Source organism: Dreissena polymorpha, chromosome 14 (assembly GCF_020536995.1).
Source record: "Dreissena polymorpha isolate Duluth1 chromosome 14, UMN_Dpol_1.0, whole genome shotgun sequence".
In the NCBI taxonomy this organism is placed as follows: Eukaryota; Metazoa; Mollusca; class Bivalvia; order Myida; family Dreissenidae; genus Dreissena; species Dreissena polymorpha.
In genome coordinates this window covers 26682987-26755075 of record NC_068368.1, presented here as the reverse complement: position 1 = coordinate 26755075, position 72089 = coordinate 26682987, and the positions used below count along the sequence as shown (strand labels likewise).

Here is a 72089-nt window from a genome sequence, read left to right as displayed (position 1 = left end):
TTAATTACACAATACCTATATTGCCCGTATAAGGACAATGTCTTAAAAACGAACAACGATCCCTAACAAGTATTACCCTTAGCAGAACATACTTCATATAGTTAATGTTTTGTGCTGTTTAAGTCGCTGCGTATATTGAACCATCAGGTCATAGCTATAATACGATCAAAAATCAAACTCAAACAATGTTATTAAAAACTATACAATCACATAGCCCGTCACTGTCTAGTGAATATTCAATGAGATCAAATGTGCAATCATCAACATTCAACCGTTTTTATGCTGTGAATGAAGCATACCGATTTATGAGGTTTATGTTTTATCATATCACGACACGAGTTATGTGCAAGACTACTTGCACAACTTTATTTTCGACCGATTAAAAAAAAACTTTTCGTTAAATAATATGGAGCTCTAAGCAGATGAACGTTTTGTTAAATCATTAAAATATATACTTTATCAAGATAGCACTTGTTGCGTTATTCAGTTTTGATTGATAAAGAATTTCCTTGTATTATTTTGTGGTATTTGCTATCAACCAAATAATTACTTTTTTTTATTGAACAGTGATTGTTCTATGGATTGATGCAAATTACAAATAAATATTTTACTATCTATTTACATCTGCTAATAATCAGAAGTAAAATACCATTAAAAGTTATTTTTCAAAACCTTGTTTAAGTTGTAAGCTTGACTTTTGGAGAGAAGGTATCCCTTGGTGCTTGGTGATTGGGGAAATAGAAAAGTAAAGCACATTGCAAAACATAAATACGTTGAATATTTTAATAAGAATGCAAAAAAAAAAAAGAAAAAAAAAAGAAAATCATAAATTTTAAATATGACACTCACAATGTGCGTATGCTCATCTAAATAGCATACGGTGTGTACATTACCACTCTGTTATTTCTTGTATTTGGCATATTCATCTCTCTAAAATACTGCCTAAAAACTGAGCCCCAGAACCTAACATTGAGTGGTTTCCAACCCATCTCCCCAATCAAACCTGGATTTGGAGTGTATTTTCCTACCCCAAGATAGCACCGCATGGCCCGATTGTGGACTGCATTTATACACGAAAAAGACCTGTCCACCCCACAACTAGGGAGCACTGTAGCTAATGATTGGCCAAACCAAACTATCTTACAGCTTTGTGAAAGTTGAGTAATGGAAACCACCAAATGTTCTGCTCTTAGAAATAATCAGACCAAGAGCACTGGATGCTGACATAGCAACATTTGTAGCTATCTCATGAAAGTCAAGAAATTCATTTAACACAATACCCAAGTACTTATAGCTCTGTACATTTTCTAAAACATATGTTCCAAGTATAAAAACATGATCTGACATAGGTGTTCCAATAGTACGAAAATTAATAATATTTGACAGTTAACTGTCATTTTATTTTGAGTACACCAGACTGATAACTGATTCAACATGAACTGCAGATCCTTGGCATTTTCAGCTAATAATACAACATCATCAGCATATAATAAAATACATAATTTTGTATCTCCTATCTTGATTTCCTTTATCTTAACTATTTATTGTAGAAGCCAAATCATTAATATTCAAATTAAACAGCATCGGGTAGAGGGGGCAGTCCTGTTTCAAGCCGCACTTTATATTGAACCAATGTGTGTCAAAGCCATTCAGACGGACGCAACATTTAACATCTTTATACAATGAAAATATGGCTTGAAATAGTCTGCCACGTAATCCCAAATGCTGACACTTTTTCCATAGTATACTTATGTCTAACAAATCATACAAAAGTGGGGGCCTTTTGAGTTTACGATTTTCTATAATTGTAGTTAATAACTGTACTTGATCAATAGTGCTTTTTCCTTTAACAAAGCCATTTTGCTCATCACATATGATGTTTTCTTGTGTACTGCAGTTTGTTAATCTAGTATTCAAAAGACTACTATAAATCTTATACAAACAAGGTGCTAATGTAATACCCTTATAAGAGAGTGGATCTCTAACATCAGACGTAGACGACTTTGGAATAGGTGTTATTATGCCTTTAGACCATTCTGATGGTACAGTTCCACTAACGTAACATCTATTAAAGAGGCTATGCAGCAACGCCAATGCTAGGTCATTCTTCAACAACTCATTCGGTATATCGTCATGGCCTGGTGCCTTTCCAGATTTCGGCTGTACTATGCACTTTCGGACTTCCTCTATGGTAAATAAGTTGTTAAAAACCAACCCATCGAAGGCATCACCACTAGCACCATCAATAGGTGATATATGACCACACCCCTAACACTATACACCCCTCTCCACCCTCACCCCTCGCCCCTTTAAGTTTAAACCTATTTATTTTAGCTCAATTGCATCGAAAGCCGTAGGCTTATACAAACGCTCTCGAGTCCGTTTCCTGGGACTATAACCAGTACTTGGTGTCTTTGAGGGATATCAAAGAAACGCTCCTAGTGGGGTTCGAACCCATGACCTCCCGATCGCTAGACGTACACCATATCCACTACGCCACGGCGATCTTGGTTATCCGTCCGGATTTCGACAGTAATTCTCGGCTTTGGTCAAATTGGATTCTGGTAGATTTAATTGGTAAGCCGTCAATATGCGGGAATTGCCTTTCCCATCGCTGACACGTTATGTTGGACTTTGAACGTGCCCAGGTTCCATTGTACTGACTAAAGTCCTCAGTGTAGCACCGTTTGTTCGTTTTATTCTGATGAACGAGCGAATAATATTTTAGTTCATTAACTAAAGCTATTTGCAACGGCAAATATCTCAAAAATCAAAATTGTATACATTATAATTGGCATGGGGCCAAATTAATATTATCCGATATTCACCGACAAAAACGCATATTGGTCAATGGATAGCCGGTGTTCTCTTGTTATTTCCTATGTAAAAACAATCTTACGTACGTAGTACACGCATATTTCATTTAAACGATGAAATGGGCGAAATTCTTTAAACTATTGATATTTGAAATTGATATCATTATCTTTCAACTGCATGTGTATTTGTGGTATTTTAGACAAAAATAACGCAAAGATGTTACACCCGATTTATAGCAAGGGGATAACTTTGTAATATTAAATATAATATCGTTCGCCTACCACAGTCTAAACCAATGAAGTTGTATTACATGTCATATAATTAACATATTTATGTCCTTGAAGCATGCATGCTATGATGCAGGAAAACCTAATAGAATTTTCTTGAACTGTGATGTCTATTGTGTATTGTGCGAATTAATTGTTAAATAGTTTTAGAACACACATTACACTTTGTTTTATCACTGTTAAGAATGACAATTACAATGCTGTTTTAGTGGGTACATGTCATTATTATCAAACATACTGTTTTTATATCATTTTACTTGTGATTACAACATAAAGAAGTGAAACTCCAGCTGCTGGAGCAGTATTGAGTTTTCATTAAAAACAATTAGTAGGTCCTTTATTTAAGGCAAGTGACCGATTGCCCAAACAGTACAAAACAGCACAATACAAACCAACATAAACACAAAATATGAATAAAGCTGGGGTCACCGCCTTGGAACGGTCAATGCAAAGCATTGGGGGTTTAAACCTGGTTATAGAGCGCTCAACCTCACACTTGGCCCAGCAATATTCATAATACATTTAAGTGTAAATAAAATTTAACGTCATAGCATTGTAACTCAAATTAAACAATAATAAAAGGGAATTAAAACGCATTCAATTTAATTACTATTTAATTACTCAATTGCATTGAAGATACAAGAGTAACAGAAATACAACTTTTTGACGAACGATCAAATAAAACTATTAACAATTGTCAACTACATTCCTTCTTTATAGAACAGATTTGAGAATATAGAATCATAGAGTTAATATCTCAGATAATCATCGCGCAAATACAGGAAGAAGCAGCAATAATGGGTGTAAAAATTCCATATTACATAGCTTGGTTGTTTATGTGACTGCTAAACAAATTAAAAATAATTAAATCAAACAAGAAACGCCTATCAGAGAGAAAATATAAATAAAATGGAACGTTATAAACCCAATGACCTATGCATGTAGATTACAACTGGGAAAGTCGGTCGTATGACGTCACAAAAATCCATATTGACATAATGACGTGAACAAATTCCAAGGGCAGTACTAAATAAAAATATTAATGGGGCTGTGCTACTAATAAAACAAGTTTAGGTGATTTAATATGAAGAAGCAAATGAATACAAATGGTAATTCCATTAAAGCGACATCATTGGAATTAAACAGTATATAGGTGTTTTGACAACTGAAGACAGAAATGATTTGATGTACGATTTGCGTCCAAATGTAGTTTACATGCAGATTTGTTCATACGACACAATGACACAATTTTATTCAACAGTGAAAAATGCCTATAATGTAGTATTCATGCAGATTTGTTCATACGACACAATAACACAATTTTATTCAACAGTGAAAAATGCCTATAATATCACTAATGATTCCAAATTTGAAGGGAAGAAAGATATAGTGAATCGAAAACCATCAAACACGTGTTTTTAAGTACATAAGCATCGTATCCTTTGATAAAAACAAGTTAATTAAATTGAAAAGTTTAATATGAACATTTGGTTTAACATATTTTAATTTGCGGACACGCTTCAAAACATCTCCGTAAAATGATGGATGGGAGATTCCATTATTTAAATGCCATTTTAAAGAAACATTATATTTTGAAATTAAATCACCATACTTAGAGTAAAATCTAGCAAATTTATTTCTTAGGTTATGATACAAAAAAGCCTTGTTTTAGCAATTTTTTAGTTAAAATTAGATTACGATCATTAAAATCTTTAATACACGAACATGCTCTGGCATAACGTACCAACTGCGAAATGTAAATACCATAGGAAGGTCCTTTAGGGATGTTGCCATCTAGAAACGGAAAATTCACAATTTCAAAGTTGAAATCGTCCCGTTTGTCGTATAAACTAGTTTTGATCAAATTATTATTAATAGTTAAATGTAAGTCTAAATACGTAGCGTCTGTATTGGATATACACGTTCTATTTAAGACTAGTTCTTGTGGGTAGATTTTGTGAATATATTGTTCAAATAATGGATTATCTAAATTAAGTATGTCATCAATGTACCTACTAGTAAGGTTACAGCAATTGATCAAATCTACTTGCTTAGTTTTAGATAACTCTAACATAAATTCGCTTTCATAACAATATAAAAAGGTCAGCTATAAGTGGCGCACAATTAGTACCCATAGGAACGCCAATAATTTGTTTAAATATTTTACCATTAAATTCAACAAACAAGTTATCCAAAACAAAAGTAAGTGCTGCACAAAAGTCAAGACCAGTCCAAACGATGTAATTATCTAAGATCTGATTAGTAAAAAAAGCTGTTTTAGTGTTTAAAGCTAGATACAAACATGTCTCTCTAGCAAAAGTTTTTTCAATCAAAGAAACAAGTTTGGATTTTATTAAAGCGTGAGGAAGCGTTGTATATAGTGTCGAAAAATCATAAGTACTTACCTGTGACACCTTATATTTTTTATTTTCAATTTTATCAATAACTTCTAAGGTGTTTTTTATTGACCAAAATAGGTTAATATTACTTTTTTCATAAACTTTATTACAAAATTTAGCTATATGATATCTAATAGCACTCAATGCAGATGTAAGATACACTGATACTTGTTTGGTGGTACAAGACACTGAGTTAGCGATAAAACGACTTTTATATGGCGTCTAATGTAATTTAGGTATCCAGTAAAGTGATGGCAATTTCTTGTCAGTAATATTGACTATTACATTTAACTTTATGCATTGGGCAATATGGTCGGTAATAATTTCATTAGGTTGCTTATTGTACTCACAATATGATGTAGTTTGTGAAAGTTCTAGTGAAATAGTTTGAACATAAAACACTCGTCATATTATGATAACATTATTAGCAGCCTTATCAGCAGGAACTAAGACGAATTTAGATTTTAAGTCTTCAAGCAATTTATAGAGATTTTGTTTATTAAATTTAGGTGAATGTGGTAGGGCCAAAGGATGTGTATCATAAAAACATATTTTATTCATGGCCATACTAAATATTTTTGTTTTCCAATCATTGAGTGCAGTAATTTCAGCATTTTCCTTCCTGCACCATTTAGTGCAATAATCATGTAAGGATGTTACGATATTCTTAATGCAGTCATCAAAATCAATAGGAATAGGCAGTCTGTACTTAGGGCCTCTGCGTAGCAAATTTCTAAGGTTTTTATTTTGAATGAAATTAAGGTCCCCAGTAATAACATGTCCAACTGGACCATATATATATTTAGAACTAGTACAGTCACATAATGTAGGACAATTTCTTATTACATTTATATCTGTGGAAATAGAATTATAATTAAAAACGATACTTCTTACAGGTTTACTATATTTGTAGCAAATAAGTGGTGATTCAGTATTGTGGAAATAAGGGGGAATCAACCGACGTACATTTTTATCATTGAATATTTTAGGAAGGTCATTTAAATCAAGACCTTTGTTACAAAACTCAATTTTGATACGATTTCTAGTTTTGTTAAGTACATTTTCAATAAAAGGTTTAAGATAGTCAGTGAAAGATTCAATAATACAAGCACATTCATATAGAGGGTCAGATTGAAGTAAAATAAGTTTACATTCCTTATCAATATGCGCCAACGAAGAAACAGAAAGAGAGCAAAGTGCACTTAGTAATTTATGTTTACCCCCATTTTGTAATACTGTGTAGCAATCATTTAAAGAAAGCAGACGTTTAAATTTACGCCTTAAGTTACCATTTTTCCTAATGCCATGTGAACGTTTATTTCTTAGACGTTTACTAAACAGAGAAAATGAATTAATCGATTTATTTTTAGAAATTGTTCCAACATTAAGAATATTATCATTTAATCCAAGTGGGTAAGCTGATTGCAAACGTTTAATCCATTTAAATTCTGACATGCACCTTGCTTTTAATTGGCACTGACTTGAAGTACTATTATTAAAAATAAGTTGCTCCACAGGTTGAATTGAAATATTTGTTACGCTATGACCTGTTTTATTAAAGGGGCCTTTTCACAGATTTTGGCATTTTTTTAACTTATTCATTAAATGCTTTATATTGATAAATGTAAACATTGGATCGTAAAAGCTCCAGTAAAAAATCAAGAAAAAAAATAAAAAAAGGAAAAGAACATTGCCCGAAGCAGGTTTCGAACCAGTGACCCCTGGAGTCCTGCCAGAGTCCTGAAGTAAAAACGCTTTAGCCTACTGAGCTATTCCGCCGAGTACACATACTTGGCGTATTTTATACGTTATATAAGCAATCTTCGTAGTTTCACAAAATTTAACGACAAAAACAGAACTCTCCAAATTATTCAATCGTTTCGCGTTGCAACGCTTTATAATTTTTAGGTTTTAAAATCGTCAAAAGATGCATATAATGGCTATATTAGAGCATGGTTAATGTTCAGTATTACTGTTTCCTCACAAATATCATAACTAAAACGAAAACTTACGAATCTGAAACAACTTTTTTCAATTTTGTCAATTTACCAAAGCGTGAAAAGATCCCTTTAAAGTGCTGGTAAATGAAGTTATACAATTTATTGTTATTTTTAATCTTAAAAAAATGTTCCCTAAAACGTGTTTTAAGTGATCTACCCGTCTGCCCAACGTATTGCGCACCACAACAGGGTACATTTCAAGTAATAACATAAACCACATGCATAGAATTTCATGAGACATCGGATTTAATATTAACTGAAAATTTGCGGTTATTAACCGATGAAAGAATAAAAGAGGACATATTTAAAAACTTGCAACATAAACACTTCCTGGAGTTGCACTTATTTATTGTAGGATACCGATTACACGGAGCTAAATTACGCTGCGAACTAGAACCCAGCCGCATTGTACCTCCAATGAAAGATGTTCGAAGTAAACTTAATTTGACTGTAGGTTTAGAAAAAAGTAATTGTCTATAATTTAACGGCAAATGAATACTACCTGTAATCGGAATTCTCAATGGTGAGAGAACAACTTTCGGGTTTTTTTTGTAATCAATCTGTCCATAGGTTATTTATTTGGCGAAACCACCAATCTTATAATCACATTAATACACATTGCCAAGTCAACATACATAAAAGAGTAAGAGGCAGCTTGTCAGATAATGGTCTGTAAAAATTCAGTATAACCTGCGGAACTCTCAATTGATAAACATACATGTTTACTTTATAAGTACAGAGAATGTATAAGAATCTAAGTATAAGAAAGGTCTTAAACAAGGTTTCTTAAAAAATAATAAAAACACAATACCACCACCAGCCTCTGAAGGCTGAAAATATAACAACATCGAAGATATGTACGGGGATACACGCTACTGCATCCACGCAGCACACATCAAACTGTTGTGCAATGCAACATAAAGAAGTGAAACTCCAGCTGCTGGAGCAGTATTGAGTTTTCATTAAAAACAATTAGTAGGTCCTTTATTTTCGTCAAGTGACCGATTGCCCAAACAGTACAAAACAGCACAATACAAACCAACATAAACACAAAATAGCATTTATTATTAATTCTTATAATACAATGTAAGTTAACCAGTTACAAAATTATTTCATTTAGTTTTATTCCTAATCGAATAATTATCAACACGCATATGGATAAAGCACGTTTTATTAATAATTGATAGAAAAACAAATTAATTAAAGTAACCATGTATCAATATATTTACCTGAATATTTAAACAAGTATGCCACACAGTTAAGGTTTTCTAGGCATTTCGTTGCATACATCAAACGTTTTTGGTATAGACTTCTGCTATCACAGAGAACGGGTCCTTTTCAAACAAAAGCTGCGGCAGTCTATGTCCTACAAACTTTGATGTCCTCGTTGCATAGACAGCATGTGCAATCGACAAGAAGGCTACAGTTATTAACAATTTATTTTCGCTGGAGATTTCGTCCAAACAAATAATAATGTCAAAGCTCCTGCTTTATGTCAACTATTGGAATACAAACGCTTAATCGAGACAAAAACGGTTGACTGTAAACTAGCTTTGTTTTAGAAAAATATTTAGAACTCGTGATTTAATATCCACTCTTATAAAATTCCAGCGATGCGTTTGTCGACCACAAACTATGACCTACAAGTATTATGTCCATTGTAACGCGGGATCTCGACCACAAACTATGACCTACTACTATTATGTCAATTGTAACGCGGGATCTCGACCACAAACTATGACCTACAAGTGTTATGTCCATTCTAACGCGGGATCTTGGGTAATCAGAATTACTATCACTATGACCTACAAGTATTATGTCCATTGTAACGCGGGATCTGTCCATTGTAACGCGGGATCTTGAGTAATCAAAGACCTACAAGTATTATGTCCATTCTAACGCGGGATCTTGGGTAGGTTTGTCGACCACAAACTATGACCTACAAGTATCATGTCCATTTTAACGCAGGATCTTGGGTAGGTTTGTCGACCAATAACAAAGACAACTTATCCATGAAAGTTCTATGTTTGCCAGGGGACGGTCACACCTTAAAAAACAGTAATCTAAGAGTACATCAATGACGCCTTTCAAGTGTCAATTATTACTATACACTGTGTTTATTCCGTTGACTGGACAGTAACCCAGGGGTTTTAAACGTTCGCAAGATGAATACTCAGCCTCTATCATTTTCTTTGAGCATTCAAACGTGTTAAATGTTATTTGAGTGTATCGTCCATTAATTTTAAATGAATTATTATTGTCTTCCTTTCCATGTTCCTACATGTATAACAATCATCAGCTTAATGCCACTGTTTGTTAATGAATACGATTCACAACATGTGAAAATGGGGCATATGGCCTATTCGGCAAGCATAGCTCCAGACCAGCCTTTGAGCTGTCTAGTCAGGAGTTACGCTGGCCGCATATGTCAAAAGACATCTTTGTGCACGAAGCGTCTCTCTCTCTCTCCCTCTCTCTCTCTCTATATATATATAACTTGTTCATGAAGAATGGCTTGTTAAAGCAGCATTAATCAAATACACTTAGGTCGCCGAGGCGTAGTGAATGTGGTGTGCGCCCAGCGACCGGTAGGGCACGTATCGGTTCCTTTTTTTTCTAGTTCTATTCAGGAAATAGAATCGAGAGTGTCTCAATAAGCCTGATATTTCTTCAAACAACAACACCAACAAAACAACATAATAACACAAATCAGTCTATAAACAGGTTAACACTGAAGTCGTTCAGATGCATATGCAATTATCTCAGGTTCATGAAACCACCTTTGAGCTGTCTGGTCAGGAGTTACGCTGGCCGCATATGTCAAAAGACATCTTTGTGCACGAAGCGTCTCTCTCTCTCTCTCCCTCTCTCTCTCTCTATATATATATATATAACTTGTTCATGAAGAATGGCTCGTTAAAGCAGCATTAATCAAATACACTTAGGTCGCCGAGGCGTAGTGAATGTGGTGTGCGCCCAGCGACCGGTAGGGCACGTATCGGTTCCTTTTGTTTCTCGTTCTATTCAGGAAATAGAATCGAGATTGTCTCAATAAGCCTGATATTTCTTCGAACAACAACAACAACAACAACAAAACAACATAATAACACAAATCAGTCTATAAACAGGTTAACACTGAAGTCGTTCAGATGCATATGCAATTATCTCAGGTTCATGAAACCATTTATTGTTATTGCATCCCATATTAATTCGAACATTAAATATACAAGACTCAAAGTTTTATTAGGTTGCACACCAGGTGATGAACTTTACACTTATGACAATATTGAACATTTCGTAATATCCGTGTTTTGTTTGTACTTATTTAAACATATATATAAAAGGGCATTGTACTAAGATATGGGATGTTTTAAAGGTTGCAATTAAATGGCTAGTATTGATATATTTTATAAACGAAATTAAACAAAAATCTATTATAATAACAAGAACATAATTTAAGAAAGCGATCCGTTCGACAAGAACCGAGTTCCTTTGGATTAAAATGGTAGCGTCTTAACCTCTCAGCCACCACAACAGCTGTATACTGTTATCCTATTTAAACGTTTTCCAAACGATTCACGGGTCGTGGACAAACATATTCCACATTATCCAACTGTTTGCGTTCCACAAAAACAATTGACATCAATTAGTAGATGTTAGATGAATTGTATTTAATCTTTAGCCAGCTTTAAAACGAACAATCTCGGCTAATAAATTCGCGAAAAAAATGTTAAGGATGGGCGGTTATACCTTCGTCACACCGGACTGGCGTTCTTACTGCGTCCTAACGGCGATCCAGGTCGCAGTGAGAACGCCATAGACGCCGGAGGGACGCAGTGAGAACACAAGAGGACGCAGTGAGGACGCCGAAAGTTGCATAGGACGCGAGCCCAATGCGACCACTTTGAACATGTTCAAAGTGGTCGCCGAAGTCCGGCGTTTTTACGGCGTGCTGTTAAGGACGTCGTAGAGACGCGGAACAGACGCAATAGTCGTAGTAGGGACGTGGTAGGGTGGCTGTAAGGTCGCAATGGATGTCGTGTGGTCGCCGCTCAAATCCACAAAAAATGATCATTGACTGCAAGGTTTGTCGCCGTGTGGTCGTCGCTGAGGGGACGCCATTTTCGCAATAAGAACGCAGTACGAACGCCAAGGACGCCGTATGGTCGGCTTTGGTCGCCGTAAGAATGCGGTAAGGTTGCAAGGGACGTATTTAGTGAGGACGCGCAGAACGCCATAAACCAGGACGCTGATGTGACGGGAAGGCGAAGAACAGCATTCTCACCGAAAAAGTAATTTGGGTCCTTACTACGACAATCAGAAATTTCCACAGTTTTAGGTCGTCGTAAGGACGCAAGTCCAGTGTGACGGGGCTATAATATAGTTTGGTGAACCGGTGTGCGGGCGTTATGTCGTCGTAAATAATTTATTATAATTGAGTGTATTTTTGTCATATTTTTAAAATTTCAAATATCTCAATCTAAATAAAGTTTACAATTACGTTTCTTTGTGGTTCATTAACTTAACACGTGCATATATTTTCGCCATTCTGTGCAATATTGCAATATCGCAACCAAAGCTAAATGTGCAATTATGCCAAATTCTAAATACGACGTAACTATAATGCAACTTAGAGTCCTAAATAACTTTTATTAACGGTAAAATTATACATCTTAATTCCCCATTTACTTAAAATAAAGAGTTTATTATGTGTGGGGTAATGGATGCGCGGACAATCGCAACAAAAACAACATGATATATAAGCCAGATATGTTGTCATTACGTTCATGAGTCAAATAAAAATGTGTAAACGCTCATCGTTCTTTCTTTAAATTTGAAAATAAATGTACCTTAAACGAAAAAAGGGAGAAGAAAAAGGTGTAGTTGGCAAAGACAAATCTTTTCAATTTAAGTCGTTTCAGAAATTTCCGAATATTTTGCAGGGGATATATTGCAATAAACAAATTGTTGTGAACTTTAGAAAAACGTAACTTAGTAAAATGTAGCATACTTATATGTGAATCATTCTGTGTGATGTTTTTTGTTTGCATTCATCCTTCATTGTCAAAAATTGCTTGTACTCGTTCATTTATTGATGTAAGCAACATGAATATGAAGTACATGATTATGTTTACACTTATCACAAAAGTAATGTAAAACCTGAACTTTTCTCGAGAAATATACATGCAATCATATTATAATCGAAAAATATTGCCCTTGATAACTTGTATTCTAAGTCTTCTCAGCCCATAAGTTTTATAGCTGTTCATGTAGAATTAAATGTACCCAAAATAGCATCACTGTGACTATCAGCTGAACTTATTGCCATGATCCCGGTGTTATATTACATTTTCTTTGACTACACTTAGAATCATTTACTCTTCATAAACCATTACAATTGCACGAAACAAATATACAACGCATAAGAAATAATAATGCAAATATTTATTGCTTAACTATGCATTCATTCGGTTAGTATCAGTGCTGTGGGATGCATTTGTATGAGATAAGCCCTTTTTTATAAGAAGGATCTTACAGCTGCATTTTCAAACACAAAGTAGTACAATACAAAGCTTACTCGTTATATCCAGAGCTCTAGATAAGAGGCGTATCTGCGTATTTACGCATTGAAAAATAAAAAAAACGCATTAAAAATCGGCCCAGTACGTAACAAAACGCTTTAAAATCTTGGTACGTATTTTAAATCGATTAAAGTGCGTAACCGGTTTAACAATAACCCAGTTAAGTTTTTAGTGTAAGGTAACCTTTGAATTAAAAGTGAGTCAATCAAAATAATGCTTGTGGATCGAAAAGGGACGTTTTAAGCAACTTGCGGGAATATTTTTTAAAGAAAGTCTGTTCATATCGTCTTTTTAAATATATTCTGTTTGCAGTTAAAAATATAAATAACATAATAATACTATTTCTAGATTAAACACGCCTTTTACTTTTTCCGTTTTCTATGGAAATGGAAAATACCCCTAAATATTCCTAACCCTTTATGGCTGAAACAAAGGAGTAAAATACGCATTGACAATACTATCAGGGGTTGAAAAACCCTTTAGACGAAATCCTTATCTGGAGCTCTGGTTATATCGTTTTGTGTTTTCGGCGTATATGCCTAAGATGGCTTTTGACCTAGATTTCATGCGACATCATTCAATTTTACTGTCGGCTGAATAGCGCATATAATAATTTCATTCAAATTGATAACAATGCTTTAATGTGAATAACTTACTTTTGAAGATTAAAATTTACATAAGCAGTTAATACAAAGTTAAGTACAGGTTATCGACATATATTCAAGTACTTTACATAGTTATGAAGATTGTTTAATGATGTGTGTCATGATCAGAACTCATTATGCACCTAAAGAAAAACATATTTACATTAAAAAGCCGTTACCGGTCGCACAATAGTTGAACAGGCCACATTACATTTGTTGAACATAATTCTTAAAATAATTTGTTCCTATAATTACTAAAAAAATGTAAAATGTAAATAGAATAAATAAATAAATAACTTCTACATTCAGTGCGATGATAATTCTAATTATAACTCTCATGTTTTAAATTTATTAATTTAGATTTAATGAAATAAAAGACAAATTCAGCACCGGTTTGCACAGTAATGTAGTCTCAAATGATAAGCAATGCAGTCGTAGATTAAATAATAATTACATGCGATTAATAAAAACAACAAGAATATGAAATAGATTATACACGACGGATGAAATGCAAACCACACACAAATTTCAAAACACAGTAAATGTAAAAGAAACAACACCATTATTATAATTGTGCAGTGTCTACAGTAAAACAAATACAAAAAAGAGACACAAACACTTCCTCTTTGTAATGTAAATGCGATCAAGTGTCAAGGTAAACAAACCCTTTCGTCTAGTAAACTTGATGTTATCATATGTCATTGTAATCAAACACCCCCCCCCCTAAAATGAAAATGCAATCAAGAGTCAAGGTAAATTTACAATATCGTCTTGTAAAGTTGATGTGGCCATATGTCATTGTTCACAAACATTTCTCCCTTTTAATGTAAACGCTATTCAGTGTCAATGTAAGCTCACTAACACTTCCCCCGTGTGATTTCGATGTTATCAAGTGCAATGTCGCCTAGGTAGTTCCCAAAGGAGGCAACAAACTCGAACTGAAAGAGAAATGCTTGAGACAGACTTGTACGCTATACTGAGTATGCGGGTTATCAACGTTATAAAAATTGCACAACTGATTCATTTAATCTCAAACATATTGTAGTTCTTTAACCAGTCCGTAATTATGACATAACAATCCATGTTTATTTAAGCAACCTAGTAGTATCGAAATGTCAATACGAGAACCACAAACTAAACATTTTTCCTGAAACCAGATGGCCCTGATGGCAAATTGAAAAGAAGCCCTGTACAAAGTTAGTTCAAAGTATACAGCGGTGGTCAAAAATGCAAACGGCCCGGTTGTCACATATAACTTTTATATCCGCATCAAGTGACTCCTTCTCTGTTACCACAATTTTCATTCTTCCCAATGCAAGCTACCTCCGCTATTATAAAGACCACAATTTACGTTATAAAGCAAACATACTTGAATGAATTGTTCCTCTTTACCACTTAAATCTACTCACATTAACTTTAGGAGCCCAGATGGTTTCTATATCAATAGTTAGGGCTTGGAGTAACCACTTTGGCCCTTTATTGCCGGTTATTGTCAATACGTTCTTTCTTTCACCGTAGAATAATTTTGTTAGACTGTACACATGTATCCATATGCTTAGTGCTGCAAAAGGAATAGACTGCATTGTTTTAACTATATTTAGGCCGAAGATTGTTCGACTTCACTTTTTCGTTTGTTTTTATTCGCATATAATCTTTGCATTTCTATATAGCTATAGTGCTTTATGTCAAACCTTAGTCAAAAGTGCTTTCACTATTGATTTCTCAATGAATTATCTATATAATGACTGTAATTTGCGTCTCTCTTTTAAGCCATATAAAGGGATATAGCCGCATTCAATGTTAGAGAAAATGATTATCGTAAATAACATAACTATATTGAAATATAGTCGTATAAATCTTATGTTTTTGCAAAAGTTCCTTTTAGTACAGAATATTAAGAATCTTGAAAGCTAATGGACCCAGTTTATTTTAAATACATGCATGCTTTCGTTAGATCATTTGTGATACTTACACTTGACATCCTTTCCGTACATATGATACCAAAACTTCAAACAGTAATATCTTTGTACTTCTGTCAGTGGGTACAATGCCGACGAGAGTTTGATCTTCCCGTCGATATGTTTGGAAGCATCAGCTAGAAAGTAATATCCTAAAATGTACAAGATATCAACACATCAAATTTTACATTTGAACCCATAAAGTGATACATAAAACAATTTAAGAAATAATTCAGTAGAAAACAAACACATTTCTAAATCAATCACGTATCAAAAGTATTTATTTCACGCCGGTCTTGTCGAAGCGAATAAAGCGGTTTTCCATCCGCGATTTGCATGTCCGAATCGATGTCCTGCAATGAACACCTAAGAAAATATGACAGCGGTTATAACAATGTAAAACATATTAACATATTTAAACTGTAGTAAACTCATGCGGACACTATATTGACCGTTAATATTGTTGTCGGCATCTTTCAACGGTCCGGTCATTCCCGCTTCGTCAGCGGCACCTCGATGGCGTTTCCATCCGTTTTTGGCTTCATCAGCATACCAATCGCAGGTGTCCTCTTGGAAGTTGCAATGACTTGTATCGCCCGATGCTTCAGGAATTGTGAATGATTCTACAAAATGAGTAAAGTTAAACGGTTTTTAGAATTGTAAATTAACTTAAATGAAAGTGTATATTTACTAAAATGAAATTATGATACATATACATTTGGAATATTTCAGTTAGGAACCATCTTATTTTTTCTTAAAGTAGAACAAACTCTTGTATGGTAAAAACAATAATTAATGCAAAAAAGTATGTCCAACGCTTCGACACTTTTTTAATTGGTTAGACTATTTCTAACCAAAATATAGAATCGGTCTACATCTACGCTAAAACTATGGTAACGTTGCCGTATATTCAATAACGGAAAATCAAATAAGGGAAATAATATTTAAGTGATTTCTGTAGAAGAAACCGCACATAAATACCTTCTTTCTCAGGCGCTGAAAATGAAATATTACCACATGTTAAATGAGTAAATAGCTCTTAAAACAAACCTATCTCATATTCCATATTCCAATCTTTAGGCATTATTGTAAGCAAACACGTGTTTTTCTCACATATTCTACAGCGGTTAAAGTTAATTATGCCTTAATCAATATGCATACAATTGTTTGTGCAAGTAATTTCCTAAACTCTGTAGTTTTATTATATATAACACACATAATGGTCGCCAATGATTCGCTAGTTGAAAAACGAAACTGACGCTGAAAATATTCAAATATTTGAAATTAAATTATTATTTTGGTATAAAACAAAACTATATATATATGAATAAGCTATAATAATGCCAAAAAATCCAAATTAGCTCTTAACAAAACAAAACGTATCATACACTCGTCATCAGCTCTTACCATATGTTAATGTAAAAGTTCTGGAATTATGTGATTCAACAAACCTTTTAAGACATTTAACTTATACAATTCTATAAATTTACGTTGATAACGTAATTTATTAGTCACCCAAAAAACAAGCGCTCTAAAACGATGCACGAACATGTTAATCATTTATTAGTTACAATATAAATATGCTTACTGATTGTAATTCACTGAAAAACCAGATTGATAATGTGATGAAAATAAGGAATACAACTTACTTCCGTACTTCTGCATGATCTCATTTATTAGCAACCCGTTGTTACAGACTTCTTTCGGATCATTCGTGTTAAAAGAACTGTTCAGGACTTGATAATTTTTGACAAGGTAACCTCTTTGAACACCACACTTGAGCAGAATTTCGAAAGCTATTGACAAAACAAAACACATACTTGATAATTGTGGATGCCATATGCCGATTACTTTAAATCAATCAAACACGTATGCGAAAATTCGTTTTAAATTATGTTGTTTTTTATACAGATAAGCTTAAATAATATTCAACTGTAAGTTTAACTCGCTGAAATTTAATTACATTTTTTATGACAAATTCATTATCTGTATGCTTGATTGTCCATTAAAATTAAAATTAACTGGAGCCATGCTGCAATAAAGAAATAACTGTAATAATTCTTACTTTCCACTTGCATTTTCGTCTGAGATTTTCCAATGAATGCAATACCATAAGCTTTGTCGTTGTCAGCTTTTATTGGGAGTCTCCCCTCATCCATCCAACCAGAAACATTGGGATCGCGCGAGTAACCGCGCATATCATACACAAGACCAAGTCCATCAATGATAAAATGCAAAGCGAAATCGTTTTCTGAAAAGGAAGAGCGTTATTATTGATATACATAGTGTAGTCCTTTTTTAAATAATTTAAATTATACGTTATTTAGACATTTCGGTACAAAAACTTAAACTTCCCCATGCACTATTATAATACAGACACAGCAAACGATAAAGCTTAATAAGATGTTTAAAGTAAGATACGACTTTCAAAGCTTCACAGAAGTCGAAAAATGTGTATGTATGATGTATTTCCCGACATCCAACCTTTGTCTAAAAAAAACATTGCAGCAGATACCAAAACAAGCCATCTGCACTAATTTACGTGGTGCTTAATATGAATCTTCAATCATGTTAAAAATATTAAAATCCCATAAGTTCATGTTTTAACAAATGTTATTTTTACCTAAAGCAGTCCAATTATGTTTCTTTACTAAATCTCTGCATTCTGTGTAATTAGCACAGTCGACGCAGAGATTATTACTGTGATAAACAAACACTTTTGATACAGGATGTTTGATAGGTTTGGTCTCAATTTTCGCGGACGTCCATTCTACACGTTCAATCCAGCTTAAGTTCCCACAGGGGTCCACTAAAACATATAGCAAATGAACAACGGGTTTGAACTCTTAAATATCTGGCTAGTTTACAAATAAAGACAAGTCAGTTTATGTAAATTTAGTATATGAATGGATGGAAACTTACATTTATTAGGAAAGTTATCCCATTTTTTTATCTCGTTATAAAGGGGATCTCCTGGGCATATAGTTTTTGTAGCTTTAGCATCTCTGTGTCCCTTAAGTTCATACGTGTTCGCGATTTTTCCCAAATCAATCCCGCACTGTATTACCTTCTTCATAGCTGCATGCACACACAGAAAATAAAAACAAGAGCCATTTGATATAAAACATATCATCATGCAGTGGATTATGAAAAAAATAATTGCATTTTAGAAACAACAACATTTAATATAAGCGAATAGGACAACATTCAAATTATTTAGTTTGATTGCAATTGCAATATACATGTGGAAAAATACCACATTTACAGCGAACATTACGTAACCTGAGATCGCCGCTTCGGTAGGAAGTTTTTTCGTGTAATTGCCAACAACGGCTGCACCAAAACTGACGAAGTTAACCCCCTTCGTGTGGGAGCCCACATTGTCCCACCCCCGTCCTTCATAAACAGTACCGTAATCGTCAACTAGAAAACTGTAGGCAATATCAGTCCATTCTGCAACATAAATCAAACGTATATTAACGAATCATTATGTTTCGACGTAGCTGTCTTATATCTGTTTCAATAAAATGTTGCAATTTCACCCCCACCCCCCAGTAGGCTCGATTAAATAAATTGAATTTTCGCATCAGTCAAATTTACATTAAATGAGCCAAATAGAAAATGGTCCGTGTTAAAAAATCTTCAATAACCGTTTACAGATCATTTGAATAACGTAATGACTATCGATTGATTGTTTTGTTGCGAAATGCTAAGAATAATTTAGTCGAAATGCATTTCGTATGGAAAGGAACCTACGTCTGAAATACAGGAAGTTTTCAGCGAAGTTAAAGTGAGAACAACATATTCGAAGAAACACCCTTTCCGTGCAAAATAGTTAGTTTAGATTAACTCGGTATTTCTATCTTCGATATATCAACTAAATTTAAATCGTAAAATCTTCCGAATCAGAGATTTATTTAAATGATTTTCATCTTCAGCATAACTACGATGCAGTGTCAGTCTAATAGTATCCTATGTTTGTTAGTTCTCTGAAGAATATTTAATTGAAACAAACCTTCGTGGTTCACCTTACTTACCTAATCTCATATGGTCACGCTGAATGTCCTTAACACTTTTCTTACACGACTCTTTAGAATTACAGTCGTATCCAGCGGTGTGATGAACATAGAAGTATTTCACTGGGGTTCGCCTTAATGGTGTAGTTTTTATAGCGTTGTCAGCGTTCCAGCCAGCCCTCTCAACATACTGAATCTCGTTGCAGCTTTTAGGGACTGTATATTACAATGCTTGTTAAAATGTTGGTTAAGAAATCAGATAATTCAGAGACAATCGCAATAATTGTGCATAAGTATCTACAATGAGTGACGATTCAGACGTCTTTTAATATAGGTCATTTCTTACTTGTTAATACGCACACAAAACACCCACCCACCCACACGCGCGGACACACACACACACAACACACACACACACACAGACACACACACACACACACACACACACACACACACACACACACACACACACACACACACACAACACACACACACACACACACACACACACACACACACACACACACACACACACACACACACACACACACACACACACACACACACACACACACACACACACACACACACACACACACACACACACACACACACACACACACAGACACACAGACACACAGACACACACACACACACACACACACACACACACACACACACACACACACACACACACACACACACACACACACACACACACACACACACACACACACACACACACACACACACACACACACACACACACACACACACACACACACACACACACACACACACACACACACACACACACACACACACACACACACACACACACACACACACACACACACACACACACACACACACACACACACACACACACACACACACACACACACACATTCATTAAGCGAACACATTATACCTTTAGGGTGTTTGTTACGTTAAAATTTACATGATATTAACATTTTACACGAACACTTATTTGAATAGGTTTTCTAGTCTTGATTGTATTAGATACTTTAACATGATAATAGCATTCCAAAGATGTCTTATCACTGTCTACAGACTTCAATTATTGTTGTTTGTAACATTTAAACTAGTTGGGCGCTTTAAAACGCCAATTCTTAATTTATAATTTTACCCTTCCACTAAATTATTTTATAGAAGACAACTCTGTTTGTCATGTAAATTTCTGCTTAAGGTTCATGTAGAGGCTTCAATTTGAAAAATGTGGGACCCCTAGCATTGAACTCAAATTTTACTAAAGGAAGAGTGCCACATTGAAAATGTTTACATATATGCTTTAAAGGATGTTTTTCCTTCAAACTGCTACCAATTTTGTACATCAACGTATCATAACGTCCACAAAATCAATCAAAATACAAAGCGATTTTAACAATAAATATATACATTATTTTCAAAAATCTGAATCATGTTTATTCCACGTATTTCGGCGGAAAATTATATAACTAGTGATTAATATCGACATTGACGAGGGCAAGTTACGCTTAAATAGTATTTTTTTTTTACATATCTAGGAATATCAAAACTCGAACACATGTCATTTCATCACCATGGGTGCAGCCATTTTTCAAATTAATAAAATAGAAAGAAACATGCTAAAAACTCACTCATCGCCTAATTGACATTCCAAACGGTTGACGATGACAAATGCATTAAATTGTAATCTTTCCGTTGATGTTTGCAAACTGCATGATCAGACCTCATAAACACTCAAAAGAATAACTATGTAAGAAGCATTTCACCAATGTTTACAATCGTTGACGAATCACATTGCTTATATTATTGCGCATAAAATAGTACGCTAACAGGCTGACAGAAAGATCGATACGTAACTCCGTTCAATTCATCACGGTATACTATTAATAATGATCATATATAATAATACATCGCTTTAACAATCTTAAAGTAAAAATAATTCTTTTAAACGGAGTTTTTAATAACGAAAGTGAAAACAACGGAAGTTGGATGGATATTCTGTGAGATGCACTTCGGCTCCAGAAAAACAATACAAATAAACTAAAAAAGACGTGTGGGATACATTTTTCAGCTGGAAAATATTTGAAATAGGGTAAGTGATGATATCTCTACGTGGTCATTTCTGTTATTTAGTGCGATCTCTTGCTGATAAATGTTAATAGTTGTTTTACTAGTTGCCACCCAACTGTCAAAATAAGATATGTGTTTTCTCAGGTATGTGTTTACACATACCCGGTTTTCTCACCACTGCACGTGGTTTCGACCGATTTGTTTTGCACGTTTTTCTACGGAGCACAGCGAGTGCCACGTTTTCAAAATGGGTAGAAGGAATCGAAATATAAAATCAATCGGTTTGCCAATTTCGTTATATTCCTTTACAATTTTATATGTCGTCTGCAATCTATTTCAATTTGAGATGGTTTAAAATTTGCAATTTGGTTGAGAGGTAAATAACAAAATTGTTAAGCCTTTGAAATAGAATTGTGACTCTTATTATCCACCATACCTGGATTTTTAAAAAGAAGTTACGTTTTAGTTATTTTTAGAACTTTGGTTTGGAAATTTATCCAAAAAAGGCAGTTGAATAAAAACTCATTTGTTGTTTTATGACAATAATTTTCTGTGAAATGTTGCTAACTTGATTTGTATATGTATATAGCTTTGTATTTATTCAACTGAAGGTAGTGCATATCCTTCCTAACTTTAGACTGAGATTTTGTAAGTTAGTGTAAAAATGTATTGGTTTTAAACCAAAATATGAATAAAGTACACAAATATTGAATGTCAAAAATGTGTTTATGTTATTCTATCCGTCTTAAGCTTTAAAATGATATATAGTTTGACCATATTGTACCACATTGAATGAAGAAAAACCAAAGCAAAGTTTTAATGAATTTTATCCCCCCCCCCATGAACCTTAACAAGGCAGGTTTTTTTAATTACATCATCGTGTACATTCTTCTGACGGACTACAATGGTTAGTAAATAAATCTTTGATAAAAGTTAGGCACGACTCATGTACTTTTATTAATTTGAACATCATAACGGTATACATTGCACGAACACATAAAATAAATTTAAAGTTTGATAATCAAAAGCGTGAAGTACCGTGCCAATAGAGTTCAATTTACAACTTTACTGAATGCAATGGGATCGTAAAAGTGCACATTCGTGTCAGATCACGTAATTACTTGACACGTTAATTACGTCATTCCATTGAAATACCTGTTGTTTAACGCAATCAGATACGAATATTGATATATAGTTTGTTCCGGATGAGAAGCGGACAACGACAACGAGCGAGGCCTGGTATAGGGAAGATAACCCTGGGTTAGGGTTTGGGTTAGAGTTAGGAGTCGGGTTAGGTTAAGGGTAAGGATTAAGGCTAACCCTAACCCGACCCCTAACCCAAACCCTCTACCCCTATGCGCATTTCAATACCATGACGCTCGTTGTCGTTGTCCGCTTCCCGTTCCGGATTGTCATCGGTGTGGAAACCAAAGAGACCAATATTCAACAAAGAGAACTAACTCTTATAATTGAAATGTAATTTTCATTCACGTTTTGACACTTATTTACGAAAATGAGCAGGGAGATTTATTGTATTCATACGTCGCTTATTTGTTCGTTGATTAAAGAAGATATACATGTATAATAATTAACTGCTCACACCGATTGTTTCAATTGGAAAGGGGATGATGTAAAAAAATGCATTTATTATGTCGTGTTCGGATTAACCATGTTATAATAATGCAATAATAAAGTTTGAGTGTAAATGCAAAGCAACGCTTTTGTGAGTTGATCTAGACTCAGTCATGCGAGTACGGATTTGAATTATTTTCAAACGCCTTTCGATTATGTTTAAAAATAATATTTTATCGACTAGTAATAAAGACGGCGGGGACCGATCTAGCATTTTTTGAAAGCTGAAAATGGCGATTGTTTTGGTCTTTTGTTTTTGTGAAACGAGACTTAATATGCGAACAAAACACTATAGTAACTTTTTTACGAAGTAAACTTTGACATGTTGATCAAATTTGAATCCAGTCAAATGGCGATATTTTGTGCTTGCTGTTAAACTGATTTTAATTGAAATTGTTTTCTAGTGGCGCGAGGACTTATCCTCGAGATAATTGATTCGATATGAAGCTAGATATACTTGATTCTGGTCGAAGCTCTATTGTCATAAACAATAAAGCGTTTATATTTTAAAAACCAAAATATAGAAAATATGGTAGTGTAAACAAAATAAAAGCCCAGTGTTCTTCTGTAATTAAAATAATCTGATAAGTTTTGTCGTGTACATCTTTTTTAACTCGTCGGCTTAATTTGTCTATATCCATTTTACCTATGTCCAACTTCATATTAACACAGTCAATATACCAGAGAGGGTGATTACAGGAAAGTATAAAAAAATATAGTTATCTGTTTGATTGCGCAGACAGTTCTCATGTTATTAATATAATCAAAATAGTTTGCGTATGCGTATGTTTTGATTTCCAATAAGCAACCGATTTGAAATATCTTAATATTGGTTTTCTATCTTTCCAAACTCTCGAATCGCTTTTGTGGTGATTTTTATTCAAACGCACCACAATAACAATGTTGCAGTGAAACACATATACACATTGTTATTTTATGTTTTGCTCCATGTGTAAGAAAAAATGCATTAATTGGAATTCACTTGGGTGAAGAAATTGTTTGGATTTCTATGATTTGTTTTGATTTATTTTAAACCAATATTTCATTCTTCAAATGTATCTGTGGATATAAAGTGGATATCTGCCCAGTTCACTATAAACTGCAGCAAAACACGCGTTGCTTTTACTCTTAGTAATTTGTTACAACGTGTAAGATGAATTCGTTCTAGTTCTTTTGATTTGGTTTAACCCAACACTTTGCACGACTGGTTAAGTGTTGGCGACATAAATATTTGACAAAGTGTAACATTTACACAAAAGAACGTTTAAATATTCTACGGCTTTTCCATTAAAATGTTCAATGTTTTTATAAAAGTTCCCGGTGTTATTAAAAACAGTACATTTATTATTAAAATAATCATTTACGTTGATTGGTTGGCTAGTATAGGTCAATTTGTCGTTTCCTAATAAAACCTTGTTCGCTTATCTTTTTGGAAAACCAGTATTTTAGTTCTTTGCAGAATTAACAGTAAGACCCCGTGTACAACAGTACTGATCAATCTACATGTCTCTGATCTTCTTCAATACAATAGCAAAAGCATCAGCAAACAACAACAAAATCATATTTTAATCATAAATACATAAGCACGCGTCACTTTTACACTGCAAATAAATCCCTAAATCTTCAACAAATAATGAAAGCAAAAGAGTTGACATATCCTCTACCTGCCGAAGGTGAAATATTATAATGAGAGGAGCATATCTTGACACAATATTTCACTTTTTGGTACATGTCTTTAACAATGCTTAGCAGTTTTTCACCAACACCAGTTTTACACATGTTTTAACCAACGTGCATTTCTAGAGTAACAAGAGTATAAAAAAAACTTTCATCGTGTCAACGTATATAATAAAATTGATACTACTGTGGAACGCCCTTTACGAAATCCTAGTCGCATACGACAGACTGCTATTGTGTGCACATAACTTTTCTATACGCTAATTTTAGACTGTAACTTGGACAAACAGCTTACATGTGTAATACTACAGTGTTGTCGCCTTTTGAATGTATTGGTATTATGACAAATTCGATCCAACCTTCTGGGTATTACATCGAATTTTAAATCGAGTCAAAATTATCACACACATGACTAGCAAGAATATATATATATTCCATTAAATACTCGTTTAATAACTGGGCATTGTATGAAGTTTCATTACGCTTGAGCGATGTAACTGCACTGTGGATTTTACTTACGGTAATAGGCTTATCACGATCAGTAACATAACTAACAACAAAAATTTTGAAATGATGTTTTCTGCAAAAGTATTCTGCTTCTTCATTGATGCAGTTTGATAACTCATCAGTTAAATTAGCAAAGTGTTCTTTTAATGCATCATTGAAATTCCAGCATAATCGGTTTTTGTTTTTGAAATATTTCCAAAAGAACCTGGGTTGACATCTTTTCAGACGTTCAATTTATATAATTTTCGATGTTTGAAATTTATTGAATGAGTCGGATATTACTTTTTCTTTAGTATGAATTTAATGCTAGAGGCGCTCTGGAAGGTTTGTCATTCAGCTTTGGGAACTCGTACGGTATACATGTTATTGTTCGGCAATTTTTAATGCTATAGTTTTAAACAATGGATGACATTGATCGAGCCACGTTTTCGGAAGACATAAATAAGAATTTGAAGGAAATTTTGTTCGAATTAAAGAAACAGCAAGTAGATATAACTTCTTTGAAACAACAAGTTAGTTTACCAGTGTCGTCTAAACAGGATCATAAAGACATTAAATGGAAATTTGAAGGAAACCAAAAGGCAATATGAATTTAATTGGGATGTCAATGAAGGAATCCAGCAATGCATGTTGGCAATTGAAAACCAGAAAAGAGACTACGCAAAGAAAGTTTAATCGGAGGTTGTCAGTAAAATTCACACGACAACTACACACATCTGGGAGCGGATACGTCATAAGGCGGGTGGGAAACTGTAAGACAGTACGAACAGAACCCCCTCGCGAGTGACTCTGATGACGAGTCGAGAATCAATAGGGCGGATTCTAAAGCTCTAAAGAAAAAGAAGGCTATGCAGGCGAAGTTGAAGAAAAATCCAGCCGTCATGTATGGACACTCGGATGCAGTCCGCCAGTTGCTTGATGGACCTGTAGGAGCACGTCCGGCGCCATACCCGTTACCACAGAGGCCCACACCACCGTTTATTGGTTCTTTTTGTGGCTACTCTGGATGGGATCCCCAGCTCGGGTCATGTTTCGCGTATGGACAGTTCGGACACTTCCGGCGGACGTTCCCCACCACAAGAGGTCAGCAAAATCGAACTCAGACCAGGAAGTAGTGATGCCACTGAGGTGAACCCAACCGCGATCAAAATTGCTGTATTTAAAGATGAGTATTACATTTATGCACACGATGACAGATTTACAAATGATTATTATATTTACGAGCAAGGACAGGAATACATTATTGTTTTAAATTGATTGAGGGAACACATTTTGGAAAAAAATGCGTCAATCAATTTATTATTTATTCTATAGAGCATGGTTACAAGATTCCATTTTATTTTTTACCAGAAAGCGTTTTGCTTAAAAACAAAAAACAGCATGTGTTAATAGGATATTTGTTAGGAATGCAATTACAGATTTGTTAGATCGGGATTTGGTAAAAAAAAATCGATGTCCCACATCGTGTTGTTAATTCACTATCTGTCCCCATTCAAAGTAATGGTAAAAAGCGTATCATTCTTGATCTGAATTGGGTTAATAAACACGTGTAGAAACAATCTGTTAAATATGAGGATTTGAGATTAGGTTTTATGTTTCTTAAGGATGGGGGGATTTATGATAAAATTTGATATTCATTCTGCTTATCATTTTGTGGATATATATCCGGAACATAAAAATTATCTTGGGTTTTCGTTTGAATATGATCATGGTGTTGTTAATTACTTTAGGTTCAAGGTTCTTGCATTCGGGTTGGGTGGAGCACTTTATTTTTTCATTAAGCTTACAAGGCCACTTATAGCAAAGAGGAGGGGCGAAGGTAAACGAGCTATTATGTTTTTGGATGATGGTTTTGGTACACATGATAATTATGAAGAAAAGAAAAAGATTGCGTCTGACATAAAGCATGATTTGCTTCTCTCTGGGTTTATCCCTAATGTAGATACATGTATCTGGGAACCAGTACCGGAAATGGAGTGGCTGGGTTTTTAGATTAAGATTTTATTGGGCTCTGAATATATGCCAGTAGGAAAAGTAGCTAGTTTTATTGGTCAAATTGTTTCTATGAGTATTGTAATTGGCCCTGTAGCTCAAATAATGACTAGATATTTGAGTATGGATGTTGCGAAAGAGTGCACATGGAATGCGTACGTCAAGTTGTCAATCGATAATGTAGAGCAATTAACATTTTGTAGAGAAACGCTCAATTTGCTTAACATATATATATGCGTTATTTTGATCAAGTTGGATATGCGTAGTGCTTGCAAATGTAATTCTCGTGCAAGACAATTTTACCTACAAAACAACGGATTAGCCACGGATCTAATAACTTCATAAAACTCTTCAACCGTTTTATTAATTCCCTACACAATATATCAATACTTCGGAAAATATCGTAAATGAAGGTGATTATTTATATAAAGCCGCAATGAACTAATCGCTTACCTTTACAAAGCAGCGAGATAAAATCAAAGAAATATAATACCTTTAAAACATAGTTTGTTAAGTTTTGTAAACGCAATAGAAATAAAACCACCTAGCGTCGTTGTAAATATAACATGCTGCCCGTGAATATCTATTCATGTTCAGCGGCCCTCTATTAATATGTCGGTTTTGAAGTATGACAGTTTTGTACATTTTGACAGCATGTTGAATTCAAAACCAACCACTTACATAATGGCACATTTCCAACTACCTGGATTGTTTTGAATTGAAGATTTCTATCAGGATTTAACTTATGATGTTTAACAAATATTCAACAAAAACTTAAGTATTGGATCGATTATAGCAAACAAAACTTCCTATCGCTTTGTTAAATGAACGTCAGCCCAAAGATATACATCTTTGTTTTTTAATGTATTGACTGAAAAACAAGGTAAATAGATAAACTCGAAACATAGAACCATATATATATGGAAACACGCGATCATAAAGAGAACAAATACGCTAACGATGTTAGCATTTAGTTTGCCCAATATAGAAGATAATTTGTCTAAGCTTCACACCGGGCATTAAACATTGCTTTCAGGGGTGTCGATCATCGGATGAAGAAGGTTACGTAGCACTCCATGAATATATTGGGCATTCAAAAGAATCAGGGTCCTCTCTTGGAAAAGCCGAAAATATTTAAACCCGACGTCTCCTCTTTTTTGAAGTATTAATTCTAAAACATGTATAGATCCTTTGTTTTTTTCACATATTTAGATAAAATCTTAATTGTTCATTCCCAAGTCACAAATATGATTCTATTATGTACATTGTGTGTACTTTTTTGAACCCAATAAATTCATCTTAATCGCGAATGGTTAAAATTGACATAATATTACACAAGTTTTCTTAGCGGAACAGTTTTATTCGAAGACAAATTTTCGCAACAAATTCGCCTTAGTTGTTGTATAATATATCAAAACACGCCAAATTGTTAATAATTTATATCGGTAGGACTAAGTATTTTTACGGAATGGATTCTCTCTTTTTCATGTTGAAGCATAAACAAGTATCAAATAGTATCGAGAAAAGTTATTCAATTACAATCCGCAAAGAATTAAACTAAACTACATATACATTATATTTAATACATATATAATAATTCAAATATTATATCTAGTATTAACAGCTTCATGTGTTTCGAAAGATTTGCCTTACCGAGCTTTCCTTCTGTTGCTGAGAATGCCAAGCACACTAATAACATACAAGTAAATTCCATCTTGAACCTTTCCACTTCACACGGTTATGCTTTAGTCGGTGTATTTTCAATACATTCCAAACCTCATTTTATTTAGTTAATGGTCCTATCGCGGTCGAAGGTATATCGAAGTGTTTAACGCAAACCGCAAATTGCAATATTGGTAAAACGGGAATGTATTTAAATTACAGGCCTTCGTAAATATCTTCAACTTCTAATATAATTGCCTGCTGCGACACTTCTATATATATAACGCTATCTGAGATATTAAATAGTCGTCTTACAATTATAATGGACGATAATAAAAAGCTTGCAGCGAGCAAAAATAACAGAATCACCAGCAGCATCATTGAATAATTCTTAGTATTAATTTATTTAATACTGAGAGGGATAATTTGTTCAGGCGTTCTAAATAGTTTATGATTTGCACTCGTCCTTACCCACGATGTTGCAGCTGCAAGTTCTGAGAAGGCCTTAAACATATATTAGCCATCATGAACCTTGTATAATTATGAATCCGAGGGAGTTGATAGAATACATTACATTCAAGAACCTTGTTTAGTTATAAGCCCACAGAAGTTAAAAGCACACATAACCTACATGAACCTAGTATAGTTACAAACCCAAGGGACGTGATAGCAAAATAAACGTTCATTAATCTTGTAAAGGTATTAACCCGATGGAGGTTATAGAAAATTAATACGTTAACTTGTGATACTATTTCGAACAAAACAATTAATTGCATATGCGAGTATACCTCAACAAAAACATTAAGATTGAATTAAAATCAGGGGACTGCTCATTACAGTACGAATAAAACGATTTAAAAAAATAAAATTAATAGTTTTAACTGACATACACCTAAGATCCATAATGTAAGTTTATATAGTTTTCAATCCGACACGGATGGACCAGAACCGGCTGAACAGTCTTATTCATTATAGTCATTTCGTTTTAATCACTTGTCGGTTTACGGGTTAAAACTTAATACTTATGGATATCTTTTGGATATCATATGGATATCTTTTCTCTTCCGTTTCGGGCAAGTTAACAGCAATTCAGACAACCAAATATTTGCCGAATCAATTCGTGTACTTATAACACTTAAGCATGTAAATAAACAAACGAAATAACGTTTATATGAACACAATTTCTCTCGATACAATTTGATCAAAGTGTGAAGTAAGCACCAGTACATGTGTATGAAATAGAAAATAGCAAGTGAAACATCAGATGCATCAGCAGACGATACTTTAACGCTTATTAGGTCCGAAAATTGTTAAAAATGTACTTTTCAATAGACGTTGAATCGTAATGGTGCTTTAAAACAGCAAACATGACCAGTAAACTGACGTTTATGTTGATGTTAAGGACGTCATTTGAGGTGTTTCGTGTCCCGTTTCAATACATTAATAATCTATATACATATTATTATATATTAATATCACTTACGAGAGAAATGCTGATAAAATGCCCCAACATGATCCGGGCCGACACTGCCTTATACCAGGAGGAAAAATCCATATCCCGAATTAACGCACATGATTGGCAATGAACTAATCGAAGTCACTATGCAAATCGGGGACTTAGCTTCTTTTTTTTTTCGAATTCGCGATATTCCATATATTGTTTAGATAATGAAATGATGTTCATGCTTAGATATGATACGCATTTTACAATGTGTTACTGTTAATAGTTTCTAAAAGGTACGGTATATGCAAGACGTGTGTATATTTACTATGATTATTTCGTTTTGACCTGTTCACAGATTTGGGCATTCTTAAGTGTGTCGGTTTATAACTTATATTGCTAAACGGGAAACTAGAGAACTCTACTATAATTACATAAATTTATCGAATTTGAGACAAAAACAAATGTTTGTCTTGAGCGGGGCTCGAACCAGTATGCTTTGCATTCCAGTTCTACCGTCTTAACCACTCTACACCCCGGGTTGTTACGTTCACCAGAGCATTTTTTATTGCATAATAGTGATTCACTCGTTGTAGCAATAATAAACGGAAACAACAAGATCATTCCGAATCATTCAATCTGTATTGAGTGTAAAGATTTCATTGCCCCATTGCTAGTTAAACTATATAATTACTAATTTGATAACTGCGTATATCCCGAGTCCTGGACTAAAGGCTCAATTGTCCCATTGTTCAAAAAAGGTATACATCTAATCCGGCAAATTATATAGTGATAACTTTAGTACATATTCTGGCAAAAATGTATTCTTTAACACTGCGCAACCGTCTAAAAAATTGGTGCGAGAACGAATCAATTATTAATGAATGTCAATTTGGTTTAGAAATAATCGTAGTACGTCTGACTGTATTTTTAATCTACATATTACTATTCAGAAGGGTTTAGCAAAAAAACACTATATTGTGCCTTTGTAGACTATGAAAAGGCATTTGATACTGTCATTCATGATGTCCTATGGATAAAACCTGTAAACTCAGGTATCAGCTGTACAATGTTTAATATGTTGAAATCCATATATGCAAATGTGAAATCTTGTATAAAGTGTCCAAGTTTAATGTCATATTCGGAATTATGTGATGTATCATTATGAGTCAAGCAAAGTGAGCCTTTGCGGATAACAGGTGCATTAGGCAACCAGACAGCAATGACATAAGATATTTGATCTTATCTGTGTTTGCATTTGTTTTCATCCCGTGTCCCAAAATCTGTTTTAACAATTATAGCATTCAAAGACATGTTTGAATATACAAACTGTAACATAACGCACACAAAACGCACATTTGGGGCATTGTTGGATTTATATAATGATCGAAATTTGTACCACATTTCATACAATCTTAAATAGGCAGCCATCTGGATCAAAAAATCATTAGCCTCGGGTTATAATTACCGGACACGAATATTTGCTTTACGTATCTGTCAATCTTCGGTCATTTCCGTATGTATTCGTTAGGTGTCCGTTGCATACGTATATTTAGTATGCAGACACGTGACTTAACAAACGGCCAATCAGAATTGTACATGTAGACACGTGACGTTACACAGCCAATCAGAATTGTACACATAACAATTATCAAAGCTTTCGTTGTTTATATCTATATTTATGGACAGTCTAGAGAGCTAGTATGACAATCGAGTAGAGTAGTCACGCTTTCTTGACGTGGCGGCCAATAGGCCGCCGCGCTGTAAAATTGTACTTCGTGAACATTAGAAGCGTTGTGTTAGAAATTATTTAACAGAAATAAATCTCAATGAAAACAGAAATGAACTTTAGTTGTTACTGTGTATTTTCCACGAACAATACGTAATTACGTGACACAGTACATTTAATGGTGCGCAGTGCCAGGATGAACCAGAAGTGCCACTCATTTTAACGACCAACAGGAAAAAAAACCCAACGCGACATGGAAAACGGAGTACAAACAACACTATACGGAATCACAGGCCAACGGAGCAAAAAAAGAACGCAGATGGAAAAAACGGTCAGTGTTTTCATAAATTATGGCAAACAGGGGTTTATTTCAAATTTTATCAAGTAAGAAATAAAAAGTAAAAGGCGTCATGACAACGAAATTTTTTAGAATTGTTTTAAAGAATTTTACGTAGTTAGGTGTGAAAGAAATAATTAATCATGTACGGAGAAATTATGCAAGTATCAAAATCAATACAGTTTTTCATTGATCAGTATTTTTTCTAAAATATCGGTAAATTGAGTATAAAATAAATGAATAAGAAAGTATTTGAAATTTACATAATTTTGTTAGTTATAAAAATACTGAAATTAGATGCGCTCAAATAATTGAGGGTATTTAAAGAATTTTCTATATTTTTTGTATTATTAGAATATATAATTACGTACGGACACATTTTTGCATAAAATAAATACATTTGTAATTGATGGTATTTTTTTAAATTGTTAATATTTTTGCGAGTTTTCATGAAATTAGATCGTATGAAGAAATGAGAATATTTGAAGAATGTTTCATTAATTTGACATTATAGGAATACGGATATATGAGGCGTATACAGTTTTATAATTAAGGATTTTTGAAGGCAGTTTAATATTTTGATATTATAGTAAAGGAACTTATAAGGTAGAAATAAAAAATAGAGAGTATCCGATTTTGACGTCATTTTATATAAGATATGAAATAGAAACCTGCACATAAATAGAAATTTAGAGACGTACACAAACAAATCAGTATACTTGACTAATTGTATGTGGTTTTATGCATTAATAAAATAAAGAAATAAGTAGGGTACACACATTTATAAGAGAATTAATGTTAAGTGCGAATATGAATAGGGCAGACACTTAAAAAAAATATGTAAATATGTATATACGTCATTGTGTTGATTGCAAATAAATGTAGGATATCGGTAATATTGAAGGTCTTGAGTAATTTTAAGTAAGAATTTAATGCGATCCGACGCGTACAGCGCAGTTAAAATATAACGATATGTACGCATTAAATTTCTAATATAATTGTTTAAGGGTTACAATTATATTTTATGAGCACAGCTGACTGATCAGCGTTCGGACATACCGAGCCCGAGGTTCTGATGACCTTAGCGTCCTCATGAGTTAGAGAATTTATCCCTGTGCCATCGAAGCAAATTACGCTATGGACAGAAGATGCGATGTCGCATAAGAATTATTTGAATAATTCGATTCGGAGAAAAAGACCTGAATTTTGAATTATACCGACACGTGTTCTTATATTATGAATGCATATATATATAAAAGTCTGCCTTGTCATATTTGCGCATTTTTACAAGTGCACAGGTCAAACATGTCAATAACTCTATGCTCAACGGCAAAACTATAGTGATAAAGATGAGATTAATGAAATCATGATATGAACAGGTACGTCTGTCATTACCAAATACTCTAGGGCAATAAAGTGGCGCACGCCTGTCAAAAATTTACTGGCTGCACGTGCGTAAAAATACCAAATAGTCGAAATAGTAATCATATGATGCCTAAGGCGGTAAACAGGTTATATTAAGTAAATGGCTTGTCAGATGTCAAACTGTCATGTACTTATCCGAAGTATGTTTTGAGGAATTGACTTATATTTTTCTTTGTAAAGAATTTATTTTTTTTGAATAAGATATCACAGTAAGTTGTCATGACGATATTTAACAATAACTAAGGGGATATTTATAAATGTTTGCCATGATTTTGAACAACTGATACTTATATCACCACAACGCATATAAAAGATCGAGATTTGAAGACAACGCCGAAGAAGAGCGACTTCGAGAGACAACGCCTTCCACAACGAATAGAAGAAACAAACAACATGATTAGGATGGAACATCACGGCGTTTACTCTCAAAGTGAATACCTGGTTCTATCGCTAAAAGAAGACCAACACCAGAAGATTTCGATGGACAACAAGTGACGCAACACTGGACACAGTACTTGTGACGTTAAACACTATAGAGTAGATGCAGCCGTTCAACTGTTTGACGTGCGTAGATAACGCATTTGGAATGATACTTCCGAGGCCTAAGACATCAAGGAGAACACTGCTATAGTTAATACCTCGTGAGCATTATGGCCAATTGAAGATCTTAATGTCCCGAGAGGAATGAAGACAATAGGGCCATCAACAAACGTACAAACGACAACGAAAACAACAACGACGATGAATACAACGGAAACGACAATCGACGACGCAAGTTAAACATCGGAAAGCAGAGCTGAATTAACAAACGCATTCCAATCGGCACGGACGAACCTACAATCGACTTATCTTCATGACGGCGGCAATGACTTCAATGAAACATCGTATTCGCCGCGAGCTACAACTTCAAGACAACATGGACGACACCAGATGTACAGATGGCCTGCGATCAACAGATGATGTTCTACACAACATTTTGATTGACATTTAAATTGTATAACAATTACTAATGCTATTTATTTCAGCAGAGATGCTTGTCAAGGAAATCATATTGTTATCCGCATAGTTTCCATCATTTGAGTGTGTTTATATGAATGTAGTTTTTTTATTTAATTAGTAATTCAATAGTACAATTTAAAAAGATTTTTTTAAATCATAAAACGTGACAATTAATTACTCAACTAAAAATTAATCCACAGTTTGCAGATATATGCCCCTGCTGTTATTGTAAGGCAATACTAGGTGTAATTAACACCTCATTGTAGGTATACCACCTCTATAAAAACCAATTTACGGAAACCTCCACGGCATTCACTATATAAATCCAATTTACCGAACTTGTCATTTACCGAAACCTCCAGCAACACTTGAAAACAACAAACGATTGCAAACAACATACGAGTGAAAACACCATACGAGTGAAAACAATATAAGATTGAAAACAACATGCTTTACATAAGTTCGACGGAAGTGTATTACAAGTGTACAACTTTTGGCACCAAAAACAATACACACACATATTTAATATCACCTAATCACTAAAAACTTCATTTTAGCTTACCGGAGCAAAACTTGCTGTTGGTGAGCTTTTGTGAGCAACTTTTGTCCGTCGTCAACATTAACCTTTTTTAACATAAAACTCTAGAGGCAATTTATTTTGGGCAATAATCATATTACTTGGTCTGAATTAATTATATATTGACCGACTTCGAATCTGTGTCACGTGAGGTCGAACACTAGGTCACTATTTCAAACAAAAGAAAGCACTTGTTAATACTCCATAAGTCTGACAGTCGTTACGGAACTTGGTCAGCACAATCGTTCTAATGGTATCTCGGCTGACTTAAAAAATATGTATTTTGAAAAACATGGTCGGCAGGGAAGTTTTTCATATATATCTATACCTACCTTGTTGATACTCTTGAAGTCACATTTATTGTCCAATCTTCATGAAACTTGGTAATAACGTTTTTCGTAATGATATCTTAGATGAGTTCGAATATGGTTGTGGTCTGTTGAAAAGCATGGCCGCCAGGGGTTGGGGCATTTTTCCTTGTATGGCTATAGTAAAACCTTGTTAACACTTTAAACGTCTTATTATTGTCCAATCTTCTTGAAGCGGAGTCAGAACTTTTGATGGTAGTATATAACGACAGAGCTCAAACATGTTTCTGGTTCGCTGAAAACATGGCCTCCAGGGGCCTGGCAGTTGACCTTTATGGCTTATGTGAAACCTTGCAAATACTATAGACGTCAAATTTTAAGTCCAATGTTCGTGACATTTGGTTCCTCTTGGTTGTAAAACAGGTTCCATATATTGCAGGCTATAGCTAAACCTTGTCAACACTTTAAAAGGCACATTTTATTCCAATCCTTATAAAACACTGTCAGAATAATTGGGTTAATGATATCTAGACCCAGTTCAAAAACGGTTCCGGTCTGTATACGGACAGGGTCGCAATGGAGTGGTGAAGTTTTTCGCCAACTGGTTATACTGAGACACTTTAGATGTTACTCTTTTTACCAAATTCCATGAAACTTGCTCAGAATGTTTGTTCTAATGATCTAACAAACAAGTTCAGAAATAGTTCCGGTCTTTTGAAATATAGAATTATTACGAGATGTTTTAATTTATCTTGTATTTTTGGCTTAAGTGCAAATTTTTAACACAGGTAGATGTTGCTTTTCTCAGAAGATAACTACATGTTTTGAAGTAGGAGCTATGATATTGTAATGTAAAAATTGTGTTTGATGGTGATGATGATTATGATAAATCATAAAAGCAGAATTTCAATAAATGTTAGTGCTCGCATCAAATCTGTGCCTTAAGTGGTAACAAAGATTGGTCAAATGTATAACATGAACATCAGAAAAGCACAAAAGATCAGTAAATTTTCTCTGGGTCTCAGGTAAGCGCACCAGGACCTTTGACACTCTTGTTTTTATTAATAAACATGAACAAACAGTATTTGAGGATGATCATTTTTAACGCGTTTTCAGCTAATCAACATCGAACTATTTTGTAAATACATTTAATTTAATCACTTGTTCAAAATAGCATAGTCATCCAGTAAACAGGAATCGTCGGTATTTGCTGTCCTCAATGCGTTCCTTTACATAAAAGCCGTGCTCTGTGAAAATGGGGTTTCATGCATGCGCGTAAAGTGTCGTCCCAGATCAGCCTGTGCAGTCCGTACATGCTTATCAGGGAGTACACTTTCTGCCTTAACTTAATTTTTGCTAAGAAGAGACTTTCTTTAGACGAAAAATATCATAAAAGCGTCAAGTATCGTCCCTGATTAGCCTGTGCGGTCTGCACAGGCTTATCTGAGACGACACTTTGCGCACATACTTTTAACCCTATTTTCACTGAGAACAGCTAATATAAAAGATAACTTGCAGAAACAGCACATTATTGGCGTCGCACTGAAGCGCTGCTACTAGTATGTAATACGTTTTTTTTCGCTTATGGGAGGAAAAGTTATTTTGCAGATCAATGTATATATTTTTGTTGTCAGAATATCTTGCATAGTGGTGATATTTTGTGTAAATTAGCGTAAATAAGTACTGCATTTGTGCCTATTACATTTACTACAACATTTATTGCCAATAATGCAAAGCTAATTCTTTTAATTTATAACTGATCACAGGGGCTATGCAATAATAAAAGATCACATGGACTGGGCAAATACGCGATCCGGTGAAATTATCTGGATTTGTATAAAAAAAACTTTTTTGTTCCACTATCATAGCAACCACCTAGTTACAAATAAAGGCGCTATAGAGCGCGAAGCGCGACACGTATTGTTAATTGTAATAATGAGTCTTGATAAAGGAAGCAGCCGCTTATCAATGCGGAGCACCATCACAGCACCCCAATCTCATTACTTTCAAGTCCTCCTATTTTTTTTTAAGAACGACATATAGAAGGCCGCAGGCCTGACCCGTATTTTGCCAGTGGTATGGACCATTTGGTATTGACTTTTAACTCCGCTCACTATCAAGCGTTTGAACTTCCGGGTTTACATTTAAACCAACTATTTATTGCTTATTAATATCTTTGTTAGAAGGTGATTTTTCAAGCGGTTCCGTACTGTAGTGGTTACATGCTCGCTTCACATGTGAGAGGCCCAAGATTCGAGCCCCAGTAGAATCAAATTATTTTATTTGTGTTCTATGTTAACTTTTTGTTTTAAGGTACACGTTTTAGTTTAAATTAATATGCTGTTTTATTGTAACCATTTTTTTGTATTATACCCATGAAAAAAATGTGTGAGAGGGTGGGGGGGTCATAAACACATTAAAACTTTTACTTTTTTTCATATCAATGAGTACTCAACCCCTATCGTAAATGAGCAACGTAAGAATAAGTTCAGAATCATCTCCCTTTGAAGTTGAGAAAAATATGAAATTACGCTTACAAGATGAAGCAGATTTTTTAAAACCTACACAGTTCTGTTCCATTAATGAAAACTGCACACGGATGCCAGTAAAAAAAGGAAACCAATGTAAATAAAATAAAATATGAAATATTTTGGGGTTACAACACAAAATCATAGATAATGGTTATTTGGGGTTATACAACAACAACATAGATATAGTTATTTGGGGGTTATAACACAAAATCATAGATAATGGTTATACCAGTATCTTTTTCTATTTTGTTTAAAATAATCGGCCAATATATTAATATTTACAGTAGAAAACAAATCTTTCCATGTAACTTCATTGATTGCCTTTTACACTGAAAGTCCCGGCGCCCTTTGATGCTTTGCATGAATACGTATCTTGTTTATATCTGGAAGCACATATAAATGAGTTCTATGATATTTTATCTTAACATCTATGCAGCCAGTATTGAACAAAAAAGTTCAATTCTGTAATCTGCGGAAGAGTTTAGAAACCATCCAGCGTTACATGTAAAAGTAACCATTAATTGCTGAAACAGTTATTTATAATTTTGATGTATATTTAATTTGATAAAACTTTATAATTCTTTTAGTAGTTAAAGTACCCGGTTTCTATCTACAGCTGAACAAACACGAACCATTTATAAAAGATGCATTAACGTTTATACGCCAATTGATATCATTTAATGTGAAATTAAATTCTAATCATTGTAGGTGACGCTGAATTGAAATATGTATATCGAGAAATTGAGTAATTCCTAACAGCTTAACTAAATATCTGGCAAATACAAACAATGTTTAATTTTTTTATATTATGAAGTCCGGATTAAAATAAATATGATTGATGGGCAAATTTTGCCATTGTTTACGCCCATTCTCAATAACATGATACCATTCAAGTACCTGATGTCGGCGAGCTTTTCAAAATATCGTGCAACGAATATGCAATATCTAGGCGCCTTTACAGTTTTCATAACCTATATAGAAACTAAGTTCAACTAGTTTTTTAAGGTGCATAACAAAACAAAAGCAATATTCAAAATTAAATATGCCATTTTGACAGGTTGTTACTGTTGTTAGTCAACAGTGTCATGTTTAACGCACGCATTACTTTTATTGAACAAAGTACACCTATACAAATGGTATGATTTTAATACGCAATTTATATTGTATAAAGCCTAAAAATACAAAAGGAGACAATGTTTGTTTTTGCAACAATACGGTTTGTCTGTAAATCAGAAGAAAGGTTACATTACATCGGTATGGAACAGTTCCTTTCTTTAATACATTAATACCTATTTAAACTTTGAAATACATACGTTCTGATCATGTTCTCTGTTAAGATAAAACAAGAAACTTCAACACATGCAAAGAAACGCAATTACTTTATGTTTGTTCCCTTGAATTGCGAATTTTGACTTTTCATTGAAAGGTTCGTTACTCTTAATCTGAACTTAAGTCTAACATTTACATGCTTATAAACCTAAATTTAATTTAAATTAAGTTATAAACCATTGAAATTCGGTTAAACAAAATCGTATTGCGAACTTGCGCGCTCTCTTAATTATATAATGGAGTCGATTGAAAGGTTTGTTACGTCAGGTTCGTTACCGGGTTTATCTAAATACATGCAAATAGGCCATATTTGGAAGAAGGGTGCGAATTTGTTTTGCATGTTATCGTATAACGTCATCAATGAGAACTATATATTTGTTATTCTAACTTTCGCAACTCGACAAACAGATCGTTAAACTGATACTTGATTTGCAAATACAAGCAAATTCCCCTACAAGCTGGCCATTATTTACGTTATTGATAATGCTTTTAAAGGGATCTTTTCACGGTTTGGTAAATTGACACAATTGAAAAAAGTTGTTTCAGATTCGCAAATTTTCGTTTTAGTTATGATATTTGTGACGAAATAGTATTACTGAACATTTACCATAGTCAAATATAGCCATTATATGCATCTTTTGACGATTTAAAAACCTAAAAATTATAAAGCGCTGCAACGCGAAACGATTGAATAATTTGGAGAGTTCTGTTGTTGTCTTTTAAATTTACGAAACTACGAAGATTGCTTATATAAGATATAAAATACGTCCTGCATGAACACTCGGCAGAATAGCCGTGAGGGTTAATGCGTTTTTACTCCAGGACTCCGGGGGTCACTGGTTCGAGCCCCGGTGCGCGATACATTTTTTTCCTTTTTTTAAATTTTATTCTTGATTTCTCACTGGAGCTTTTAAGATTCAATGTTTACATTTATCAAAATAAAGCATTTAATGACTAACTTCTAAATATGCCAAAATCTGTGAAAAGGTCCCTTTAAAGTTTTTTTAGATGTGTATTTATATTCTTTACCTACGAGACATGCTTTACTGGTATATACACGTATCAGTATGAGCTATTTTATTAAGTGCGATGAGTTATCATTTTCGTTTTAAAACAAGCCTAATAAAATCGAGTTATTGCATAATAGAAACACAACATTTTATAATTTTATTAATTTATGGTTTTGTATTCATGTTGCATTTTATTAAGTTTGTTTTGTTTGTTTTCATAAAAAAGTGTCGATCCTATGTACTGCAAATGACATTAAGTCTCGTCTTATTTTCTACCATGTTGTACTTTATATGATCGTCTTTTCTATATACTAATTATAAGTATTATAGATAAGTGAATAATAAAGCACAAACATGTAGTACCACATGTAGATGGGGGAACACGCCTTTATATATTGGCAATAAACCTCATTCGTTTTCTTATTTCATTCAAATGTATAAGCTCCCTTTAACATGCCTATTTTTTTCCCGCGGATCATATCACAAGCTTCATGTGTACAGCACGAAGCGATTTCATGTTATGAAACTGCAAATATATCGCATTTAAAAACCCACTTAAAAATGCAATAATATATGTAAAGGCCGCAATGTCATTGTGGAAAAGTATACCGTACTTAAGCATGGCCTACGTGCATGTTAGCGCTGAAAACATAACAGTGCGCCCTTAGTTTTCAAACAAACAGTTGAATACGCAATGTATCTTTGCAATCTGATACAATGCCCGGGATTACCGATCTGATAAAATCAATATCCCAGCCAAGCCTGCTCTACATTAATATATTTTGAATACCAGTAGGCTGAATATAGTTTCTTAATTGTCCATGACAGCAGGAAGATAATTTCCAACGACTAACCCAGAGAGTATTATTAGTTAAGGACAAACAGTCGCACGACATGGTGGTCTAATGTGTCAATATACAAGGATATTTAATACGTATTTCTTCCGATCATATCATTTTCCAGCCATTTTATTTGTTTTGCAATATGCATTGTATTATACATCAAGTCTTTTCGGAAAACAATTTGCATGAAAAAGAATAAACATTCATGAACAACAGGCTTTACATCGTAGTTAAGATCTTGTATCCTGTTAATTGTAAGCGCCTATGCGTCATAGTGCGTTTTTCAGTAGCTATGTGAATCATATTATATACATACATGTTAACTTGTATAAACAGCCATTGTACTCAAGTAGGTCATGGTTGTATTGATTGCTGAAAATTTGCTTGGAGAGGCTTCTTAAGTTACAGGCGCGATAATGTAAATTTATTATTTTAATCTATAATAGTGTCCCGGCGATCATTTTAAAGCTTTCATGTAATGCGATCATTTTAAGTGTGGCAGTTAGAGCAGGTATAAATGCCAAATTTTTCAATGCATATTGTGCCCACAATCATGATTTAGGTTTACCACAGACAACTTCACGTAACATTGCCTTCAATACGTTTATGTAAGTCAAACGTATAATGGTGTTACGACTTCAACCTTCGGTTATTCATAACACGTAATAAATTTTGTAAGCATAACGTATTGACTGTGTTCTTGTTTGCTTAAAGTTATATTCAATACATGAATTTGCGAGGTTCAAAATTCGCGCTATTTCGATTGCCGATGTGCTCATGCAGTCATTATCTAACCCAGTCCTGTGAAGAAAAGCCACTTATTTTTAACCAGAACACTCATAAAAATTGAAGCAATGCTTGTTCGTTGTACCTGCATACACGTCAGTTCTAATGTTTAGCGGTCCACTTCTAACTATGTTCAATTGCGGTCGTGATATTGAAGATAATCAGCAGCATCATCATCAGCAGCATCAGCATCAACAGTATCATCATCATCATCATCATTATAATCATAATCAGCAGCAGCATCGTCATCGTCGTCGTCCTCATCATCATCATCATCGTCATCATCATCATCATCATCATCATCATCATCATCATCATCATCATCATCATCATCATCATCATCATCATCATCATCATCATCATCATTATCATCATCATCATCATCATTTTCATATGATACTTCACGTCTCTGAGATATATGTGGTTTCATTAGCTGAAATACAATAATGTTCTGTGAACAACAGTATTTGGCATACGTACGTGGTTTTTAAGTTGTTTGCTTGCGAACAACTATTGTTAAGAGCAAGATTTGCAAGTCGGTCTGCTCTAAACTACGCTTGGAACGATAACCACCGCATCTGCCTGTGCACACTGATTAGCCTGTTTATACTTCACCACTGGTACACTGCAGACAGTGAGTGTGCGTATGTAATCAATAGTGTTTAACAGCTTGTGCGAAGACATTTGCCAGTTTGTCATTGAACTCTGTACATATTGGCTGCATTCAGGGAAAACGGGGCTTAAAACATTTCAAATAATAATGAACAACTTGATTTATATTTGACTGTTCGATTATTAAACCGTTAACACGACATATTTTTCTTAAACATCTTAAACTTGTAAATTTCCAAAGAATGTATATACTGTTCTTATACCTGTTATAATATAACAATGAAGCTTGAACTCTAGTATATATTATTGGGACGCATTGGCCGTGTCATGTATGAATATTATGTATTTGTCTATTGTTGTCTATTGTTGAAGATCGTGTACCTTTGAACATGATGAAAGGGACGGCTTGTGCGCGTGAGTTTTTGTTTATTTGAATGCACCCAATATGTATAAGACCTTGTGGTTAACATGCCGTTTCGAAGACAAAAGGCGGGAGCAAGTATGCAAGTAACGAAGGCTCTTGATGAAAAGAGACAGGAGTGTCAAAAGATGCAGGCAAAACACCTTGAACTGATACAGAAATACGTCACCAAGTTGAATATAAGAGCAATTCAGAGCATAAAAATACGAATGCAACGATACCCAGACCACCACTATGTCACCAAACACTTTGACACAGTATCAACTCAAAGATATGAGTTCTGCTGCTAAGATACCGCACAATGTTAAACGTCAGCTACTCCTTGTCAATCTCCATGCAGAGTTGTCGTTCCTTGCTCTCACATACAACCTCTGCCATCACAAGAAAATCCTACCAGATTCGGTAGGACGTTATTTTTTTATAAGTATTATATTATGAAAAGTAGTATCATTCTCTTTTAGATTTTCAACATATTGAATTAGTTTAGGTTCATAATAAAAAAATAAATTACCTAAATTAAAAAAGTAAAAATAACGACGGGACATTTTTTCGACTTGGTAAACATGGCGTTCACTTCTGAAATAACGAGAGCTTTTATTGAATTTTGTCCATCTTTTCAGCCTTACAGATTGAATGTTTGGAACATTTTTTAGCAGGGAGAGACATTATTGCTAACCTCCCTGTATGTTATAGAAAGAGTTTGGTGTATCAGATAATTCCAAAGTTGTTGTCAATTTTGAAAAAAAGATTAACCACAAGCGACGATATTAGTCATCTCTCCATTAACAATCTTTCAAAATGAGCAGATTGAAACTCTGAAAAAGTATGATGTAAATGCATGTAGGCTTTCTTACCAGAGGTAACGTAAAAATCTCACAGCTTTAAGTATTACACCTATAGCTACCATACATTATCATTATTAGAAATATTATGAAGACTACTTACCAGGAGACTTTGCATGCCCTTTTTTGACTATTTTATTCCCATATTTTCAAAAAAAAAATAAATATATATGCACCTTTTTGTTTGTGACAATTAAACATCTCTTTATGTATGGAATGTATGTATCCCGGAAAAGTAACCTTTTGGAAAAACCCACTTATCTTTTGGTACAATTAAATCTGACCCATTTATAGTACTTTCAAAATCGCACATGGTATCAACAGTTATAAGTTAAATCAAGATAGCATTAGTTGATATAATGGACGAGCGTTGTTTTTACTGATATGATATGTCTGTTTTTTTTTACAATGATCATAACATTCATATTTTTTTTTATTGGGGGAATTTAACACTTTAGTAGTTCCAGCAATTATTGTTAATAAGTATGTGTACCACTTACTAGCCTAAATTCATTGTATGACGTATTTCAAATTTATTTTTAATACTGCTAGAATAGATGATATTTTACGATAAATGATAGATATTTATATAACATAATTTTATATATGCTTTGCTGTACTGATAAAATGCCATTGTAATTGTATTTATAGTTAGTATAAATACCATATTATTATTATTCAAGCAATATAATATATATATAATAATCGATAATTATACCAGTAAAAGTAGTACCATATTACTTCCACTCCGACTTGACCAAGAGTGAAAGAAGAGTTATTATTCGAATTATATAACTTGTAAGTTAACAACTATTGGTATATTTATTGACAGCTGATGGAGAAAGATATGATCCAGAATATTGCAGAAGGGGAATTCGCAATTGTGCTTGCTCGTCCTGAAGCACTTCTTAACACAGTCAGTGGAAAAGACTTGCTGAGCAAACGACAATTCATTGATCATGTAAAAGGGGTAGTGATAGATGAATGTCACATTGTAAAAGAATGGTTAGTAACTAAGTAAGATTCAAGATTTTATTAACAGCATTTTTAGAAGGCCAATTGCCCATGTAGACAGATTTTAGTACATGCAATATGATTATAACATTAATAGACATATATACATTATTATAACAAGCACTTGAAATTATGATTAAGCGAGGTTACAAAACGTTTGAAAATAATAATAACATAAGTACAAGCAGTGTGCGAAATTCAAATTTTAAAGTAATATCCCAAATTCTTGTACACATGTATAGAAAATTTAAATTTCTTACTAGCCCGACTATATACATTTTTAAATTCCCACTACCCCGAATGGATTTTCACTAGCCAAAACCCTTCAGGCTAGTGTGAATTTCGCACACTGAGTACATGTATCAATAAATAATTTACACCAGGAAATACATATTGACCGTAATTATATTTAATAGGAGTACTAATACTTATCAGTACATAAATTAATGCATTAATTTTAACATACATTTACTCTTTAAACTAAATCTTATGAGGCGTAAACAAGAACTCACACAAAAATACTGTTTATACAGGATTTCACATGTATTCACATACAAAATCAAAAACAGCAGTAAGTGAAGTAGGGACTATGGGCTCCATAGAACAGTCAAAACATATATTCTCAAAATTACATATACTATTTATTAGCCTTTGTAGTTTAATGTAAGAACACTTCCCCTGCTTTGTGGGAAGAAATCTTTCATTATTTATACACAAAGGCAATTTCAAGAGCTAAATATTAACAGTTGTGAACTTGTGATGTAGGTATGTTTAATTATATCTGTACACCATTTTATATGGATTCAGTCAACTTCATGTACAATGTTTTGTGCTTGAGCTGTGAGTGCTTGTACAAGTTAATGATCACAGAAGAATTAGACTACTAAAATTTCTAGATTGCCATTAAAAAAAGAAACTTCACTGATGCATTTATGTTTGTTTTAATCTTTGCCTTATCTTCACTTAATATATGTATATAAAATAATGTTCATCATATTTTCTCTTTATAATCTTCAATGCACCCTAGACTGTTATTCTAAAGTGTTTGTTATAAAAAGTTGAAAAATAATGATGGAATCAAATGAATGCTAAATGTACTGGCACACGTGTTGATAATAGCGATGTTTATCTTGCTCAGCTACAACATCAGAAATGATTTCCAATTTTTTCTGTCATGTGCCTGCGACCTGGTCGCTTAGATTGAAGACTAGCTGTGGTTTTTATATGCAATAGAAATAATTTATTTTCTATTTACATAAATACTGATATTTATGATTCTAAAAATGTAAAAGAGAACTCTAGTATAGTTATAATATTGCGACTTTTGTTGTTAAAATCGTTTTTCATTATTAGGGGAGAGGAATTCAGGACAGCCTTTCAAAAACTGAAGACTCCTGCGGTGTTTAATGATGTCCCATTTATGGCATTAAGTGGGACATTAACAACCAGTCTGATGAAGGAGCTGCCAAACATATTGGGTCTCAACAACCCCGTTACAGTCCAAAAAAGCCCTGACCGTATGAATATATTTCTGAAAAAAATTCACAAGTCGAAATCTGGTGACACTAATGAAATTTATGAATCAATTTTCAAAACAGAGTGTGATGACCTTAAGAAAGACCCCTACACTTATCCTGTTACACTCCTGTATATGCCTTTGTACTATATAAGCCAGGCAGCAGCATATCTTAAGCATTTGTTTGGAGATGTGATATTACAACGTCTTGCTATGCAGTGTTGTTTTCCAGACAAGACAAAGTTTTTCTTAAAACAACAGTTGAGGAGCTACAAATGGAAAATCCCCGAATAAGACTGATTCTAACATCATCAGTTGCTGGCATGGGGTTTGATCCCCCAAGTGCGAAGAGGATAATTCATGCAAGACCACCTCGTTACCTGTCCCAGTACCTCCAGGAGATATGGAGAGCAGGTCGAAGGGGACAAAACAGTTCTGCAATTCTTCATTACAACGAAAGAGACATTTCAAAAAATATTCCTGGAATTCAAGAAGACATAGTGCAGTATTGCAATAATGAGGAAACGTGCCTCAGGGAATTGTTGTTAAAACCATTTGGATTTTCAAAATCTCCAGGAATTGCATATGAAAATTGTTGTTCATTTTGCCTGAATGAATCCTTTCAAAATTGGATAAAGCTGGAGCATTTGATAATGATGTTTGAAATAACAATTTCATTTTTTATGTGCCCGATACAACAGGTTGGTGTTTATGCATATATATATAAACCAATGGTGGGGGAAAAAAATCTTCATGAGATAAAACTATGACGAGTTGCACGGAAATCGGCTACAAAGGTCAACGATTTTGTGATGCAAATGACATTCAAACAGGTATTGCCATATATTGCTAACTTAAGTCAATTGTGTATACATATATTACGGAATACCTTTACGGCCATCGTGGTTACACTTTAAAATCCAGAGGGCGAGAATGCGAGAACGTGAGAGTACGATGACGACAATGCGACAATACGATGACGACAGTGCGACAATACGATGGCGAGAATTCGAGAACGCGATGGCGAGAATGCGGGAATGCGAGAACGCGAGAGTACGATGACGAGAATGCGTCAATACGATGACGACAGTGCGACAATACGATGGCGAGAATGCGAGAACGCGATGGCGAGAATGCGGGAATGCGAGAACGCGATAGTACGATGACGACAATGCGACAGTGCGATGAAGACAGTGCGACAATACGATGGCGACAGTACGATAGTACGATGGCGACAATGCTAGAATGCGAGAACGCGAGAATACGATGACGAGAATGCGACAATACGATGACGACAGAGCGACAATACTATGGCGAGAATGCGAGAACGCGATGCGAGAATGCGGGAATGCGAGAACGCGAGAGTACGATGACGGGAATGCGACAATACGATGACGACAGTGCGACAATACGATGGCGAGAATGCGAGAACGCGATGACGTGAATGCGATGATAAGATGTCGACAGTACGATATGACTATCGGATTGTTGCCATCGTACTATCGCACTGTCGCCATCGTATTGTCACACTGTCGCATTGTCGTCATCGTACTTTTGCGTTCTCGCATTCTCGCCATCGCGGTCTCGCATTATCGCTATCGTATTGTCGCAATATCGTCATCGTATTGTCGCATTCTCGTCATCGTTCTCTCGCGTTCTCGCATTCTCGCCCTCTGGATTTTAATGTGTCACCACGATAGCACTAACGGTATTCCGTAGTATATATCTTACGAACGAAATAGTAAACATTCCAACGATGTATTCGATGTTCACCTGAACGTCGGGATTTTAGATAACACCTCGACACAAGTTCCTGAAGTGTAATTTTGTGTAAGGGTAGAATGCACAAAAAGATATATTATTTGAAGCAAAGTGATAAAGTGTCGTCCTAGATAATAGTGTGCAGTCCGCACATCCTTATCAAGGAAAACGCTTAAACTGTATTTTCGTTAAGTATATACTTTATTTAATAAAAAAGGCAACACAAGCGTAAAGTGTAGTCCCTGATTAGCATGTGCGAAAACAGTTTAATTGCGTTTTAGTCTTCTTTTTACTTGATTATTACGATATGTTTGTATTATACCGAATCTACCATTATCTGAAAAAGAAAGTTTAGTTTTTGGCGTATTAACCTGAAGTTTCCGTAAAGTATGGTACTCTAACATAGCATCAAGTGAAAGTTGCAATTTTTTCAGCTTTTACAATAGCATGACATTTAAAATTAAAACTACAATTGCTTTATTACCAAGTGAATAATCAATTGAGTATCCATTGATTCTAACAAACAAGTAAAACCTTTGCATTTAGTGGACAGATAGTTTGCAAATTGTTGATTGTTCATTCAGTGGTGTGTAACCTTCATGATGCGGTGTTTGGTTCGAGTATTGTTGTGCGTACTTGTGAATCGCAATTAGGTGAACATAAAAAGTACACTTTTCAAGTGCTATGCAGAAAAACTCTGCTCATACTATAAAAATGAAGAAATTTTATTTGTTTGCTGTTTAAATGTTAGTATATTTAATGTTGTGTTTGTATAAGCTTGTTTTCTCCTACCCACTCCTTCTGTTTTTATAAATGGCGATTTTCGCCAAGCCGTTTCGTACCAAAAGGCAGAACGGCATGTATTGTAATAGCTTTATTTTTGAGATAGTAGTGTGTGATCTGGTTACATGTATGACTGTTATCAATTATGGTGATAAAAAATAAGCATAGCATAGTATAGAAACATTAATTTAAGGAAAGTATAAATTGAATGTATAATGTATTGCAGTCTTCTCGAACTAACTAAAAACGCTCTTTATCCAGACAGGCATTTGTTTAAAGTTGCCATCATGAACAAGAAATTGCCAAACCGAAAAAAATATAATTGAATATAAACAGTGCCCAATGTACGCACTACATTTCCAATAAAGTCACGATTGAACATTAGTCAATTAAAATCTTTTATCGAAATATCATACAAAGCTCTTAATACTGGCATTTCCAAATTATTGCAAACGTTTGTGTTTATGTACTTTGTATAACGTATAATATTATAAACAGCTTGAAGCCATTAATATATTTGTTAAATTCTTTTTCTGTTCTTTGAGAGGTACACATGTAATATTTATTTTATATGAAACCAATACTCATAATTAAAAGCAAACTTTGTCGATATACGCAATACTACAAATCACTATATTGCATTTTTTAAATAAAAAACGCTCAGTTGAATTATCCTAATAAATATTAAATAATAATAAATATCTGATTCTTCTCCTTCAGTTTAACGTTTCGGCATTATCCCTTCATCAAAACAATGGCGTTTAAAAACATTTACTTTGTTATTTAAAATGTGCTGTCAAAAGACGTTAAATGTAGTATTTTGATAAAGGCATTATGCCGAAACGTTAAATTAAAGGAGTAAAATCAGAGATAAAACACTTACTCATAAATTATTTTCTCAGAAAAAATATCCTTTATTCAAAATACAGTCAAGTAACCGTAGTAACGAGGACTGCAGTATAATACGACAAAAACACTTGTTTCTGATTATTTATTGCAAAGCACAGCATGCACACTTTAGCACAATGTTAACCAATAAATATTTTCCGAAAGTATATGTGTCGTGTTCTAAGAAAACTGGGCGTAATGCATGTGCGTAAAGTGTCGTCCCAGATTAGCTTGTGCAGTTTACACAGGCTAATCAGGGACGAAACTTTCCGCCTAAATTGGATATTTGCTAAGAAGAGACTTCATTTAAACAAAAAAATGTCATAAAAGCGGAAAGCGTCGTCCCTGATAAGCCTGTGCGGACTTCACAGGCTAATCTGTGACGACACTCTACGCACATGCATTATTCCCAGTTTTCTCAGAACGCGACACATTTGTTCAATGCTACATAGTATTTAAATGGTATTGTTTTGTCAATTATACCATGGTTACAATGAAAGTTACACGTTTCGCAAATTTAGTAAGCCACATATCACGTTTGAAAGGATGATTGCATTGAACAGTTGCTTGATATTTTCACTTTACAGTCGTGATAGTTTTATTATAAAAATATGTAATGTTTAAGTGAACATTTATTCAAGAATCAATTATTAAAAAAAGTCTAAGGCATTTAAAAAAACACGAAATAAAAATATGCTTCCAACAAGGAGTAAACTAAACACTTAAGCAACAGCAAATACATATTTACAAATAAAAAATCTTTTAAAAATATATGTCATGTTATTTGAAAATATATTTTCCAGTTTTAAAATATAATACATTTGAATTCATGAAGGTAAAATAATACTAGTTTGATTACTTTTATTAGTTAATCATAAGCTCATCCCGATTGGGTTTTTTATCTCCGGATTTTATTGTATGCAATTGAATAACCTGTTGTCAACAATTTTAACAACAAACAACACCAATTTAATAGCTTCAAACCTTTCAGACAACAAACGATACATTTTTGTATATGTAGGTATTTTGCTGCCTTGTCCAACTGGTATATTTTCAAGATTTTGAATTCATTAATATATAAACATGTCCCTTTCATTAATGTACAAGTTACAATTTATAAACGTTTAAACCAAATCTTAATACACATGTAAGAATAATAAGAGAGAAGCAATTATAACAAAAAAGACAATAACAACAACGTATTAGAATGAATATAAACATAGAATAGTTATGCGTATTACAATTAATCTGAAAAACACTGAACTACATGACACCTACAACTGTATGTTTTTCTTTTGACAATAAGAAAAGAAGCACACTGTATACAATAAAAAAATACTATCACTCTATAACAAATATTTAAATCCGATTACTTATTACGAAACGATAACTACCAAAACGGGGATATATACATGTGCACAAATATTGAAATGATAAGCGTTTTATGTGACGAAGAATGTTTTACATATCATTTTTATTATTATCTAAGGTAAAGTAATAAATCTTACGATTTGTTCGAGACTCTTCACGCTGGTAATGAAAATAAAAACAGAGAAGGACAGCGACATAAGATGTTAAAGTAATCGCATATTTCTACCAAACATATTAACTTCACAGTTTGTACGATGTACTGTATGTTGTAAACAACCCCGTGCTGTATGTACAGGTCACTTTTATGTACAGCTCGTTCAGATTTGGAGAATCGAGCGTCGATGATGGAACGATGACGTCATACACGTGGTCACGTGTGTAGCTTACGTCAGCGATATCAGAAAATCCGTCGCGTGATCCAACAACCAGACTGTAGTGAATCGGTACTCCCATGATTGTATTGAAGACACTTTTCCAATTGAGAGTAAGTTTGCCGTTTGCGAAAACAGCAGACATAGGGGATCCTGAAAACCGAACAGTTGATAATAAAGTAACTTATTACAAATAGAAAATGTAAAGCAAGGCTATCAATTCATCACATATGATACACAAAGTTGTAGTTTATATTTACAGATACGTTACACATTACATTACCTCCAATCAATTACACGATTAGATGTGAGTTTTTAATAAAAGCGAATATGGAATTAGAATTGAGGATTTGATAAAACACACCTGTAAGCGCTGGTGGATCTGAAGCTACAATCAGCGAGGAGTTGACACTGAAACTGGTGAATCCTCCACCATTTACTGCATGAACTTCGGTCGTGTATATCTGGCCTGATTTCAACTTCAGATGCTCATTGGAGAATGTGTCCTTTCGGTCTGCATCAGTCCAGTCCACAACAATGTCACCATTGCTTTGGATACGATAACTGAATGATGTGATCTCTGAAGGATCTTCGAAGTTGTTCAATTCCATCTGCAATAGGCTAGAATTGGACTGCGCAGAAAACTGACCAGATAATGGGCCACTCATAGAAAACGATTCCTGACCACTGGGCAAAAACCGAACAAATGCTTGTGAGTTGCTGGGCGGTTCAAGGTAGATGATCACTGGTCTAGATACTAACGTCGTGGCGATTTCGACCTTGTTCACACATTTGACCGTAAGAAATACTCTGTCGCCATGAGAAAGGTCACGTATGTATGACTGACAAAACTGCAACGTATCCGAATCCCTTTCCTCCTGTATATCAGCTGACAGAGGTGTAGATCCTAAGCAACATAAGCATGTTGTTTTTAGAAGACACGTACTGTAAAATGATCACATAACATGCATCCAACTATACAAGATGTAAATGTGAAACGTGCACTTTTATCTTAATAAGTGTAAATAATTAAGTGGTTTTCGTATTGCATTGTATGTTCCGTGTATAACATATGTGTAGGAAAATAAACGTTTAAGGACTAATCAAGTACTCACCAATGGAACAACTGCAGTATTGAACACCAGATTCACCATCTCGTGCTGTCCATGTTGTTCGCAATTGTGTAGAATTATACGTTATAATAGAAACATCAACACTAATATCGCTGACGATAGGTGCAGTGTGATCTATTGTAAGTGCTTGGCTCGAATGGAAAACAGACGTGAGGCCAGCGTGGTTCTCGGCTATTGCAGTAATAAATATAGGTGCCCCGTGCACAAATGGTGCTAGAATTACTCCGAAGTTATTGCGATTATGTATCTCAAACAGAGGTGTGATCTGGAAGCCCCCTTCAGTTGTACCGGCTCCAAGAAATACCTATCAAATACATAGAATGTTTTCAAATTCTACATGTCAGAAATCTGAGAAACATAAACGTACTAAATTCAGAACAATGAACATTATACTAATTTACTGTATGAGATTGTCTGCACAAGCTAGACTTGGCTAGCCCAGTTGATAGAGTATTTGCCTGTCTATTCGGGAATCATAGGTGCGAATGCAAGACAATGTATTAAGCATTTGCCTTGCAAAGTGTAGCTTGCCGAGTAACAGTAAAATTAATTAACTAATCATATAATTGAACTACTACAACTTAAAACAAACAAACAATCAAACAGACAAAAAACACAAACAAAAAAAACAACAACATTTGCTTACCGCCTTTAACTCGCTTTCCGAATCCAGTATCCCCAAGGACACAGTCAGCGAATATGGGCCTATTTGGTTTACAGAAATAGCAACGGAATTGTTTTCCACCATTTGACACACTTCAAAATCAACATTCTGAATTGAGTGCTCAGCAAGCAGTTTTCCAAATTCAATGGTAATGGTTTGCAACCCTGTTAACGGCGATATAAACATGTAATGATATTCGAACCATCCATCATGATGTTTCTGTAAGGGTAAGGGCATACTATATTTGTCAATCTGAAAAATCGGGTTGAGCTCATACGTAACGTCTTTAATCTTTCCGTTAACAACATACATGCTATCTTTCGAGAGATTTGCGTTGAACCACAGCGACACACTTTCATAAGTAACGTTGCAAGAAACATCAATTTGAATAGTTTTAGTTGATTCACATGAAACACCTTTTGGTGGAGTCGTATCGATTGTTTGTTTTGGGGATCTTACAGTTGCACTTTCATGACCTGCTGCGTCAACAGCTTTGACGAATCCAAAATAAGACTCGCCGTGCACAAGACTCAAATTTGTAAAGGAATACTTGTTTGATAAACCAACATTTGTAAAGGTCATATTTGATTCATTGTATTCCCCGTCGTTGGCAAATGCAACCAGATAGTGCTTTATTCCAGAGAAATGATCCTGGAATCCGTGCCAAGACAGTTTAAAGGTTGCTGTCGATTTCTGGATATCTGAGTTTTTGTGTTCAATTGTATTGAACACAACCCCGTGGATGGGATTATCTGTATCAATAATGAATCCATCCGATGCAAATGCAGTGTGTAGTCCAACACTATTAACAGCAATAACTGTAAAGTAATAGCGCGTGCCTGGATTGAGATAAATATTATTAAGACTTATGTTTGTTGATAGTCCGACTTCAATTTGTTGAAATATGTCATCATCTGAAATATATTTAATTAACGTGTATTTTCAACAGATATATATGAAACAGTTAAATATAATTTAAAAAAAAAACAACAGAAAAGAAGTATTAGGATTTCACAACAGGCTCGTTATACTGGATACGTTGTTGCTATACATGATCACGTTAATTGTTCTACATATTTTGTTATGTATTGCTATACTTCTTACTGTGAGGTGATGTTCCAAGGCTGACACTGAAATGATCAATGAAGCTCTGCTGTTCAGTAAACACCCCGTCCCAACAGGCCATGATATTTTTCGTCCAGTCAATAAAATCCAAGTCTTCAAGACAATTACCCTCCCTGATAAAACGACCGCGTCTGACATTGGGTGGGGTTTGATCAATCATGATTGGAGACGACTTGAAGACAGTGTATGTTCTTTCGCTATACCAAGCCCTCACATAGACAACGTATCGTTCTTCATGTACCAATGAACGATTTACTGGTAGACAATGAATAAATTCTAATCTTAGTCCAACATCATTCCATGGGTTTTCTAGTTTCAGATGGAACACCCCTTCGCCGACAGCGTGCCCATGTACGCCAATGCTCCATTCAAAGCGATGAATATTTTCAGTACTTCCTCCATTTGTTCGTGACCAGTGCCCACTCAGACATGCTGATGAAGCCGACACATTTAGGATTTCATGCGGTAGTCCCCCATATACATCGAATGTTGGTAGATTTTGATTCTGCGCATCCGTGTGAGAGATATCTGAGCATGTAACGTTGGTGCTTACTTCTACACATGGACGATCTATAACTGCGCACGTACAATCCTTGTTACAAAAATGTATGTCGCATGAATGTTTTTCTATTTCTAAAATTCCAATTTCATTTCTAGATGTCGCAGATAAAACATTCACAGTGACCCTTGCAATCGAACTGTTTAGGCCGACATTGTTTTGTGCCCATATCGAAAGAATTATTGATTCGTCAGGAAACACGCTTTCAGTCAGTACAAATGAAGTTTGAATAGTTTCGCTTCGGTTTGTATTTTTAATTCTTATTACTCCACTTGAAAGTTCATGGAAACTGTAGGACCGCGAGACCGTCACGTAATAGTTTTCAATTCCGGACTCCTGGTCGTGGAACCCATACCATGTCAAGGATAGATTTGTTACTTTATTTCCTAGTGTATCAATGTAGTTCGTCCACGTCAAAGGTTGTTTAAATCCACCTAGGTGAGGTGGAGTAGAATCAATTAAAAGGTCGCTTGTTCGCTCAGAAGAGCATAGTCCGGCAGCGTTGCACGATGTTACAATTGCATAGTACTTGTCACCGTCATTAAGCCAATTCTTCCCATTTAAGCTGACAGTCACATGGCGTTCCGATCCTAAGACAAGACTCTCAACAGGCGTGTGTCCTTCGTGATGCGTTTTCAAGGAAATCTCATGTCGAACGATAGGGCTGAAGTCGTCCTTAAATTCCCATTTGACACGTAAGATGGATTTTTCCCATTGTGACAGTTTACAATTTGCAGAGTTATATTTTAGTAGGAATTTCGGAGCTTTCACAACAACTGGTGGTGTGTCGTCAATAAGAAAAATATCAGACGCCTTCGACACATTCATGCCGACTCCATTGAACGCCCAAAGTGTTGCTATAAGTGAAATATTAATCGGTAGCGTTATATTTGAGATTATAATTGAAGAGTGGAGCAGCCGATTTGATAGACCAACAATGTCACACTCGCCCTTGGGTGTTGACACACATACTTCAAAATGAGCTATATCTGATTGCGGATCTTCGAAGCCTTGCCAACTTATTCTAATAGATGATCTGCAAAAACAATATTGATGTTAGTATTGCATGTTATTTCTACGAAACAGAAATGACAAATGAAAACTAAGATTGTTGATTTACATACCGATGTCCTAAATATTTGTCATGACCTTCGCCTGGACCAACATGTACAAGACCGCGTACTGGGGGTGAGTTGTCGACAATAAGACCGTCAGAAAAACGGCTGGTACAAAGGTTTGCGTTATTACACGCTTCCACAGTCACAAAGTATTTTTGGCCAGGAACAAACGGGCCATTCCACGAAACCTCTGCAGTATATGAATATATCTTCATGAATATATAAGTACATTTAAGAGGAAAGAGTAAAGTATGTTTTAATGTAAAACATATGTGCAGTTAAACGTTTCCTAATGAACCGCGTGGTATAATAAGCTAAATAACGATTTAAAACGCGTTATGTGTTTATAGCCTGTTTTATTTTGTTAAGCAAAATCCTTAAATCCTAATTACCTGTCATCATTCCGACATCTTTAAGAGGTCTCACATCGGTCTGATATGGATCGGTCCCAAGACCAACTTTAAAGAATGCCAAGCTACTCTCTGGGTCGTAAAAATCTTTCCAATATGCGTTGATAACGTAGATATCACTTTGGAAATCGATCTCCTGTAAGTTATTTCAATCTTTTAATTTTTATTATTTTGGGGGAAGAAACACAATTAATTACTCCATTCTGATAATACACTTTATTTCTTAACGTATTCAGTACACTTAATTTATGTGTATAGTATTCGATTCACGCATCACGTTCTTTCATTCATGTTTTTGTTGTCTGTATACATAGGCACATATGATTGAGATCGTTCAAGACGCGCATTTTGTTTGAGATTATATCTGCACCAAGTGTGAGATTCGGCTTTCCTTTAAGCTAGTTTTATAACGCCAATGCTTAGAATTGGCCGTTCAAACGCGGGAATCCCAGTTTTAAGCAGTGTTTGTATGTCCATAGTTGAAGATCTGTTCTTAAAGTGTTGGATAAGGCAAACAACTTTAATCCTGATAATAGTCCTGGAGTTCCATTGTTTGATATGTTATTTCAAAATATGAACTTGTCAGTTCGAAAAGAATATTAAACGTTATATTGATCAGTTAATTAATTTATGGCTACTCAATAAACCTTACCAAAATAGAATTATCACGGACAGTTGAGAATATCCTAATCAAGTAAAATGAAAAATCCGAGGTTATCATCGCTTGTCGAATCAATGTTGATGTACATAATACGACGCAATGTCAAATTTATGGGTACCGTGGTGCTGTATGGGATTTTGCAATGGGAAAACGGAGTTTGGGCCCTATTTTATTATCCAATTCTTCGTTGATAGTCTTACAAAGAATACTTCAATTTAATCTGCACTTTTCTGCAGATATTTAAACATTGGGCATAACCTGTTATTATTCAGCATGAGTTACATCATCGTTCATTCAGAAAAGTGAGATAAGTGCAATTGTTAGCTTGCATATGCTCCATTTTAGTAAAATATCACTGATTTAAGTATTTCATTATGTTTTCAGACTAAGAATGGGGTGGAACACGGATACATTTATACTAATCAATAACACTTACCCCAGCTCCTTTGATCCCATCGAGAATGTGTCCTCCAGTGGGAGCGGTTCGATCTAATACAAATCTTTTTGATACTGATTTAGAAACCAGCCCTGCTCGATTGATCGCCTAAAAAGAATACAATTTATATATTCAGATGCATTCACTTTTATTTTTGCGAATTTTAAGTACATATATTGAAAATTTAACCCCAACAATTATTTTCATATAAGTATATCAAATATAGGGAAATATAACACACATATTGAAGAAAGCCGATAACATACTTGCACAATAATGAAATACAGATGACCGTCGATCATCTGCGCTAAATTTAATTCGATGTAGTCGATAGAAACTTTCGTTTCAGACATTATATCTGTTACTCCTTCGATTGTACCAATGCCAACATTGAAATAGTCCAAGCCACTGTGCGGATCCGAAAATCCCTCGAAACGAACAGTTGCAAGTTCTCGGTTGATGAATATGTTTCTCTGAAGGTTGTTTACAATCGTAACTCTGCCACATACAGGCGGTGATGTATCCATGATCAACTCCAAAGACTCCGAGCTGGTAGACAAGCCGGCATAATCCGTTGCTGGAAAATATCATTCCGATTAATACAGATACTTAATGCCCTTAAAATAAAGATATGAATTCTTGGTTGCCGACGTTATGTGAGATATACATAAATAATTCTAACTGAGTGTTGGACAAATAGAACGCTAAATCATAGAAGCATTAAAATAGAACGCTATATCAGAGAAGCATATCCTATATCATTAAGCGTTTATTAATCAAATAAACGGCTTTTATAAAGAACGCTTTTGGTTCAAATATTACCGATATGTAACAGATGTATTTTTAAAAAGGACAATCCAGCATAGTTTTACATACAATTATCAAGAAGTGTCCATTAAAACATACCATTGACCGTGAAGAAAACTTGACTTCCATCAGACGGTGCTGGCATATTCAATATTGCAGATGTTTCCATGCCAGTTCTAACAATTTCAAAAATATCGCTCGAACCGGCAGTTGTGCCTGAATATAGATAAATATGTTTATTGATAAAATTAACAACATGTTTAACTCAATCTTAACTGACTCAAATTCAACACAAATATAGGCATGTTTGTACAAATTAGAAGTGATCTAATAACAACATGACATTTCTTGCCTGTTTTTATAGAGAAATAATGAAGTTTCTGTGGGTATCCAAATACGGTTGCATCAATGTTGTCATCAAAACCAGTCCATGTTACAATGACGTGTTGTGGATTTGAAATAAACCCTCTGTGATTGTGGACATGTACTTCACCTTTCGTGGGCGGAGAACTGTCCAATATGAATCCGTTGCTGCACGACGATATTTTTTCTAAAATTTCTGTGAAATACTCACGTTCTATCACCGTGTAATTCGAGAACGCGCATATGAAATATAATTCATTGGGTGATATATATTTCCTGTCTAATTCTATGTATCCATGGTCAGTGTCGTACTTTACAACGCAGTTTATGTCGGAATCACACGTTTGTGGCACGTACTGCAACTTCATAAGGTACCAGGTAACTGAACGTTCTGAACCGTACATCAAAGCACCGGTCACTGACGAATCGACATTACCTATGTTTATTTCTGAATCGTGAAGAAGGACATAGTGCTTTCCAATGTCAGAACTAGACAGCATCTGAAAATTTAACAGCGATGTATGTAAATAGTAGAGTGTGTAGTGTAATGGTAAAATATTGTGTAATTTTATTTAATAACGAATCCAGTTTACCTTTTTGATGAAGACCCAACTGACTGACGACGAATCAAAGTCGTACACAGCAGTTTTGGAATAGGACCCACTCTCACCTTTATTCATCTTCTGACAAGATGTCTTTGCTAAACCACTTACAGAAAATACCCGGACGCAGAGGAAAGATGTCAGATGTCCGTGGCCTGGGAGAACAACGCAATTCGCAACCTGTAAGAGGTCATGTACGATATAGATTACATGTTTATCGCAAAAAGCATCCATTCAAAAATTGTTTGTTTCATGTCAACTTCTTTAAAGTATGCGTCTCCTTTTACAAGAAAGCTAAGCGTCATTTTAATGAATGATATAACAATTACCTTAACGGCGGTTCCATTTGGCCGCACATTCTCCCAAACAGACAATAGTTGACCACCTATCGCATCACGACTTACAGACCATTGATAGAATGCAACGTTGTCGCTCTGTCCGATTATTTGCCATGACGCTTGAATCTCAACGCACTCCCCAGCATCTGCGACTATAAGTTCCAATTTTATAAACGAAATATCAGGAGCTTCAAGTTCGATTGTAAATGCCCTTGAGTGAATGGGACTGAGACATCTTACATTGTTGCACAACTGTACGCTAGCCTTATACATTGTTTGGGCTTCAACATTCATATCAAAGAACGTTATCCCAGATGACCCAACAGGGGGTTGAGGTGGCGCGAATATACTTTCTACATCCGAGCCGTTAACAGTCACGTATTTGAGTAACGCAGCTGAAAATACAATATCCTTAATTGTTGCGCTTTTATGAAAGGCCCAGCTAATATTCAATTGATTGTTGTTCAGAAGGATATTCTCTGCAGGGCATTTACTGATTTTCAAACGCAATATGATTTGCTTTGAGATACTTCCCTGTACTTGTAGAATAGGTTTCTCGGTGTAAGGGATCAGAACATAGTTGTTATGTTCGGGTTGGACTAGAGCGTCACTTGAATTGATGCTCAGTGTTCTTTGCCATTCACTACTTTCCGCGAACAAGACATATCGCTGTCCGATAATCAATGTGAATGGAAGTTTGATAAACGTACTGTCGTTTGCAATCGAAACGTTAACTTCCAAGACATTGGCGGAGAAGCACTCTTTGCCGATTTTTATTTCAAATTTATTTTTCAGATAATTGTCATCATATATTCGGACTCCGTTAGACGCAGATATGGTTGTACCTCCGCTACAGCTTGCTTTAACAATGAAAAAATATACTTTGCCGTTACCAATTAAACTTGAATTAAGGCAGATTCTGGTCATTTCTGATGTGCTCTGAAATGGAACTACATCTGCCGTTGTGCGATCTAATCCTATCCCCACTTCCAGAAAAAGCCGTTCATGATGTTTAAATCCCATCCAACCAGCGCACATACTGTGTTCAGTAAAATGAACAGCAATATCTGTTGTAGTGTTCACCATTTCTGGATCCAAATCCAGAACATGTCCGTGTCCTGGTGGATATCGCGAAGGCAATTGGAACGTTTCGGTCCTGATTGACGTAAAGTGACCGGCATTGTTGTATATGTGAATGTTTATATAGAAAAGTAGTCCGTCTCCCGTGTCTTGATTCTGGAGACGATTTAGCGGATATTTGAAGCAGCCTCCAGTATAAGGGGAACAAGGTGACAAAGACTCTAATCGCCATTCAAGAAGTGGACTGGACACTCTTTCGTCATGACCTAAAGGTTGTAAAAAGGTATTTATTTTATGCAACACTAAATTGGATTAACAGATAAACATGCATTCCTTAATAGATATAAACAACAACCTACCGAATTGAAACATCAGTTGTTCTATTTGGGCTGTCTGTTCATCGTCATAGAATGTATCTGATTCCCAGGCAAACACAATAGTGTCTAAAGCGATAGTCACTCTTGGAATATGTTTGTACCGTGGTGGTGTTTCGTCGATCAAAATAGGACCCAATGTTGCGATGTTGGATAAGCCTGCTTTGTTGACTGTTTTGATGAAGACAAAGAACAGTTCATCGGATCCAATTGCTTCATGTCGATGTTTGAAGTATGGTTTTCTATCGGTAGAAATATAGTCCACCAAACTGGGCGAATCCTTTTCTGTCGCATCCAGACCAAGCCCAACATAAAAATCTTCTATTTGACTACCTAATTCTTCCACTTCCCAATTCAGCACGACATGGTCGTTTGGCATGTAGACAATCGTTTCGTTAGTGTACAAAGACAGGTGTCGACAAAGGAAATCGGAAATATCAGTGTCTTTGCTTCCTGAGATATGAGTAGTCAGAAAGTCAGCTACTATGGTGTCCGTTCTTGATTTGCAAATTTTTAAACATGCTGTTGTGTTATGCAGCGGGACTTTTTGAAGGTTAGATTGTAATAAATAAGGTTGTCCATTTTGACAGATAATGGTCTCGGTCCACACTGCATGCTCCATTGTTAAGTTGCGAATAATAGCAGGTGAAATATCTCTTGTGATTCCATCCGAACAAACAGGCTTTGATGACTCCATGGCATTGTTTAGAGCAATAATGGTCACGAACCGTTTACCTGTGAAATTTGCTGGAAGACGAACTGATGTCTCAGTAAGCTCTTTATAGACCATTATCTCAGCCACTTCTGTAAAGTTGTACAGTTCCTGTTTTGTTAAGCATCTGGCGGCAAGCCCTAACCTGTAGAGTTTGATTCCACTTTCATGGTCGATAAATCCATGCCAGTGTACAACAAAGGAATCCGCACTTGTGTAGTCAATATCTTTGTAGTCCACAGGACCTATAACGAAACATTTATCAACCGGTAATATAATTATATATATTTGAACTACTTGTACGAACCTGTTTCCCAGGACATTGGAGTACCAATACGTTAATAACGATTATTATTTTATTGTATTATGTATTTTAAAACCTCAAGTTATTGTTTTTGCTGGGAAGGATAACAAATCTAAAAACACATGCTTGTTGTATTTTTTATATAAGCACGCGACAACAAAATGTCAACTATTGTTTCGAAGCTCGACTTTCGTTCAATAAAAATACCTTCATAAATTACGCCTGCTTCTGGTGGGGAATCGTCAACAAGTACATCGATATGCTCTGTCGTTGTTAGCAAGGCATTGTTGGTGACCGTTATTTTGAAGTAGTAGTTCCGGTTGTGGCTCCCGGTATGCGTATCTGCTTCAACAAGCTTATTTAGCGGGATTGAGTAGTTGAAAAATTCACACATTTCTATGTCCGGGCAATAGCAATCAAAATATCCAGTTGGGCAAGTTGCCTGAAATAAAGTAACGACCTTTACAACATAAAGATCTATGCACTTCAAATAAAAAGTATCTGATCAGTTTACATTTCGATATTATACTGTAAATCCGTTGCTTTCGATACACCAAATGCACTAAAGTCTGTGTAAGTAAAATACTTGAATCATTGGCAACACCAAAAATAAAAAATACTTACGTTTTTGATCTGCACTACTGACAAATAACCAGTTGTTAACACAGTTGACGTACCGGCGATTCCGAACTCCCACTTAATTTTTTGAAGTCCGCTATGCGGGTCCAATGCGTCAAACGTCATCTGCATCTTCGACAAATCGGTGCTATTATGAACATATAACATCTCAAATCCGTCTTTCTTAAGCCAAATGTTGTTTATATGGGGTGGCGAGCGATCTATGTAAACGGTTCTAGACTCGTTGAAACTGTTGTCGACAATATCTACTGGACGAATGTTGAATGTATAGGTCTGTCCATCAGCAATATTTAAATTGGTACAGAATCGTTGATTCAGAAAGTTTGGTACGAGTTGTTCTACAGTAAACGCGCCATTGTTGAGTTTCCAGGATACGTAATATTCTATTATCCCGTGTACATTCGGTGTTCCACCAACGGGAAGAAGGCCTGTTGTTTGTTCATATACACCGGTTATATGGCCATGGGGTTCGGACTCTATTTTATTTAAAAGTTCATTTTTTAAATAGAACATGTTAATAAAATAGTTTTTCCAATTCAGACAAATGTCATTGTGATGTGTTTGCCAAGTGAAGTTCGTCTCTGGCGATGCTGAATCAAATTTATATGGATTGTCTTTCCATGTTTCAATGAAACTCGTGCTGTCGTACAACATAAACCTTCTACTTTGGCGAACGTTATCTGCAACATCCTTGACCTCTAGTGTAATACAAAATAGTCGCGGTGAATTTGATGTGAGATTCAACTCCATTTCATGCACAGCGGATGAGAGTACTTTTCTTGTATATGTATTCTTTGTATAATCAACTTTCAAAGAGCCGTTGGAGGGAGGTACTTCGTTGACAGTTATTTGGTAACTTTCAATCGACGAAGCTGTTTCGCTTGCTCCTCCACTTGGCACTGGGTCCAACCAACCGTTGAATTGAACCATCGACAATTCGGATCGTGTAATTCGCTTCTGAAGCGTCAACGGTTCGGACGAGCATGACCCCAACTTGGAACAATGTTCCGGTGGTGCGTTGTCGTATATGTAACACACTGTCCTTTGTTTTGTGACCTTCGTGTAAGGAACCGGCCCTGATGTTATATGTGTGTCTGCCCTTGTATCAATGCTTTTTAAGTAGCCTCCTGCCTTTGCTTCAAACTCCAAACAAAGTCTGCAGCATAAAATACATTTCATTTTAAAATTTAAGCAATATAACGCCTAACACGTCATAACAAAAGCAAACAGCAAATTTCACCAGGTTCTCCTTTTTCTGGAAATATATCAACATCGATACAAATATGTAAATCTTACGCTTCTCCATTTTGTAGATTATACATCGTCTGGTTGACAGTTATATTTCCTGAGTCATGCTGAGCTTGTATCACGCCTGTGCTGAATGACGAATCAACTAATTGTTTATGGATTGACTTTGCTTCATAGGAACCTAAGAAGTCAACATAGTTGTCACTTTGTATAAGATACAATATGAATAAACACACTAACTATAAACCTGAGAAGCTAATAGACCAGAGTATAAAATACAAGTGTTAATAAACAGTTACCTGTAATAGCCTGGACCTTTACTGTTATTGTTGTATCGCTGATTCCAATTTTTTCTTCTGCGATGAAAGATGGTTTGCTGAGTAAAATAATTACTGCAAATTCCGAAGACATTGTAAACTCCATAATACTCGGTTGGTAGTTGCCGTACATGTCTGCAAGGTATTGACATGCAGTTGAATGGCTGGTGCTCATTGATCTTTTCTTTTCGCCGTTAGGTCCAACTGCCACAGTGTCGCATGTCAGAATATCAGGAAGTGTGTTGGGCTGACACGTTGTTTCTCCGGCATCGACGGAACCGTAATCAACAGATGATCTTTTGACAAAGCCATTCGCACATTGACAGTCCTGAGCCAAGTTGGTGCTGCATGTTCCGGGCCAGCAATAGTGATTGTTCCATGCGCACATACCTTAACAATGCATGTTGACAAATTAAACTCAGTTTGTTACAGTACAATTTATTTATATCTGCCAATAGGTGTATTGTGAGTCATAACATACTTAATGTCGTATAGTATTAAAAATATTCTTTTGAACGAAGAAATTGGTTTAAGTAATTTCAAAACATATAATTGAGCCGCTTAATATAAAGATGCAATCTAAATATATAATGTTATAAAAAAAATCTGTATTCAATTACAAAGATAGTATGCCAATTTGGGACATATTGTTTGTATTAACATATTTTAATTATCTCTGTACAAAAACAATTGTATTCCCTACGAATTAAGTTTAACATCCAACGGAACTTTTAAATTTTTTCGTTAAATGTATATGTAGACATTGGAACATCTATGTGTAATGCAAAATTACGTTGACATTCTTTATCTCCATTCCATGGCTTGAATATCGCTTTGTTTTCATTGCATTCTTTGCACACAGTGTTGTAGGCATTTGTGCAGCTTCGGTGCCTACACTGGGTAATGGCTGGGCATTCTGAAAATAGCAGGAAAAAAGAAAACTTATCACATTACAATGAATAAAGAAAGGTCGTTCAGAGCAAGAAAACGTTTACATCATTCCGAGTTTTAGTAGCATTGCTACCACATAATTGAGTAAGCATAGCTATCTACTGGAAATGTGGTATACTGTTCGACGCAACATGATATAAATTCAACGGTTTCTCGAATACGACATACCATGGTTTCAATATATTGCGGCATATATTTTATGTTTTAATAACAGTTGCCAAGTGTCACCGATTGCAGAAGATTCTCTCGCAATCCAAAACAGTTCATGGGTCAATTAATGTCAGGTGAATAAAATAAGAAAGAAATAAGTATTTTTATTTTTTATAACTCAGCTTCTATTAACCGATTTGTAAGGAGAGGTCACGTAAATAAAGCTTTTTCTTCACTCAGTTTTTAACACCTTAAAATTGAACTTATTGTCGACCGATGGAAACTTCGATGGTTGGTTTAGAGATTTTAACCTTATTTCAAATAAGCACTGTAAAATGTGTTTGTTTTTGTTAACAAAAAGGATTACGTACTAATGTTACTTATGCATAAACTATCCTAATCTTTAGACAGTTCAAGCACAATACAAATGTATTGATCTTACCTCGGTAGTTCTGCTGTTAAAGTGTATCTCAACATGAAAGAGGGACAAACATTGCAAAAACTGTTTAATTATTGTGATATATTTAAAAATTTAAAAATAAGTTAAATTAGTAAAAAAAGTAAATAAATGTTCATGTGAACATATTATTTGCGTGGGTTTCTTCTTTAATGATTTATACTCAAATGTATTGAATAAAAATAGGTTAACTCCACGTTTCAATACACCTTTGTTTACCGCATATTACGTAAATAGCATAGTGTAGGTCCACTTTTATGTTTTTTTAAGGGGCTATCTTGAATAAAATATAGATTGAATATTATTAATGCATTCACTTCTTTATACTTTGAACTTTCTCAGCAATAACAAAATAAAAACAAAGAGGTAGGGAGACTGTACAACAAATATTCATCCAGAAATTGTAACAAAGGAATTGAGACTGTTATACTCTTACCTTCTCTCAATATCCTACATACAAATATGTATTAAAGTCATTTCATTTCTCAAATATGTATGCTCTACATCACAAAACTTGATGAAGGACAATTACGATGTTTTTTTCTTTATGCGAAATTTTATTGCCTTTGCACTTCACCTCAAAATGATAAGCTTTATGTGCATCCCTTACATGCTTCACACAAGAAAATGACTATATTAACAATAAGTAAAAGGGTCATAATTCCAAAACAACTGAAAATGTGTTTCTTTAACGATGCATTTATTTTGAACGTCTCTTACACATGTACAACGTTTTATTTAAATACCGCAGGGTGTTTTATTCCGTCTGTAAATCCTGAATAAAGAGTTGTCATCCTTGTTCTTTGAACTTCCTATTAAAGACGTCTACCATGATATTTAATGTTTTATGTAAATCATTTCAAAACTTCCTCTGAAAAAGAAACAAAACTATACTCTTCACAAATAAAACAAAAGACAAGAACTCCGAAAAGAAAGTATCATCTATCGATGTAAACCGTTTTATTTAAATATATGCAATTCTACGTGAACTATGCTCTGCGCGATAACTTTTACTTACGGGCAATTACTCTGTGATATATACTCCGGACAAGAATCTGGATGGAATTACGAACAGAACGACAGGCGGAAAGACGGGTGGACTGAATGACGCACGGGAATGCGATCACTAAATTAATCCATTCGGGGATATATACAGCAAATGCATCATTAAAGCAATGGTAACAGCACAAACATAAACCTTGTGATTTGTCAAGTTTATAACGTTTGGGAAAATACGTTAACGTAAACTTAACTTTAAATAATGCAGAAGTTAGACAAAGCGACAGTACTTATTTTATAACGAAAAACACATTTTATTTTCATAATTATGTGCATAACTGGTTAAAATGTGTATCAAGTAGGCACATTAAATCGTAACCTGTCGTCAAAGAGAGTAGTTCGAAGTTTTCTATAGTACGAACATAAACATGAAAAACAAATTGCGTAAAAAACAATAGTTTATATTTAATTTAGTTTCATGTATTTGTTTTCCATATATCGGGCGATAAATAAACACCTATAATTCCTTGATCGTAACTCAAAGTGTAATAGGGATCTCCTCAATCTGTACGCTTAATATTATCTGGAGCAACGCCAACTATTCGTTTGTCGGGCTTGCAGTGATTCGTGCATATATGTCGACACACTGAAATGGAATGATTTCAATGTTCACATCTATATAATTATATAACTGAATCCTTTAAAAAATCGATTTTAATGTTTAAAATATGGTGGATAATTCAATACGCTGCTTGCGAGTAGCATACATGTAAGAGTTGTTTTTTCACTGAATAACATGACGTGCCACAGGATTTAGCATATGCCCCGAAGTGAATGAATTGAAAGAGGAACTGAACAAAGTTAAGACCATATTAAAGTTAACAAGCGGACATAAAAATACACGGCTTTTGACATTGAATTGTGAACTTTAAGTTTTACCCAGGAGTCTTAGAAATGCAATTGAGACATTATCTTGTCATGGGGAATAATAACAAACAGAAATGTATTTAAAATCCTCGTAGGCACTAGCATTTACAACAATATGTGTTTGTGAAACACTATGTCCCCCTTTCAGCGATTTTTACCAATATATTTGAAATTTGACCTTGAAGGATGACCTTGACCTTTCACCACTCAAAATGTGCAGCTCCATGAGATACACATGCATGCCAAATATGAAGTTGCTATCTTCAATATTGCCAAAGTTATGGCAAATGTTAACGTTTTACGCACTCAAGCAAACAAACCAACAAACAAACCAACAGACAGGGTCAAAAAATATGTCCCCCAGTATAGACTGGGGGACATAAAAAGGAAGCTTAATTGTCGCATTGAACTTTCACTGGGGAGTGATAACAGTTATACGCAATATATCACGTTGTGATGGTGAATATTACTTCCAAGTAATAATATGCTCAGAGCTATTATAATATAACAGAGCGGAAACGATATTACATGGCATTAGACCGTTGAACAAAGCGACACATTAAATGGCAATAGGAAATACTAATCTCAATGAATTTTAAATTTCTATCAGGCATTTAAAAATTACAAAGCGGTAACGAAAATCCATTAGCATTGGTCTTTAGTTGTTCACGAGCTATTACCCAGCCATGGGTAAAATTAAACAGATATCAAATTAAAATTCTCCTTAAATCATGTTTAAGTTTCAGAACAGAAACGGAATCTGGGCAGACGGAATACCTAGCCTCATATCCGGACCCACACACCCACGGACTAACGGAGCGACTACTATATGTCCTAGTTCGGAGCAATGTGTTCATGAATATGGTGCGGTCGCTTAAAGATGAAAATCCTGAATGATGAGTTGTGTCATTCCGAAAAAACAAAGTATGGCCCATCAGATTAAAAAATCAATAATTACTACAACAACGTTAAAATATATTAGGTGTGTTCATAAAACTATAGTGTACAAACCTTCATAACAATCGCCGCTCCTCCAACTTTGGCAGTGAAATCTTCCGTCAGAGAACAAATGCTAATAGCTCACATAACACTTTATCAATTTTATAGAAATCAATTCAGCGGTCCTGCATATTTCGACACCGCCATAACTAATTCCCCGGGTCAGTCATTATAATTTCTCCATGTACATCCCACTGAATGAATAAACACATGGGCAGCAACTGCTTTGGTATTTTAAGTATCGAGCAATATTGTATTTAAATGTATAAAGGGCTATGTTCATAGTTAGATTATAAGCACTTTTGTTTAATTAGGTTATCATCAAATGTTCACCGTATCTCAAAAGTGTACGAATTAAGCAAATACAATAATTTCAATTATGTACGTAAATATATTCTGTAGCACACAGATATATGACTAACGTTACTATCTATATAATAGAAAAGTTCGTATTCTTAGCGGCTAAAAAGAGTTATAAATAAAAAAAATTATTTAGGTATTTCCATTCTTAATTTATTTGTCTGTCCATTGTGTTGAATATATATTGTTATGCGTTTACGCTACAAAAGGTATCAGACAAACAATCTACTCTATCGATCAATCAAATAACCATAACTAGCCATTTACTTAACACTATACGTTCATGGAAGCTTCAAACAACTTTGTGAATGAATCTCACAATTGTATGAAATGTTAGGTCTATACATATGATCTCAACAACAATATGCTTAAAATAATACACGGTGTAGTTATCTTACAATTTTCTTATACATTCGACTAGACAAAAGGAATTTAATCTATAACCCCGTGCGCCTGAAAGATAAACCATCAACTGAACAAATGCAAACCACAAGAAAGAATACAATGACTTAATTATATAATTATAAAGCACTTTGTCTATCATCTCCAAAGAAAATGCATAAATAAAGAGAAACAAAACATATGTGTCAGTTTGATATTTTTCCATCACTTAATCTGATATTTTTAACAAAGAATACGTGAATATAATAACGGATAATTTATTTCTTATCATAGCGTGGGTTTTCAATAATGCGCAAATCATTTTTTTTATTAATTATGCTGAGTAATTTTATTGTGCACATTCATAAAAACAACATTTTCTTTAATTGCATAATCAATTTTATATATACACACGTTTAATATATATATTAATTGCCATATAAGAATATTAAAGAATAGTGGTTATACAATTTTCAGGGAATTAACAGTTACGCAATAGTAACCGTCAACGGCCGATATTGTCAACAGCGAATTATAATGTTGGGGCTATTGTCACTTTACCTATTAAAACCAAATAAATTCGTAGTGCTTTTATATGGATTGTCTTTCAAATTACAGCTTTGTACTTCAATAATTTACAGGAACGTTACCCATAGTTTGTCATATGACTTCTTGATCCGTAGATTGGAATCTATTGCTTGACATATATTGCCACGTACCGATAGCAACTGGTCACATTACATTTGTCTGCAACACTTTACTTAAATATGGCAATTTTTGTCTCACATTTATCAGTCGGAAACAAAAGATTTCTTCATTTTTTATTTAATTTAGTCATACATTAATTTAGATACCTCAATTAAATGACATACATTTATAAAAGGTGTTTGTATTTAAAGGTGTTTATATATACAACGTGCATTGTGCATTAAGTCTTACATACTAAATGTGGTTTTTTAGTCTTTATTCACAGAGTTTGGTGAACAAAAATATTAAATTGTACAACTACACTGGTCTTAGCTTTTTTGTAACAAATCACTAAAAACTAAAAAACAAACCACCAATATTTGCCATTAAGAATATTATAAAAGCATAATTATATGCAAACGTGTTTACCGTACTCGCAGCACGAACTATAGTATTCATCCCGACAATTACATCCCGAGCTCCACCAGATAACTCGCTGCGTGTATGACGCGCCATTGTAACAAAAGGCGTTACACGTTTGACTGTCACTGGAATCATTAGGGATACCACAGTCTGTGATACAGTCGCTATATTTTGCTATCAACACGCTTTTGCAGGATGAAGCTCTGGATCGTGTTTGCCGACCGCCACCACAAGTTGCGCTACAAGGACTCCAAGGACTCCAACTTTCCCAAGAAATCCATTTACATATTTGTTTACCTTCGGAAGAGCCACAATGCACTGTTGTGATGATACTAAGCAGCACAAATATAAGAGTAACAAACCATGCCTCCATTGTTTTTTTCCGATGAAATTATGTTATTTAAATCTATCAAAATCAAATTAAAACTTAAACCGAGTGCTTAAATGCTTCTATAAACGTACTGTTATGTAGTTTATCTGATCAACATGAAACTGAATATACAGTGGCTTAAAGTGTCGATAACACGATCGATAATTCACTGTGAATGGTTTTAAAAACTCCTACCATACGCGAACCGCATGTCAACAGGTTTTTTGTTACTTTTCAATCGCGCTGAATATGTTGAAACATATCAATATTCTTCCGGTGTTCCGATCAACTTACGCAATCCTAAACTTTCTTACTTTGAAAATAAACCTTTGAATGCTCTAACTGTCAAT

General features: G+C 34.6%; 3 protein-coding genes across 3 annotated transcripts; all 3 read right to left on the bottom strand.

Annotated features, from left to right (window-relative positions):
- Nucleotides 1-14194: 14194 nt before the first annotated feature.
- On the bottom strand, nt 14195-19734 carry LOC127857241 (peptidoglycan-recognition protein LF-like). Its single transcript, XM_052393658.1, has 11 exons — nt 19725-19734; nt 18970-19140; nt 18610-18765; nt 18311-18496; nt 17753-17938; nt 17337-17483; nt 16669-16683; nt 16140-16310; nt 15702-15839; nt 15139-15290; nt 14195-14667 (listed from the first exon to the last, which is right to left on the bottom strand). Exons 1-11 carry the CDS (start codon nt 19732-19734, stop codon nt 14587-14589), a joined length of 1413 nt encoding a protein of 470 aa, XP_052249618.1. The 3' UTR covers nt 14195-14586.
- A 31427-nt stretch (nt 19735-51161) lies between these two features.
- Nucleotides 51162-53561, bottom strand: LOC127857901 (uncharacterized). The gene is made up of 3 exons (XM_052394628.1): nt 53261-53561; nt 52510-53052; nt 51162-52298 (listed from the first exon to the last, which is right to left on the bottom strand). The coding sequence occupies exons 2-3, from the start codon at nt 52811-52813 to the stop codon at nt 52015-52017; spliced, it is 588 nt and encodes a 195-aa protein (XP_052250588.1). The 5' UTR covers nt 52814-53052; nt 53261-53561; the 3' UTR covers nt 51162-52014.
- Nucleotides 53562-53611: 50 nt separating this feature from the next.
- On the bottom strand, nt 53612-65946 carry LOC127857240 (uncharacterized). The gene is made up of 17 exons (XM_052393657.1): nt 65829-65946; nt 65018-65425; nt 64767-64899; nt 63456-64626; nt 63039-63273; nt 61801-62772; nt 60353-61707; nt 60015-60203; nt 59858-59921; nt 59158-59274; nt 58518-58828; nt 58252-58359; nt 57137-57290; nt 56751-56934; nt 55047-56662; nt 53925-54856; nt 53612-53626 (listed from the first exon to the last, which is right to left on the bottom strand). The coding sequence occupies exons 2-17, from the start codon at nt 65421-65423 to the stop codon at nt 53612-53614; spliced, it is 7962 nt and encodes a 2653-aa protein (XP_052249617.1). The 5' UTR covers nt 65424-65425; nt 65829-65946.
- Between the last annotated feature and the right edge of the window lie 6143 nt (nt 65947-72089).

Coding starts and splice junctions, on each gene's coding strand:
- LOC127857241 (XM_052393658.1), bottom strand. Junction 18,766..18,969: donor TACCGAAGCGGCGATCTCAG/GTTACGTAATGT, acceptor GTGTGCATGCAG/CTATGAAGAAGGTAATACAG. Junction 14,668..15,138: donor TCTGGGCTCCTAAAGTTAAT/GTGAGTAGATTT, acceptor TTTCTCTTTCAG/TTCGAGTTTGTTGCCTCCTT.
- LOC127857901 (XM_052394628.1), bottom strand. CDS start 52,813: ATGAGTGGCCCATTATCTGGTCAGTTTTCTGCGCAGTCCAATTCTAGC. Junction 52,299..52,509: donor AGATCCACCAGCGCTTACAG/GTGTGTTTTATC, acceptor TTCGGTTTTCAG/GATCCCCTATGTCTGCTGTT.
- LOC127857240 (XM_052393657.1), bottom strand. CDS start 65,423: ATGTGCGCATGGAACAATCACTATTGCTGGCCCGGAACATGCAGCACC. Junction 62,773..63,038: donor AGCAGGCGTAATTTATGAAG/GTATTTTTATTG, acceptor GTTTCGTTATAG/GTCCTGTGGACTACAAAGAT. Junction 58,360..58,517: donor TGTATTTCATTATTGTGCAA/GTATGTTATCGG, acceptor TATTCTTTTTAG/GCGATCAATCGAGCAGGGCT.